A 72,089-nucleotide genomic window follows, 5' to 3' on the forward strand; every position below is an offset into this window, starting at 1 on the left:
CAACAACATCTGGAGAGACACAAATTCCCCCACCCTTGCTCCAAAGAAATGGATAACCCTCAGTGGTGGACCTACATTTCTGAACTGTCATGGTGGGCCCTTCACAACCAGCAATGAGATCTGGATAACCACTATTATGTTGGGCAAAATACGCACCGACCGAGTGGCAACAGCGGCAGGGTCGACGAAATAACAAAGTCGTCTTCAGTATCTTTGCTTGCTTTTATTTACAATTATATACACCACACTCCTCTACTCCTTTCCTCTCATTTCACAATCCATCACCACCACCACACCCATGAACCATTTGGGTAGCTTAAATACAGAATTCAAAATAGTCAATTACCCAATCACATTACAGTAAGCAAACTCTACCTTCAATTATTCAAATTAGCAAAAGCTCACAGGTGTGTTAATATTCAGATCAAGGTTACAAACACACATCTCTGTGTAGCACCATTGACCACTCAGTCTTAAAGGAAAAACCTAACATATTATTGTCTTCAATGGGGTTGTTCCACGGTAGATCACCACACCTTTACAACATCTGTGCTACTGACTGTCAATCTTTTGGAATTGTTGCAATATATACAACAAAAACATGATCCATTTGAGTCGTGCCACTCAAATGGGGTCCACTAGACCCCCCAATATTAAGCAATGTGGACTAAAGTTACTTCTGGGGCCCTTATGAGATTAGTTTCATAGCCCTCATGGTTACAGCCCTCAGGGACAAGAGAGAGGCCTTTAAATTGTCCCCCGCAGCCTCCTGTCTTGCAAACATTGTTGTGCACTTCTGTTTTCTTTCTGAAATGGCTTTGTTTTGGAGCTGCAATAATGGCTGTTTGCTAAGATCCATCATTTGGATGTGACACTGATGTGCTGCCAGTTGCTAGAAGGCACTTCAGGAAGAAGCACCTTTAAATTCCTCTGCAAATATTGTGCATATAGTATAGTCTGTCCTAAACAGGATGATCCATCAAAGAGGCGGGTGGTCTTCTGGGACATCTGCCAAGTGACTCCTGCGGGGTAAAGTCAACCGGTGTCAATGACTGCTGCTTAATTGGGGCAATGTTAATAAACGCTCGGCTTAATGGAAGCACATTTGTTGTTTGCCAAGAGGTTAACTGGTGCATCCCACTGGAGGTTAGAAATTAATATTTAAAAAATCAGAAGTTATTAAAATAGATGTTGCTGAATAAATGTGAAACCTGATAGGTAACTGTGAGGGACAGGAGCTATAGACTACCCCCTCCCATCTTGACAACCAGTTCTTCCCCGAGCACAAGCGGGAGCGGGGAAGGGGATGAGTCTAGCGGGGAAGCAGGAAGTAGAGGGCAGGGCTCTGACAGGGTCACAGAGCCCCTGCTCCGCCCGGGAGAGGAAGGAAGGGAGAGGGAAAAGGGGAGGAAGGAAAACACGGCTAGGAGACCCCTCCCTCCAGTTCCGGAGCTGCGCAAGAAGAAACAGGGGCGGAGATTGGGGATTCCCAGACTACTTTGTTGGAAAAAGACGCGGGAATCACCATTCCGGGGTACTGACCCAGACTGAGAACATGTACGTTGTACAGCTTCTGCACTGTAAATAGTCTGCACATAATAAAAGTATAAAAAGGCAGCGTGTCAGAGAGTCGTTACTCTAGAGTAGCCGCCAGCGCTCCTGTGACAGTAACCTTAGTTTTGTGTTGTTCTAGCAAAATGATAAGATCTGTTTTAAAGGGTGCTGCAGTAGAAGGGTTTGCTTTTGGGGTGAAATCACATTTCCTTACCATTTTATACTCCGACTCAATATTTCTTATCGTGACCCCCTTGTTATTCTTCTTGTGATACACACACACACACACACACACACACACACATTCATTCCTTCTTGATTTCTTTCACTTTCTTTCTCTTTTTACATTTATATCCCACCCTTACTTCCATCATGGAAAAAGCATGTCTGTGGTTCCCAGGCAGTCACCCTTCCAGCCCTGACCAGACACAGACCTACTTAGTTTCAGCAAAGTGGGAACCTCTTGTGGGCCATCAGCTGGGAGTTAGATGTTTCTAACATATGTTTGGGTATACAGACCCCCCCCCCTACGGCTTTCATCAGAAAGTTGAAAGCAAAGACAGGTTAAAATGCATGTATTGATTTGAAGAAAAAATAATGATACTTTGCCTTTTCAAAAAAACACACACAAATGTTCAAGGTGGTTAGCGATTCCAGTCTGCCACTCAGTCAAAAGTGACTATGACATCTAGGAGGGTGAATCCCTACAATCATGTAACGATAAGAGGTGGAGCATCTTCGATACATTCATGTGGAGGCACATAAAAACATAAGGAGAGGCCTGTTGGGCCACATCAGAGTGGCCAGCCTGATGCCTTTGAGAAGCCCACAATCATATCCTCAGCACAACAGCCCTCTCCCTAAATGTGATTCCCAGCTACTGTAATTCAGAGGCATACTATCTCCGATGGGTGGGGGTAGAACATAGCCATTGGGGTCAGTTGCTGTTGCTAGCCACCTCCTCCATGAATTTATCTGATCTGCTTTTAAAACCATCCAAGTTGGTGGTCATAGCAGCCTCTTGTGGGGGTGAATTCCATCATTTAGCTCTGCACTGCATGAAGAATTGCTTTCTTTTGACTTGTAAGCCACTTTGAGATCTTTAGGCAATGAACGACTAACAAGTCTAAATAAGAACAAGAAGAATTTGGTCACATTTAGCAGGTAGATGTAGGAATTCAGGAGGCAGAGTTATCATACTAGATCTATTCAACATCCTGATGTACGAAAGAGAGGGAGGGAGGGAGGGCATACACACACACACATACATACAGAGGTTTCAATCTGTCTTCAATTAGGAACTCTAGGCAGAACTAATTGTCATCACTGTTGAAAATGAGAGCTCCTAAGTGTATGGTGGGAAGTGGTCACTGGAGACCTATAGTCGCGTTTTCTATCATCGTATTTATGAAACTAAAATCCCTCCTGTGCCATTGCCCAAGCCATTGGAGGAGAGAGAGAGAGAGCAGCCCTAAACTAATGGCAGTCATTTTCATCTTCAAATGAAAAGGTGGGCTGGGTAGATGGAGAGGCCTGATGTGACCTGGACAGGAATGGGTGGGGCTGAAAGCCACTCTTCCTGAAAATGAATTGCACCCCCCTGAAGCATTCCACACTCAAATTACATTTCAGTGAATGCTTACAGGCTCCTGATTACACACACACTGCTCCCTAAGAACGGCAAAGCTCACTGCAGGGTTTTGAAAAGAGTGGAAGGCAGCTCCAGCAGAAGAGACTCCTGTAGTGACTCATTTCTGGAGAGGGGGAGCCTCCCTGGCCCACAACATCAGCAGGCAGGGGTGCCAATTTGAATAACATGGGGGGGTATGCCTTGCTCCACATAATCGACCACATGATGCAGCGCGCGCACACACACCATTTGGATGGCAATTTGTACATCAATTTTGGGGAGAGCTGCCCCCTCAAATATTTTATTGGGGGGGGCAAAGGGACCTTGGCCCCTAGGAGTTGGCTCCTACGTCAGCTGCCTGCCCTCACTTTGATTTGGCTTCAGGCATCATAACATAGCCAAATCCCACTGACTCCAAGGTATCATCATTATTCATTATTAACACAAAAGAAACTTGATCAGATTTGAAAACAATTTGAAAACTGCAGCAGCTTAAATATCAAGATAGGACAATAGTTAATAATGAAAAGCAGAGCAGAGTAATATATATAAAGGCCACTTGAAACAAATAAATGATGGGGCTACATAGACTTCCGGGGGGGGGGGGGGATTTCACAACTGAGTAGTCACCACTGAAAGGGCTCTGTCCCAGACAGCCGACAGACTAGAAAATTGCCAGAGATAAAAAAAAATTTCAAATTTTGTATATTCTTTGCAGTTCTTGTTTTCCCCATACCATTTCTTTTTCCATTGCTCCAGTTGTATACAGTTATTTTATTTCCTGTTAGAGCTTCACTTGTTTGCTCCTTGCTTCTCATTTTCTCCACCCAGGATTTGATTGTTTTTAATTAGGTGTACATATAGGGAAGGGGGGGATGTGTGAAGCAAGGATAAACCCTGCTCCTCAGTATTTGAGTTGCCTCAAGAGTCCTCATTAGTCATTCGGTGACAATCCTCATTTGTCTTCCCTCTGTTGGTTTTACAAGGGTCATGCATTTGACCTGGAACTACAGAATAATTTACAGTCTGTTTTAGACTGCAGTCCTTTTAACTTTAGGTACATGAAGCAAATCAGTCATGCTTTGTAGATTATTTATATAATTTCCAACCTTGTTTCTTCCATTTCAGCAACAACCATGCTCGGGTCTATTCTAAGCGTCATCCTGAAATTTGCTATCCTTCTTCCCATTGGTATGACAAGATAAGAAAACTCATGAAAAATGACTTCGTAATGCTGTTGCATCCTTAGAACAGCCTTCCCAGTGTGGTGTAGTGGTTAAGAGCGGTAGATTCGTGGGAATGGCGGACATAACATCTGCTCCACTTCAACGGTGTTTTGTTTGTTGCAGCTGCTTCGGGAGTATGCAGCCTCCCCCACCCCTCCTGGGATGCTATGGGAGGGGGCCGCCAAGACTCTCTGTCTGGCCTTCTTCAGGCCACATCCCCTACTGGCACTACTTTGCACCCTTCTTGAGTGCTTTTGCATGATTGGAATGTGTGCAGTAAGTGCAATAAGGCATACAGCAGCAGCTGGTACTTCCAGAAAGAGACATGTCATCATTAACCTCCCCAACACTTGCCTTTTGCTGCTGTCAGCCTCCTCTGGAGGAAAGATGTGGGAGCCAGCAATATGTCAACTAACCTGTATGCCAGTTGTATGTCATCTAGCCTTCCTTCTGAACTGTATTTAATCCAGGCTTCTAGGAGTGCAACAAGACCTGTACCAGAAACTTTTTTGTTGGTTAACCCTTGTTTTGCTTTGAATTTATGTGCTTAAGCCTGAATTATTGTTGTTGTTTTGTAATACTGAATTTATTCTTTGTTCACCAAATAGTTGATTCATTATTATTATTTTTAAATTTACTGGCATGTTCTGCATTTTGTATATTTGTATTTCCAGTGCTCTGTATTTCAATGTTTTGAATGTTTGCTGTAAACGACTTGGGGCACAGCTCATTGTGGGAAAGTGGCATATAAATAAACTCAATCAACTTTGAACTGTGATAATGTCTGTTGTTTGCCAGGATGGAGGATAGAGAGGGGTGTGGGTGTAGAAATTAGACTACCATACAAAGGTGACGATTATACTCTTGATCCATTCACTTTTGACTCTGAATGTCATGCACTACTGACATGTGGCCCTCAGAAGTCTGCCTGGAAGGGAATGTGGCCCTGTGACTTGAAAAGGTTTCCCACCTCTGCTTTGCATGGATGATGTCAAGTAAGTCGCAAGCTGAAGGCAAAATTGAGTGCAATATTTGTTCCTAAGCTATGAGTTGAATTCAGAAGAGTCCTACTCAGAGTATACTCATTTCAGCTTCATTTCTGGTTGTGTACATGCTAGCAGACATTGGCTGGGTAGGGATGTTTTCCTGTATTCAGACATGTTCACATCTTGGCTAGAGACAAATTTGAAGCTGGTTTGAGAAACAGCACATCAAACAGTAGTATCTCATAACAAAGTAGAAGACTTTGCATGCATATGTCATGTGGATGTGAATTAAAAACCATGGACTGGAAAAATCACAGGAATGTGAACAAAGTCATAGTTTATTTTAACTGTTTATTGCATTTATATCCCACCTTTTTCTCCAAGGAGCTCAAGGTAATGTAGGTTAGCCTGACAGGCTGTGAATGGCCCAAGGTCACCTAGTGAAATTCTTATAGCCTAGTGGAGATTTGGACCCTGGTCTGTCAGTTACTCCTAGGTGGCGCTGTGGGTTAAACCACAGAGTCTAGGGCTTGCTGATCAGAAGGTCGGAGGTCCGAATCCCTGCAATGGGGTGAGCTCCCGTTGCTCGGCCCCAGCTCCTGCCCACCTAGCAGTTCGAAAGCACATCAAAGTGCAAGTAGATGAATAGGAACTGCTCCGGCGGGAAGGTAAACGGCGTTTCCGTGCACTGCTCTGGTTCGCCAGAAGCAGCTTTGTCATGCTGGCCACATGACCCGGAAGCTGTCTGCGGACAAACGCCGGCTCCCTCGGCCTATGGAGCGAGATGAGCACCGCAACCCCAGAGTCGGACACGACTGGACCTGATGGTCCGGGGCCCCTTTACCTTTACCTTTACCTTTACCTGTCAGTTACTAGTCTGACACTCTAACCACCTACACCACATTGACTCTCTTACTCATATCATTAACTGGGTTTGCTCAGAGTAGCACTAGCAGTGAACATAATATGTCCCATTGAAAATTATGAAGTGGAATTTGGATTCTGCTGGGCATCTACTGTACAACCAGGTCAGTCTGTTCTCCCATGTTGCTCTTCTACTCTGACTGACAGTGATGCTCCAAAGTCTCAGATAAAAGTCTTCCCCAACAGCTGCTCTGTGGGCCTTTTAGCTGGAGATTTCAGAGACTGAACCTGGGAACTTCTGCCACCAAACCATAAAGTATCGTCTTTTGAAGTTCTACTGCAGAGTCCTACAGCACGAATAACTGTTTCTGACACCCAATCAATGATGCCGGCAGGCAATGAATATTCAACCATCAAGAGAAGCAGCAGCCAATTCGTTAAATCTGGGAATTGTGATATGAATGAATCGTCCCTTTAATTTTTCATTCTTCGGTTTGAGCCACAGAACAAGAAACCCTTGATCCCTGCGATCAATGAAGCTATACAGCTGATATGGAAATGAAGGGAAACAGAGCTCGGTTGAATCAGCATCTCAATGACAGTCAGCCTCTGAAAGGGATTATCAATCATTCGGAGCCTACAACGGATGCTTTCAACAAATATGAAGACCATCAATGTGATGAAAGGGTGGTAGCCATTTTCTTGTTGTGTGGAAGGAAGCTGTTGCCAAGAGAGCACACTGCCACTTCGAGCCTTTCCCCCAACATCCTGACACCTTGTCCCAGTGGTACAGCTAGGCCTGGACCTTTGAGCCAAAGTCCAGAGTCCTGCAACCTAGTCGGACTCCTGAAATGTCCACCCAGACAGCAAGAGATCAGGGCAGGCCCTACGGCCAGGCTGGGTGGCGCAGGGCACCATGGCGCCAGCCCACCAGGAGGGCACTGCGAGCTGTGCCCACCCACTGGCCGGCCGGTCCGCCATGCAGCTGCGCCCACGGCAACCGCGCTGTGCCTGCCCGCCCGCCCACCGCGCAGGGAAACGGGGCGGGAGGGCGCCGGAGGGATCCGACGCACCACGGCGCCAGGGGCGCTTAAGACGGCCCTACAAGAGATGTTGAAAGAAGTTGGAGGCAGCATGTTTTGGAACACCAGTTGCTGGGAAGCATAGGAAATGCTAATGAAACAACCCCTGTGTTGCAGGAGGAAGGTGAATGCTAAACATGATTATGTAAAAGTTACAGGTAGGTAGCCGTGTTGGTCTGGATCGAAGTAAAATAAAAAAAATTCCTTCAGTAGCACCTTAAAGACCAACTAAGTTTTTATTTTGGTATGAGCTTTCGTGTGCATGCACACTTCTTCAGATACAGTGAAATGGAAGTTTCCAGGCACTTATGTAGAGAAGGGGTGGGGAGGGGTGGGGATGGGGAGGGGGGATCACTCAGAAGGGTGGTGGAAATGGGTGATTGACTGACTGATAGCTGTTGATGACCGCAAATGACTGCAAATGGTTTTGCATGAAAAAGCAAGGGTTGAGATGGCTGAAGATCGCTTATCATGTATAATGAGATAAGAATCCGATATCTCTGTTCAAACCAGGTCCCTCCATGGTTTTGAGCTTGGTGATAAGTTGTAATTCAGCAACTTCTCTTTCCAGTCTATTTCTGAAATTCTTTTGTAGTAAGACAGCTACTTTGAGATCTTGTATAGAATGTCCTGGGAGATTGAAGTGTTCTCCTACTGGTTTTTCTGTCTTCTGGTTCCTGATGTCAGATTTATGTCCATTTATCCTTTGGCGTAGGGTTTGGCCTGTTTGTCCAATATAGAGAGCTGAAGGGCACTGTTGGCATTTGATGGCATACACAATGTTAGAAGATGAGCAATTAAATAGTCCTGAGATGGTATGTTGGATGTTGTTGGGGCCAGTAATGGTGTTGTCTGGGTGTATGTGGCAGCAAAGTTGGCATCTGGGTTTATTGCAGGCTCTGGTACCAGTGTCCATGTTAAGTCTGGTGGTTGTATTATTGTGGGTGAGGAGTTGTTTAAGATTGGGTGGCTGTCTGTAGGCAATGAAAGGTCTTCCTCCCAGAGCTTGAGAAAGGGAGCTGTCATTGTCCAGGAGAGGCTGTAGATCTCTGATGATGCGTTGTACTGTTTTAGCTTGGGAGCTGTATGTGATGACTAGTGGTGTTCTGTTATTTTCTTTTTTGGGTCTGTCTTGCAGCAGGTTCTCTCTAGGTATCAGTCTGGCTCTGTTGATCTGTTGTTTAACTTCATCAGGTGGATATTTTAGTTCTAAAAAGGTTTGCTGTAGATCTCTTAGGTGAGATTCTCTGTCTGTAGAGTTGGAACAGATGCGGTTGTAACGTAAGGCCTGGCTGTATACGATGGATTGTTTGGTATGTTTGGGATGGTAGCTAGAAGCATGTAGATATGTTTGTCGGTCAGTTGGTTTTCTGTATAAGGTGGTGTCTATATGTCCATCCTGTATTTTTATAGTAGTGTCCAAAAAATGTATTTCTTGCATAGATTGGTTCATTGTTAGGTTGATGGTGGGGTGAAAGTCATTGAATGTCTGGTGGAAGGTTTCCAGGGTCTGTTGTCCATGTGTCCAGATAATAAAAATATCGTCAATGTATCGCAGGTACAGGAGAGGTTTGAGTGGGTAGGAGTTAAGGAAACGTTGTTCTAAATCTGCCATGAAGATGTTGGCATACTGTGGGGCCATGCGGGTGCCCATGGCTGTGCCGCTGATCTGGAGGAACAGGTCATCACCAAATTTGAAGTGGTTGTCACCAAGCTCAAAACCATGGAGGGACCTGGTTTGAACAGAGATATCAGATTCTTATCTCATTATACATGATAAGCGATCTTCAGCCATCTCAACCCTTGCTTTTTCATGCAAAACCATTTGCAGTCGTTTGCGGTCATCAACAGCTATCAGTCAGTCAATCACCCATTTCCACCACCCTTCTGAGTGATCCCCCCTCCCCATCCCCACCCCTCCCCACCCCTTCTCTACATAAGTGCCTGGAAACTTCCATTTCACTGTATCTGAAGAAGTGTGCATGCACACGAAAGCTCATACCAAAATAAAAACTTAGTTGGTCTTTAAGGTGCTACTGAAGGAATTTTTTTTATGATTATGTAAAATTATTAAGACAAAAAGAATCACAATTTATTTTTATGTTCAAAACGCTTCATCCAGAAGGATTGAACTCTGAGTTAGATTTGAATTGTTTCATCTAATTATATTACTTTCAGGATCTTGAGGTTGCATGTAACTTTAAAAATTCCAATAGCCTTGATTAACTAGGGTGTTACCTGTGGTGGAACTGTATATTAAGCTTTTCATTTTCTGCTTCAGGCAGCAGGCGTTACATATGTGTTTGACCCCTGTTCCGCAGATTGTATACAAACACTAAGGTATGTTTTATTTTTGTATTTGTCTGTATATTTTCAATGTCAAGATATTGTGGACTGTATAGACTCGTGTTCATGCTGGCCATTGGCCTTAATATAATGTATGACATAATTAATGATATATATTTATTTGATTTATTTTTTGTAGTTAAAAAACTGAAGAAGACCCAAACCAAAGCAGTATGATTACCTTGGATCACTGTCTCGCATGTCGTTATAGTTTATAAAGATAAGAAACAGATATGTTTCACCCGTTGGAATTGGTCGACGTGTTGCCTCTTTTTAGGGGAAAGCATAGGAAAGCAGAGTGGTGCACCATTCAGATTCTGCTTGCAGGATTCCTATGGGCATCTGGCTGACCATTATGGGAGAAAGATCCTGCACCGGATGGGCCTTTGGCCCGATCTAGCAGGACTCTTCTCATGCTCTCATGTCTAGCAATGCTGAAATCAAATAGAATGGATTTGAGAATGAAGACAAGCAAAAACAGAATGGCTGGTCATATCTAATTGCAGCTTGATCACGCCTGTGGTAAACTTTGAAAAAGCTGCACAAATGTTAAGTAATATGATGCTTGGCAATTGTATGTTAAGCTGCTCTGTGAGCTCTTTTTTTTTTGCCTGAGAAGTGGGATACAAGTGCTCAAAATAAATAAATAAAAATAGCTGAACCTGCAGCATGGAGGCAGAAGCTTGGGAAGTAAAGGTGATTTTAATCTGTTTTAGTCTTTTAACTTTTGTATGTTTTAAAGGATGGTTGTGAATTTTTATCCATTTTAGTCTTTTATCTTTCTGTAAACCACTTTGAGGGTTGTTTGTTTGTTTGTTTGTTTGCAATCAGCCAAGATATTGGAGAGAGGGAGGGAGGGAAGAGAAGGAGAAGGAGAAGGAGAAGAACTAATTGAAGAGGGACCATGGCAACTGTGGTTCTGTCTCAAAATAAAGAAGGGGAAAAGTGATCTGGAGCTGTTGAAAGAGAGGTTGGCTGGCCAATCTGTCAGGGATTCATGTGTTGCAGAGGGTTGGACTAGATGACCCTTGGGGTCCCTTCCACATCTACATGTGGGGAGAGTGCATATAACACAGTGGAAGGAAATTCTCACATGACATAACATGCTGGGAAAGGGGCCTGGCTAAGTGGCAGAGCATGGGAATCCCTGATATAATAATAATAATAATAATAATAATAATAATAATAATAATAATAATAATAATACAGTGGTACCTCAGGTTACAAATGCTTCGGGTTACAAATGCTTCGGGTTACAAACTCCGCTAACCCGGAAGTAGTTACCTCAGGTTGCAAACTTTGCCCCAGGGTGAGAACGGAAATCGCACATCGGTGGCACGGAGGCAGCAGGAGGCCCCATTAACCTCAGGTTAAGAACGGTTTCAGGTTAAGAACAGGCCTCCAGAATGAATTAAGTTCATAACCCGAGGTACCACTGTAGTAATAATAATAGGTCCATCTAGCTCAGTACACTGTTTGACAGGTGCTCTCCAGAATTTCAGGCAGGATTCTGTCCCAGCCCTACCTGGCGATGCTGGGGATCGAACCAGGGACCTTCTGAATGCAAAGCAAGTGCTCTACCACTGAGCTACAACCCTTCCCCCATCCTAAGTGGGTGATTTCTTAGGCTGCAAGGCCAGACAACCTGTACACTTCACTGGTCACATCACCAGCTGAACTAACTGGAGTACCATGCTTTGAAAAGAAATCATTGAGCCATGATAAAAATAAATATGTAGTGTTGACTTAGCATAATCCCTCTTTATTTCATCCAGTAGCCTTCCTGCCTCCACCCCAAGCCAAATTTAATTTAAGGAGCTTACAGAAACTCTGTAATTAATTAGGGTATTCGTTAATTGCATGGGAAACTGTTCTAGAGAGCAGCAACCCAGGCAGTAAGAGCAAAGTGCAAGATTAGCTTGGAGAGGTTTTGCAAGTCCTTCTTAAGATTGGTTCATGCAGTACTGTCTTATAATTATTTGAATTCATTAGCACCAGGTGCAGGGGTAGCCCCTTAGATGGTTTTAGAAGGGGAACAGAGAAGTGCAAGGAGGTGGTGGCTAGCAGCGGCCATTAGTTGTGATGTTCAAGCAATGCACCTCTGAAAAACAACTGCTACCGTGTTTCCCCTATTTTAAGACGTAGTCATTTTATAAGACGTAGCAGGATTTTTACACTTTTGCGGAATTAAGCCATACCCCGAAAATAAGCCATACCCCGAGCCAGCAGAACCCAGCATGCCGGCCGCGGCAGGAAAAGGAGGGCTGCTGGGTTGGTGCCCGGAACTGGCTACTGCTGCTGCTGCAGCAGCGCCGCTTAGAATGAGACCGCCGAGCGCCCCAGCAGCGGGACCGACAAAGTGCCCAGCAACACAGCACGGAGCGCCCCAAGCGCCCCAAGCCACAACAGCAGGAGGAGGAGGATTCAAAGGGCTATAGAGCACCGCTGGGTCCCGGAGACTCAGGGCGTTCCGCGCGCCGCCTCCTCTTTCTGCCGCGGCTCGGCACCTGGAACTGGTTGCTGCTGTTGCTGCTGCTGAAGCGCCGTGCAGCTCTCTATCCGTCCTCGCCCTCAACTGCTAATTTCTCCCTCACACACGGGCGGGGGGGGGAGAAACAGGAGGAGGCACAAGCACCGCGCGCTCGGCCCTCTTTCGGTGCTCGCGCTCGCCGAGCTGTTGACCTGAAGCACAGAGGAGGCATGCACACGCACGCAAGAAAGGATGGGTGGGGGGAGAAGGAGAGCGGTGTTTGTGACACGCTCGCGAAAGAATGGCTGAGCAGCCGTGCGCACGGAACGGTGTCTCTCCCTCTGTGTGTGTGTGTGAGAGAGAGAAAAGGCGGAGAGCGAGGAAAGGAGACAACTGGGGCGGGGAAGAGGAGGAGGAGGCTTTCCGCAAGGCGGAGGACTGAGAGACGCTACCAAACAGGAAGCGCTGCCACCAAGCCAGGAGCCGCTCCGCGCTTCCCTCGGCAAAAAAGGCGCGACCTGCAGCTGTCACAAAAGCCTCCCCGAGCCCAGCTGACTGGCGGCTGTCAGAGCGCAGACAAGGAAAAGCCTGGCGAACCGCTGACAAGCGGGTTCAAGCCGCTTGTCAATGGACTCAACAAAGGAGGGGGAGGGAGTGGAAGCCTCCGCACACAACAGCACCCCTCCAAAGGCGCCACAAGCCAGCCCTAAAACTGGACACGTGGCCTGAGGCGCGCGAAAACGGCACCCTGCCGCCCAAATACCGGTAGCTGGCGGCGGTTAGAGCGCTCCCGCTCAGAGCGCTAGCCTAGAGCACGGAAAACATGGCAAAAGCTTAAAATTAGCCCGGCCACTAAAGCGCTCCCGCTCCCAGCGCAAGCAAACGGAGCGTTCTGGACTGCTCCCCCTTCAAGCAGCTAAAAAGCCGCTCGACGAAGCCTATGCAACCGAAAAAATTACCCCCCCCAAGCCGCACCCCCCAGCAGGGAACACGCAGTGAAGGTATGGCTCTAGGAGGATGAGGGGGTGGGAGTGGGGGTGGGGAAGGGTTAGGGTGGGACAGGGCGGGGATAAGAAGGGATTAGGAAATCAAGGAAACACAAGGGAAACAACGATCCAGCAAGCCTCCTCCGGCTCCCAGAGGCTCGGGGCGCTCCGCGCGCGCTGCTGGGCGACAACCCGGCAAGCCGCCTCCTTGTGTTGTAAGAAGACTAGACTCAGCAGCAGAATAGAAATAAATGCAAAACTGCTTGCACACACCAAATATTTTCCTTATTTTGTGTATCACTTTGCATCTTACTTAAGACACCCACCGAAAATAAGCCACCCTGTGGTTTTTTTGAGGAAAAAAGTTATAAGACGGTGTCTTAAAAAAGGGGAAACACGGTAGGTGACAAACAGCAGGGAAAGCCTACTGCCTCCAAGCCCTGTTTGTGGGGGAGAGAGAGAGAGAGAGAGAGAGAGAGAGAGAGAGAGAGAGAGAGGGAATGTAGACATGGACATTAAGACAGGGGTGAGGTTTACACCCTGCTGGTGAAATAAATAAATAAAATTTAAAAATTGTCCAGTAGCACCTTGTTGTTGTTGTTTAGTCATGTCCGACTCTTCGTGACCCCATGGACTATAGCACGCCAGGCACTCCTGTCTTGCACTGCCTCCCACAGTTTGGTCAAACTCATGTTCGTAGCTTCGAGAACACTGTCCAACCATCTCGTCCTCTGCCGTCCCCTTCTCCTAGTGCCCTCCATCTTTCCCAACATCAGGGTCTTTTCCAAGGATTCTTCTCTTCTCATGAGGTAGCCAAAGTATTGGAGCCTCAGCTTCAGGATCTGTCCTTCCAGTGAGCCAGTAGCACCTTAGAGACCAACTAAGTTTGTTCTGGGTATAAGCTTGCATGCACAAGTGTCTCTAAGGTGCTACTGGACAATTTTTAAATTTATTTTGACTGCTTCAGACCAACGCGGCTACCTACCTGAATCTAGAATCCTGTTTGTGGTTTTATGAGAAATGGTTACTGTTTCGTTCTCACATTTTTATATACATCACTTAGAAATGTGAACAGTTACTGTAAGTAGTATACGAGTGTTTTAACCAAATAGTTATCTCCATCTTTACCCTGGCATTTGAAAACTGAGACATGTGTTTTCAGGGCCCATCCTGTCCTTTGATTTATTTTAATAGTTTTTATTTCTGAATTTTCAAATTGTTGCAACCCACCCTGGAACCTGCTGGTGAAGGGCAGGAAATTATTAATAATAACAGCTACCACCAGCATCCTTTGTACATTGTGGCCTCCAGTTTCCCCCTACTTCCTATAGGTAGTTCTTATTTTGGAGTTTGGTGGGTGTAAGAAATAAAAAGGTAAAGGGACCCCTGACCGTTAGGTCCAGTCGCAAACAACTCTGGGATTGCAGCACTCATCTCGCGTTATTGGCTGAGGGAGCCAGCGTACGGCTTCCAGATCATGTGGCCAGCATGACTAAGCCACTTCTGGTGAACCAAAGCAGCACATGAAAATGCTGTTTACCTTCCCGCCAGAGCGGTTCCTATTTATCTACTTGCACTTTGACGTGCTTTTGAACTGCTATGTGCAGGAGCTGAGACCGAGCAATGGGAGCTCACCCCGTCACGGGGATTCGAACTGCCAACCTTCCAATCGGCAAGCCCCAGGCTCTGTGGTTTAACCCACAGCACCACCCACACTCCAAATTGTGGGGTGTTCACTGCCTATAATTGGTTTCAGCGCAAACTAATAAATATTGAGACAAAGTCTCTCAGGCTCAAAGGCAATAAAAAGTTAACTTCAGAATAAAATCAGTTTGCCAGATGGAGTACATAAGGTAATTCATCAACACACAGAGAGAGAGAGAAAAATTGCGATTGACATCCAGAAGTCTTCCTTTACCAGGGACAGTCAAGCATGGCTCCCGGTTTTCTGGCGCTCTCTCCTTGGTGTTCTTATTCTTTGAATGCCTAACTACCCTGTTTCTCCAAAAATAAGACGTAGCCATAAAATAAGCGGTGGCAGGATTTTTAAGTATTCAAGGAATATAAGCCATGCCTTGAAAATAAGACATAGTGATAGGCGCAGCAGCAATGCCACCGCAGGAGGAGGGAGGAGGAGGAGGAGGAAAAAAATAAGGCATCCCCTGAAAATAAGCCATAGTGTGGTTTTTTGAGGAAAAATAAATATAAGATGGTGTCTTATTTTTGGAGAAACACGGGTAGTCTTTGCTATGTTTTGCCTCCTGGGGATTGAAAGTGGCGAGATTGCTGTTACAGGAATCATTGTGTAGAGGATAGAGATAACATTTTCTTCCCCTCTTTTGTTGAAGGCTGAAATTTATGTGAATACAGTGGAACCTTGGTTTACACCTGCCTCCGTTTACGAACGCCTCCATTTACGAACGCCGTGGACCCGGAAATGTTTACATCCGGGTTCCTCGGCACTCAGATGCGCAGAAGCGATCTGCGCAGCTCGCGCATGCATGCAGAAGCGCTCCATCGGCGCTTCGCGCATGTGCAGAAGTGCGCCTTCGGCGAGTGAACACCTCCGCTGAACAGATTGCGTTCGCACACCGAGGTACCACTGCACACACATGGATACACTGGAAGCTTAAAATACAATCCTGCACATGTGTATTCAGAACTAAGGCCAATTGAATGCAATGTAACTTACTCCCAGGCCTGAAGTCACGCTGAAAATCCACAGAAAATTATCAAGGGGTTACAGCCTGATAGAAGGTTACAACCACAGGCATCAACTCCTAGGACCCCAAGTCCCTCCAGTCCCTCCAATAAAATATTTGAGCTCCCCCTACCCAAAAATTGAGCATTGCTGCCTTTCTTTCTTTTCCATGTTTGGACTTTGTTTCCCAATAAGCTCTGTAAACGAACTTGTAAAAACATTGCTGGATGGCAAGAGAGCTGGGATTGGGCAAAATCCTCTGACATTGTTTGTTATGGCCCTTGTGATTGGAGGGGGTGGGGGAGAGAATGCAAACTGCTTGCTACAGGACTTGGAAGACACCCAATGAAACTAATTCTTGGAAGATTCAGGACAGACCAAATAGAGTACTGTTTCATGCAGGACCTAATTAAACTACAGAAATGGCTTCCACAAGAGGTAGTGGTGGCTGCCATCTTGGATAGCTTTAAAAGAGGATTAGATAAATCGATGAAACATAAGGCTCCACTGATGGCTACTAGGTGTTATGGCTATGTTGTCCCTGAATACCAGCATCTGGAAAGCAAAGGCGAGGCGAGTGCTGTTGCATTCAACTTCTGCTTTCAGGTCCCAAGAGGAATCTGCCTGCCACTGTGAGAACAGGAATCTGGACCAGATGGGCCATTGACACGACCCAGCAAGGCTCTGCTTATGTTCTGATTAGGGAAAGCTGACTCAGTTTTGGTTTCTCTCAGTTTCTCATTTTTCTCATCTTTAATTTATTTATTTCATTTATAGACCTCCTTTTTCTTCCAAGGATCTCAAGGTGGTGTAAAATGGTTCTTCTCCTCCCCATTCCAATCCTGACAACAACCCTGTGAGGTAGGTTAAGCTAGGAGATGGTGACTGGCCCATGGTCACCCAGTGAACTTCATGGCTGAGTGGGGAATTCTCCCAGGTCACTGTCCAGCACTCTAACCACTACGCCACACTGGCTCAGTTCTCTGTATTTCCACATTTGCATTTTTTTCCTTAAAAAACAAACAAAACAAAAATAACCAGTATTTTAATGCAAGTTTCTATTAACACACCCATTGTTGCAGCGCAATTTGCAGAGCAATTTCCCCAATGCATTTGCGTAAGTTATTTTTCCTAGCATGTGCATTTTAATGCACGATTCACCCTAGTAGATGCATCTTTGTTTACAGGCCTTACTCTGTGAGGGTAAGCAAAGGTTCAGCTTGGCTCCTTGTGTTGCTGGACAGCCAATCTCAGCTGACTGGCATCTTGTTGCTCTGTCCTTGGTGCTGAAAGGGATGCTAGGATCAACTGCAGCTCAGAAAGCTTTCTCACAGGATGCAAAACTCTGATATGGAAAGTGCTTCTGATTAATGAACTGCATTGATATCAGTGATGTTGCATGTGTGGTGATTCTACATGCATGCTAATTTATAATGCAAATTCTATATGCATGTAGGATTATTGTATAGTCAACACATGTGTGCCACATTCATCCCTCCAGCCAAAATACTGCCAGGTTGGCTCAAATTAATATATTAAATTCAGTACGACATTAAACTGTTTCATGGCCCTTATTGGCTACTTAGGATTGCTTTTTCACAACCCTACAGTAATAAAAGAATCCACAGCTGGAGAGAATTTGCGTGGACAAGCGGAGTCCCCCAAACCCCAGGCGGCCCCTGAGCGGAATAAAGACTCAAGACAACTTGCTATGGGATTAAAATTGGTCACAACTTTATTAAGATTCAGGTGTAGGGAGACCGTGGCTCAGGCATTGGGCGTTTATCCTTCCCAGTCCCCAGCTGGGGATCTGGGAGACTTCAGGGTTACCCATAATGTGTGGGGATTGGGTTGGCTCTGGAGAACATATGTTCAAGCAGAGAGCCCGCCCCCCGTTTCGCCGCCATCGCCGGGAAGAGCAATGACAACCTCTTGACATTTGGCCAATGCCTCCCCTCAAGACCCCTTTAACAGGGAACCCTGGTATCACCGCCACAAAGGGGTGTGTGGCTCACCGCTTCACGTCCCCCCCCCCCAATTTAGGAAGATAGACTAAAGGATTCCACCCAAGGCCTGAACCCGCCAAAGTTGTGACGTTTTGCTATGGGAAAGGCAAAACCTGTCAACGCAGGAAAATTCCTTTCCGGCCCTTCAACAGCGACCTTGATGTAGCAGCGCCTGCACACTTGTGGAGAAGAGGCTAACCTGCAAAAGAAGACTTAACTGAGGGAGGGCAGGGTGGGAGAAGCTCTGGAGCTGACTGCTGCTTCCCAGGTAAGCTACACCTTCTGTTGTATAGGCAGGGCGGTCCCTCCCCTTACCTGGCCAGTCCCCTGGCAACGCCTCCCAAGGCAGGATTGGGCAGTTGACTGAGGTAGGCGGAGACCCCAGATATCCTGTCAGGGGAGGATGAAGCCAGTCCTAAACTACCAGGAGCCGCACTGGGATCCAGGGTGCTGTGCGCAACCATGCAAAAGTCGCCCCCCATTTGATGTGGGGAGTGGTCATTCCCCCAACATAGCAAACCCAATGCCCATCTGGCTTTGGCTTCACCTATACTTATGATCTAGTTCAGGGGCGAAAAGCCTCTTTTGGCCCAGTGGGCCAGATCTTTATCACCTTATCCAGCCACTTCCCAAACATTGTTGTTATTTAGTCATGTCCGACTCTTCGTGACCCCATGAACCATAGCACGCCAGGCACTCCTGTCTTCCACTGCCTCCCGCAGTTTGGTCAAACTCATGTTGGTAGCTTTGATAACACTGTCCAACCATCTCATCCTCTGTCGTCCCCTTCTCCTAGTGCCCTCAATCTTTCCCAGCATCAGGGTCTTTTCCAGGGAGTCTTCTCTTCTCATGAGGTGGCCAAAGTATTGGAGCCTCAGCTTCACGATCTGTCCTTCCAGGGAGCACTCAGGGCTGATTTCCTTCAGAATGGATAGGTTTGATCTTCTTGCAGTCCATGGGACTCCCAAACATATGACAACATAATAAGTGGGCAACTCCACCAGGGCTGAATTCTCCACTCACTAGCAGATGAATGGAGACTTCAGTCCTACTCTGCAGGGGTTTATTTCACCAACCTGTTTCCTGACAATGTGCTGATAAAGCAGCACCCAGCAGGATTGAACCCCACCCATGAGCTCCCACCATCCTGTGACGTCAGCTGATTGGCAGGCAGGTGTGGTATGGGGGAAATGGCATCATGGGACAAATACCACCACCTCCTGGACCTTCCTCCAGCAATATCAACTAAATTTGGGGGGGAGGGTATGATCTTCCCTAATTTGAATAGGTTCTGGTTAGGATGCTATGGACCACAGTGGGACTGTGAATGTTTTAGGTTTAGATCATTGACAGTGGAGGCATTTCCCCAAGGATATCTTCCATTGCCTTACAAGTCTTTCTCAGAAAGCCACATGCAGCTTCCACTCAGCTTCCATTGTGTATCTACCTTGATACGATAATTAAGTCCTGCTTTGTAAAATGGCTACGTTGCTGTATAACTGCAGAAGAGTGGTCCCAGCTAACACCAGCAAACTGACCGTGGCTTAATACCTTCCCCATTTTCTCACCATAAAGGTCAATTGGGGTCACAGTCTTTTGTTAGGATTTGGGGCTAGTGACACAAAGGGAATTTAGGCTGACTAGCATTCGTTACCAGGATGCGGGTGGTGCTGTGGTCTAAGCCACAGAGCCTAGGGCTTGCCGATTGGAAGGTTGGAAGTTCGAATCCCCGCGACGGGGTGAGCTCCTGTTGCTTGGTCCCAGCTCCTGCCCACCTAGCAGTTCGAAAGCACATCAAGTACAAGTAGATAAATAGGTACCACTCCGGCGGGAAGGTAAACGGCATTTCCGTGTACTGCTCTGGTTCTCCAAAAGTGGCTTAGTCATGCTGGCCACATAACCCAGAAGCTGTCTGCAGACAAACCCCGGCTCCCTCGGCCTATAGAGCGCACAACCCCAGAGTCGTCTGCGACTGGACCTAACGGTCAGGGGTACCTTTACCTTTTACATCATTCATTACATTTATACTTTTTTCTCAAGTGAGAGCTATTCAGCATTAAACAGTTCTTCCTCCACCTCTTCCTTTCACATAGAGATAGAGACTGACCCAAGGTTACCCAGTGAGCTTCATGGTTGGGTGAGCATCTGAACCTGGATTTCCCCAGTCCTAATCTGCCACTCTAACCACTACATCACACTGGCTCTCCAGTGTATTTGCTGGATAACTGACACCTTGGTGTCGAATATCTGAAGGACAATCATGTAGAAGAGGGCAAAGACTTGCAGGGACATATGTAATGGACAGCTTAGAGTTCATTGAAACATGAAGATAAATCTTTTGAAGCTAAGAGGAGGTCTGCAATGGACACAATGAACTGCTGGTGAACTCTCCCTTACTGGGAAAGCTAACAGGCTTGGAGATAACATAAGGGTAGTCAGTTGGAATAGGCCAACATTCATCTAGTCCAGCAGCCTGTTCTCACAGTGGCCAACCAAACGCCTGAAAGCACAACAGAATTCTCCCCACAACATTCTCTTTGGGTGTCCTAGCTCAGTATTTCCTACATTGAGCAGGGGGCTGTTCCAGTTTCTATGATTCTATGACCTTAGTGTTTCATAAATAATTGCGTTTGTGTTTCCCCCCTAAGTGCCAAATTGAAAAAAGAGTAGAAATGAGTCTTATTTATTGCTCAGTAATCGCTGCTCACTTAGTGACGCACAATGGGTTGTGAAGGTAGCTATTTCATCCTGCCATTGATTGCAGGGTTGGCTGTTTGGGTGACATTGTCTAGGAAATTTAAGTGCTTGGACTGACACAACAGGTGGGGAGGCGGAATGGTGGGAATGCGTGTTTACTCGCTGTTTGATGGAGAACCTTCTATTACTCTTGTTATTATGAGGGAGGCCTTTCTTTGGAATCAAAAATTCTGGTGGGGTTGTGCAAAAAGTTTTCCAGAGAATATTGGTGGGTGGAACATTCATAGGGGTTGGAGTAGCGTGTAAAAGAGAGGGCAAAAAGGGGCTGGGGGACGTGGAGAAATTTATGATGCCTTTTGAGGCACTTTTCCCGGGGGGGTGGGGAGTAACATTTTAAAAGATTAACACTAATACACACTGGGTGGGGGGACACAAAACTGATGATTGGATTTGTTTTGTGGATAAATCCTTCATTGTGGATTTGTACTGGACCATCTGCACATAATTCTCTGTTCTGCAATGTTCTGCAATGCTTTCCCCAGTGTTGCCACATTATTGTCATGTGTATTGTTGCTCTTGTGCTAAAGCTCAACAAAAGTGGGTTTGAAAAGTTGCGGGATTTCAGCAAGAAGCTATGGGACCTGCACTGATTGGAAACAAGGCTGTGTATTCATAGAATCACAATCTGATTGGAAACAAGGCCGTGTATTCATAGAATTTTTAGCAGCAGAAAAAAAAAAGCCAATGCAACTCTGGGCTGCATCAATAGGAGTATAGCATCTAGATCAAGGGAAGTAATAGTACCACTGTATTCTGCTCTGGTCAGACCTCACCTGGAGTACTGTGTCCAGTTCTGGGCACCAGAGTTCAAGAAGGATACTGACAAGCTGGAGCATGTCCAGAGGAGGGGCAACCAAAATGGTCAAAGGCCTGGAAACGATGCCTTATGAGGAACGGCTTAGGGAGCTGGGTATGTTTAGCCTGGAGAAGAGAAGGTTAAGGGGTGATATGATAGCCATGTTCAAATATGTAAAAGGATGTCATATAGAGGAGGGAGAAAGGTTGTTTTCTGCTGCTCCAGAGAAGCGGACACGGAGCAATGGATTCAAACTACAAGAAAGAAGATTCCACCTAAACATTAGGAAGAACTGCTTGACAGTAAGAGCTGTTCGGCAGTGGAATTTTCTACCAAGGAGTGTGGTGGAGTCTCCTCCTTTAAGCAGAGGCTTGACAGGCATATGTCAAGAATGCTTTGATGGTGTTTCCTGCTTGGCAGGGGTTTGGACTGGATGGCCCTTGTGGTCTCTTCCAACTCTATGATTCTATGATTCTATTCACACTGAACATTTGCAGGCACAAGCAGGATCAAAAGTGGTGTTGCATATTTACCCCAATCAGATAGGTCTCCTCCTAAAAGCTTCCCTTCCTGCTTTAAGTTTCTTTTTTTTTTTCATGCTGCTTTGCCTAACCTCCTCCTTCCAGGCCATCAAACCTCACATTGCACAGGAGGAGAGAGGGAGAGAGGACTCAGGAGAAGTTCTGACCATGACTATTTCACATGCCACTGACAAAACTACATAAGAGCCTGCTGGATCAGGCCAAAGGCTCATTTAACCCACCATCCTCACAGCGGCCAACCAGAATCCTGTGGGAAACCAGCAAGCAAGACCTGAGCCCAAGAGTTACACTTCCTCCTTGTGGTTTCCAGCAGCTGGTGTACGGAAGCATTGCTGCCTTCTACTCTACAATGCTATGATTCTATGAATCTGTGGGTTATCTGTAGGAGGTTTAGTAGCGCGGTCATACCCCATTTATGTATCCCTCTGATGCCTTCAGTTTTATATTTTTGTATTTTTATGTATCCCTCTGATGCCTTCAGTTTTATATGTTTATCTTTGTATTGAGAAATGTTTTTTTGTTTCTGACTATCGGTCGAATAAAGTATATTGATTGATTGATTGATTGATTGATTGATTGATTCTATGAATCAGCCACCCCACCCCACCCCCAAGGCCAAGTGGGAAAAGGCCTGCAAGACGGGGAGCAGGTCTTCCAGCACTCACAGCCAAGGGGTCTTTCCCCATCTATGCCTCTCAGCAGCTTCAATCCACAGAACGCACTGGTACAACATCATGCTCCTTCTGTGCTTGTAAGAAATCAATAGGTAGGGAATTCCTAGACTTTGGAAGTCCCTGCCAATTGCCACCAGGCAGGTGCCTTCGCTGTACACTTTTGGGCACCTGCTTAACCTTCATCCAATGTCTGGGAGGGGAAAAATCATACCGTTTTTAGGGTATGTTTTTTTCTACTCCAGTGAGATTTTCAATTCATTTTATCCCCTAAACACTGGGAGCCAGAAAAACACTTACCGTGTTTCTCCAAAAATAAGACACTGTCTTATATTTATTTTTCCTTAAAAAAAACACATGGTGGCTTATTTTCAGGGGATGTCTTATTTTTTTTATTAAGTATGGTACAGTTTAACCTACAAGGTTAAACTGCCTATCACTATGGCTTATTTTCAGGGTATGGCTTATTTTCGGGGATGGCTTATTTTTGGAGAACACGGTACAGACAGAACATTTTATCCCAGAAGGAGAAGGAGAAGGAGAAGGAGAAGGAGGAGGAGAAGGAGGAGGAGAAGAAGAAGAAGAAGAAGAAGAAGAAGAAGAAGAAGAAGAAGAAGAAGAAGAAGAAGAAGAAGAAGAAGAAGAAGAAGAAGAAGAAGAAGAAGCTATTTAAAAGTTGGTGATCTGGACACAAAGGCCTTGACTGGAATTCAACATTCTAATGAAAAGTGATCTAAAGGAAGTTTGAGATTCCTAAGGCACTCTGGAGCCCACCAGCACAGATGGAGCTGCAAGTTCACTTTTCTGAGTCATTCAAAACACACTGACAGAAATTCATGAATACTTCCCTTTGGCTGAGACACTAGGGAGCGTTTAATCCTGGCAAAGGCAGAGGAAGTGTGTGGTCTACATTTTTTATTATTGCTATGCTTAGCTAATAATGATAAGAAATTGGTGTCACTAGTTAGATCTCTGCAAACCGCTCAGTCCAGCGAGAGTGATGGAGAATGGCCACAAAATCAGGGAAAGAACACAATTTGAGCATCTGATTAATCCATGCAGTAACGAGGCTCTGTGAAAAATAGGTGGTGATTTGTCAAGGATGGCTAGAAATGCTGAATTTGGAATTGGAAGGGCTGTAGAGGGTCATTTTCCCCAAGCTTATATTATGTGACATCATACTTAAAAAGCATGCATGATAAATGTACAACCTGGTTATTGCTCCACACTGCGGAACAAAATGTAGATTGAACTTGTGCCAATAATAATAATAATAATAATAATAATAATAATAATAATAATAATTTATTTTTGTGCCCTGCCCATCTTACTGGGTTGCCCCAGCCACTCTGGGTGGCTTCCAACAGAGTATACAAAAACACAACAGAGCATTGCACATTAAAAACTCCCCAATATAAGGCTGCCTTCAGATGTCTATGGAAGGTTGTAAAATTGTTTAACTCTTTGACATCTGATGGGAGAGCATGCCACAGCGCAGGTGCCATTACCAAGAAGGCCCTCTGCCTGGTTCTCTGTAACCTCATATCTCTCAATGAGTAAACCACCAGAAAGCCCTTGGAGCTAGACCCCAGTTTATTATTAGATGCAATTCAATTAACTATCTAAGTCTCAGGGTCTCCAACCTTTCTCCATCAAACTTTATGTGTGGTGCAGCTGCTGCACCTATTCTCCTTCCATTTTTAGTTATCCATCTAGACCAGGGACTCAGCTATATTAGTAAAGAAAAAGCGCTTTATATGTGTTATAACACTATGACACCAGATGGCGCTATGGAGTCCCATCTTTCGCCAACAGGATTTCCCTTCATGAAGTTTACAACGCACTTAACTGAAACGCTTTTTTGATGTGTCAAGCTCAAGCCCTAAGGTCCACATTCTTTTCTGGGCAACCTTTTGTGGGTCATATGGCAGTGGTTGGATTCCCTGACATTGTTGGGCTTCAAATCCCATCAGGCCAGCCAGCTTGGCCAATGGTCAGAGATGAGGGGAGGCCAGCAACATCTGGAGAACGAAGGTTGGAAAAGTCTGCTTTGGAAAGAGTGGGTCAAAATCCATGTTAGGGCAAAAGTTTGGCTCACATCTCCCCTCTGTCCCCTTTTTCTTCTTCTGCTCCCTTTCTAGAATTCCCAATGCAAACTGGTAAATGATAAATATAAGATTCAGCAAATGGTGGCTATGAGCTATCACCTTTCAAACAGTAAATTTCAAATGCAGATGACTCAGAAGGGGAAATTTAATTTGGGATTTAACAGAGATTTTTCATATAATTTTTTTCTGGCTTGACTCTGCACCACGCATGCACTTTTTTAAAAAAAAACACACACAAAAAAAACACTACCCTTAATAAGAGTTTCTTTTGCTCACTTTCAGTTCAGGAACAACAAAAAGAACACGATAGGTAGCAGATTCAATGGAACACAAAGCGATACTCTTACAAGGTGTGTGATTCTTTAATAATAAAAATAAAGTTTATAGGAGATATCTCTTCAAACTCCACCTGCTACTTATTAAGAATGTGACCTTTATTAAGATCTCAAGGCTCAGCTGCACAAATACTGTTGCATAAGAACATAAGGAAAGCCATGTGAATGCAGACCATAATCCAGTCTAGGAAGCTCTTTCCCACAGTGACCAACCAGAGGCACCTAGGGATCCCACAAACAGGACCGGGGGGGGGGGGAAGATAACTCTCTCCCACTGTTGTTCCCGAGTAACTGGCACTCAGAGACATGCAGCCTCAGGTCACGAAAGGAGTGTGCATTAAGGCTATGCACAGCCACCCCCTAACTGTGCAGGTGGGTTCAATCCTGCTGGGTGCTGCTTCGCCAGTGCTGAAAGTCTTTACAGAGCGTGGTGAGCACAGCCCATGATATCATGGGCTGTCCCCTGAGCCAGCTAGATGACATCGCAAGGGATCGTTGCCTTAGGACAGTGAGAAAAATTCTCAGGGATGATTCACATCCCGGCCAGCACCTCTTTAATCTTCTACCTTCCAGCAGGAGATATAGAAGTATAATCAGTTGCACCAGCAGGCTAAAAAAAACAGTTTCTATCTGTCGGCTGTTAGGCTGCTGAACGGAAAATACAGTAATATGGTGCAACTGACTTTCAGGGTTGGTGTGTTGTGAGACAAGCACGCAGAGTGCAATGAGATTGAGTGGGGGGGGCTCGTTAATTTCATTGTACACAGGTTGTACATTGACAATAAAGGTGTTGTTGTTGTTGTTGTTGTTGTTTAGTCGTTTAGTCGTGTCCGACTCTTCGTGACCCCATGGACCAGAGCATGCCAGGCACTCCTGTCTTCCACTACCTCCCGCAGTTTGGTCAAACTCATGTTGGTAGCTTCGAGAACACTGTTCAACCATCTCGTCCTCTGTCATCCCCTTCTCCTAGTGCCCTCAATCTTTCCCAACATCAGGGTCTTTTCCAGGAAGTCTTCTCTTCTCATGAGGTGGCCAAACTATTGGAGCCTCAGCTTCAGGATCTGTCCTTCCAGTGAGCACTCAGGGCTGATTTCCTTCAGAAGGGAAAGGTTTGATCTTCTTGCAGTCCACGGGACTCTCAAGAGTCTCCTCCAGCACCATAATTCAAAAGCATCCATTCTTCGGCGATCAGCCTTCTTTATGGTCCAGCTCTTCTTCTTCTTCTTCTTCTTCTTCTTCTTCTTCTTCTTCTTCTTCTTCTTCTTCTTCTTCTTCTTCTTCTTCTTCTTCTTCTTCTTCTTCTTTTCCTGCAGGGAAGGCAGCAAGTGGGATCGAACCCACCACTCTCCAGCTTGTGAGCAGAGGGCTCAATCCTGATGGGTGTTGATTTGCAAGTTACTTCCCTACTCTAGGTGACCTGACCTGCAGCAATCTGGGGATGTATCTTCAACGACTCAGCCAAATTAGCCTGGTTCTGTCCAGGCTTTGGGCTTCATCCAATCCAGGCACTTTTGGAGGAAGCTGGCTTTCTAGATCCATTTCCATTGGCATTGAGGCCCAGTTTTGGCACAGAAACTGCTTTGCTCACCCTGTATGTTGACCTATGCTGGGAGATTTTGATTTGATTTCACAGAATCACAGAATTGCGTGTGGAGGTCCCCAAAACCACCCCTCAAATAACTCACACCATAGACAGAATTTTTGTTTAATGGTTTTTGGCATGAATTTGGCCACAACTTTTATTGAAATACAAATGTAAAATAAGTGAGTGGTTGCCTAGACATTGGTTCTCCAACTGTCACCTAAGGACAGAAATAAACTCGCCTTGTCAACAAGGGGAAACCCTACAGGGAGAGACAGGGAGTCAGGTGCAATAGGCTCTCCCCTCTCCCCTCAGGCTCCCAGGGGCTCATGCGCGGTCCTGGCCCCCGACCGGGGTTATGGACACTGCATAGAGCCCCTGCATTCCTGACCGGAATTTCCCCAACACGCAGGCATTAACTTAAAGGGCCAACACAGTCAACAAGACCCCATATACAACCAATAACCAATGCCTAACCGCCAACCTTACAAGTTGTGACTATTTGCTATGCAGTAGGCAAAAACCAGATGGCACAAGCCAATCAGCCAAATGGAAAAATTCCTACCAGGCCCCTGAATACAGACGGCCCCATAAGAGGCACAGCAATGTCAACACAGAGGCCTAAAAACAGCGGAGGGGGGGTGGGGATCCGAAAACGCAGCCAAAGAGAAACCTTTCTCTTTGGCTTAAATACCAAAGGGGCTGACCCACCAACTTGCAACATACAAATTTGCCCAACAACAGCCAGGGACCTATCAAACGGTGACCACTCATGCCCCCACCTTTGCAACTCAGGAGTGGTTTGTTAAGCCCCCACCGCAAATCGTGCTCCCCATGACGGTGAACCCGCATTACAAGTTGGAAGGGGTTTCTACGCCACTTGATATATAACAAATAAGTCTAAGCGGTGTACAAGCTGCAACAGACAACTTAAACAAAATATTACAAATATATGCAGATACTTATAAAATATTATATTAATTCAAATTTACACACACACACACACACACACACACATATATATATAAAATTATTTTCCTTCTGACAAAGCTCTCTCTCTCTCTCTCTCCAAACAATCTCAGCCCTGAGCAGCTTGTAATGGAATGTCATTTTTGAAATCATTAAAAAACAGAGGCAAAAAAACGGGGCTTTTTGCTGAGCAATAAAGAAGAAGCAACATGATTAACGTTATAGGTACCTAGATCCTCTTTTCAAACCCCATTAGGTCTCTAATGAAAGGCATCTTGGTTTGAGATGGAAGACAATGTTAATGAATCAACTCCATCTTAGCTACTTTAATGGAAGGATATTAATTTTAACGTGCTGTGATACCAACATGGGTATGTTTCTCCAGTTCAGTGGCACATACGCAACACATGCCACACTCTCCAGTTAGCTACATTATTATTATTATTATTATTATTATTATTATTATTATTATTATTTCCATTGTTTTTCTTCTTTTAGATTTTTGTTATGCTGGCAAATAAACCTGAATGAATTTTTAGACTGCTGCAGAGAATCTCCCCCACCCCAAGGTTCCTAGGAAAGAATCGGGCCTTAGATTTCCCCAGTGACTGTCAGTGCCCATTAGTAGAATTAGTAGAATCTTAGAGTTGAAAGGGATCCAATGGTCCTCTAGTCCAACCCCCTGCAACGCAGGAATCTGAGCTAAAACATCCATGACAGAAGGCCATCCAACCTCTGGTTAGAAACCTCCAAGGAAGGAGAGTCCACCACCTCTCATGGAAGTTTGTTCCACTGCCGAACAGCTCTTACTGTCAGAACGTTTTCCTGAATGTTTATTCAGAATCTCCTTCCCTGTAACTTGAAGTCATGGGTTCGAGTCCTACCCTCCAGAGCAGGAGAAAGCAAGCTGGCTCCCTCTTCCATGTGACAGATATTTGAGGATGGCTATCATATCTCCTCTCAGTCTCCTCTTTTCAGGCTAAACATATCCAGCTCCTTCAACCGTTCCTCATAAGGCTTAGTTTCTGCACCCTTAATCATCTTTGTTGCCCTCCTCTGCACATGCAGAGTGGAAGGCAGGGAGCCCAACAGTAAGTGGAGATGCTATGTGTACTTTCCGTTGGTTGTTTGTTGGTTTGTTTTGTATCACAAAAAAAAAACTTTAATAAAAACTAAATAATGAAAAACAGTAAGTGGAGCCAAAGCTGATGACAGGTGGAGCCAACTCCAGTTTTGTCCCCATCTTCCTCCTCCTTGCTGAGTTCTGTCAGGATCCGTGCCCCAAAGCCCTGGGACACCTCCAACCATTGATTGATTAGCAGAGTAGTGGACTTTGGCGGTTTGCATCGAAAGACAAGCCTGCCAGTTTTTCACTTTTTCAAAACAATATGAGGACTGCAACATAGTCCTATTTTGAAATTCACACAAATTTTGCAGTACATAAAAATGCATGCAATGCAAAAAATGCATTATTTTAAGGAGAATGGCTTTGCCAGAATGTGCATTGGGGGGGGGGTGCCTACAAATGTGTATAGTAGGAGAACCAGCATCACCTACTTGGAACTCCCTGTCCATTTATATTAGGCAGGCACCTTCACCTTTTTGTTTTCAGCACCTGCTCTAGCAAGCCTTCCCAGACAGGTAATTTTATTGTGTATTGCTGTTGTCATTTAGTTGTGTCCAACTCTTCGTGACCCCATGGACGCCAGGCACCTCTGTCTTCCACTGCCTCCCGCAGTTTGGTCAGACTCATGTTCGTAGCTTCGAGAACGCTGTCCAACCATCTCGTCCTCTGTCATCCCCTTCTCCTTGTGCCCTCAATCTTTCCCAACATCAGGGTCTTTTCCAGGGAGTCTTCTCTTCTCATGAGGTGGCCAAAGTATTGGAGCCTCAGCTTCAGGATCTGTCCTTCCAGTGAGCACTCAGGGCTGATTTCCTTCAGAATGGATAGGTTTGATGTTCCTGCAGTCCATGGGACTCTCAAGAGTCTCCTCCAGCACCATAATTCAATAGCCCTAGATAAAAATAAAAGACATTGAGGTCTAGGAGCATGGCAAACTAGTATTGGAACCTCAGCTTCAGGATCTGTCCTTCCAGTGAGCACTCAGGGCTGATTTCCTTAGGAATAGATAGGTTTGATCTTCTTGCAGTCCATGGGACTCTCAAAAGTCTCCTCCAGCACCATAATTCAAAAGCATCAATTCTTCGGTGATCAGCCTTCTTTTTTTTTTTTTAAATATATTTTATTAATTTTTCCAATTAAAACCAATTATATCACATTCATTATTTCAAATTATACACATATATATCAATCAAACCGAATGTTATGCCAAATCATCTAAAAAAATTTTTTAGGGTTCCCATGCTTCAAGAAATTGGGGATTCCTCGCAACCGTCCACTGTCGTCTTTTTTCTAAAGTTCAAATCGTCTCTCCAAATCCATAATAATCCAGATCTTTCCCTTTACAGTCACATAGATGTTTTCCTCTTTCAACCGATTATTTCCCAGCTGCTGAGATAAATGTCAAACAAAGTTTCACAAATGTTCTTTCTCCTGTGTGAGTTAATCAGTCCAGCCCCCCCATAAATCTTCTTGGTCCGGAGCGTCCCTATTGCGTCGGCTCTCAACACGAAGCAGCGCCATCTTAAAAAAAACTCAAATCACTTTCGTTTTCTCTCATAACCATGTAGATTAAACGATCATTATAAAATTTACAGCTTTTCCAGGCCGAAGAACCAGATCTCACACCATGCATTGACTCTTGGTAAATTAATGGTTCTCCTTGCCCTATAGCTGAACTTAGCTTCAGGTCGCTGCTCCAATTCAAAGTGCGTCACAACTCATAAATCCTCCGAACGCGTCCAGGCACTCCTTCCGTCCAACTAGAGGGGGGCTTTTCTCATCAGCAACTCCTCATCTTCAAAGAATATGCTCAATAACAACGTTTATAAAGTTCAACTCACACAGTCTTTTGCTTCTCTTTCACTCCAAACAAGCCAGGACATCGCGTCTGGGAAGGTACGAAGTAACTCATATGAAAAAAAAAATAAACAAAAGACTCGCTTCCCTTATCGCTCTGTCCCCATCAATCCTTCTTCCAGATGAAATACAGCCTTTAACTCCTCACCTTCAGCAGCATAGATTTCTCGGCAGTAAACAGCGCTTCTGCCCCTCCTTCTGAAGTATGTCCATAGATTTAAGCCTAATTATCTTCTTTAATCATGGAAATCCCCGCCATGCAGATTAGCGTCCGGGAGTCCTGGCCGTCGTAAGGGCTTGAGCCCAAGCTCCCCCCACTCCATAAACAGTCGGAGTGGGTCTGGGGGCATCGCGGACCAGCGGCCCCTCTCCGTAACCCCCGGAGAGGGCAGGGGGTTGCCATTTACTCCCCTAGCAACCGCCAAATTCCTTACGAAGGTCAGAGGGATGGAAAACAGGTCCGCCATTCCTGCAGGCGGAAACCGGAACCGGTGATCAGCCTTCTTTAAGGTCCAGTTCTCACTTCCAGACATCACTACTGGGAAAGCCATAGCTTTAACTATACAGACCTTTCTCGGCAAGATGATTTCTCTGCTTTTTAAGATGCTATCTAGGTTTGTCATTGCTTTTCTCCCAAGAAGCAGGCGTCTTTTAATTTCATGACTGCTGTCACCATCTGCAGTGATCATGGAGCCCAAGAAAGTAAAATCTCTCACTGCCTCCATTTCTTCCCCTTCTATTTGCCAGGGCTATGGGACCAGTGGCCATGATCTTGGTTTGTTTTTTTTGATGTTGAGCTTCAGACCATATTTTGCACTCTCCTCTCACTTTCTGCCATCAAGAGGAGTTTATTGTGTATAATTGTTTTTAAAGTGCTGGATTTTAATCGTATTTTGATTTGTAAATGTTATGCCATCTTGCCTTTAAAATATGGCTTTTCTCAGCATATTTTAATGTATCTTTTTATTCTTCCCTGTAAAGCATTTAGAGCCTGTCATTATCAATTAAACGGTGTGTTTTGTGTGAAATAAACAAACACTTCGTGCTCATGATGGGGCATATTATCAGTGAGATATCAGTGTTAGAAAATAAGCATAAAACGTATTATTGTCCATTTAGCTGAATATTCACTTCCTTGTTATGCCAGAAAGGGAAAGGCAAATAGCATATTTAGGCAGTTTCTTGCTCACTTGTCAGTTACCTGAAATGTGGGGCAGCGAGTGATGTGTTGAGTGCTTCAGAAGCTTATGCAACCTGGATTTGGCCCATTATATTTCCCTGGTGTTTATTTGATTCCTGACATCTTCAATCGTTGAGAAGAATCAAATCAACAAAGATGCTGAATCCACAGGTAGTTGTGAGTTAAGGACAAGCTTCTGTAGGTTCAGAGCTTGTTTTCTTTTTGAAAAAAGGTCTAAACCATTTAGTCAGGCAACAGAAGCTAAAACGTTTAGACACTTGCCATCTGAAGAAGAAAATACATTGGTTAGTGTGAAAAAATGTGTTTTTGAAGTACAGTGGGACCTCGACTTACGAATTTAATCTGTTCCGAATGCACACTCGTAGGTTGAAAACTTCTTAGGTCGAGTTTCCCATAGGAAAAGCGGTTTCCCATAGGAATGCATTGGAAACGGAAAAATTCATAAGTCGAGGAAACCGCATCTAAAAACTCCCAAGTCGAGGAAACTGCATCTAGCCGCAAACGGGTTTCCTGTTCAGATGTCGAGAAAATTGTAAGCGCGCAGCCACTTTTTCCGCTCGTAAGTCGAAAATGCCGGATGTCAAGGAGCTCGTAAGTCGAGGTCCCACTGTAATAATAAAGAGATTGGGAGCATATAAAGAGATCTGTTCAGCCATTATGCCCCAAAAGGAAATACCAACCTGTGTAGGGGGCACACATCTTCCCCATCAACACCTTCAGAGTTCTCCACCTTCCTATGTTGAGCATAGGGATAGGGGAGGGATTTGATATACCGGTAGTTCACTTTTAAAGGCAAATTTGTTCATTCCAAAACAACCTGAGAACTAAAACTAAAACTTTGTTGGAAAAGAGGTTTGTACCTGCGCAGGTGTGACTTCTGAGGGATTTTTTTCCCTAACAACACTCGGGGAGTGTCCTGGATAGTTGTGTCGAAATTTCAGGACAATCGGTCAAGCGGTTACGGAAAAAAGTGGGTCCCGCACTTTCACGATTTTTATATTTATATATATATAGATGTAGATTATAGGAGTCTGCATAGACCCTGCTGATCCACCCTCGGGCCTTGATCTGTGATCCCTACATCAGACAGAATTGCCCTGTGCTACCAGGGACTGACCACCACCACCACTCCATTCATCCTCATAGCAATTTGGGGAGTGGGGGCTAAGGGTTCTTAAATGAGATTTTCAACCCTATTTTATAATAAGTGGTATTTAAAAGGGGGAGGTGAGTGCAGTAGAGTGGAACTGTGTGTGAAAGCATTGATCCTGTGGGCTACCTCTTCCTGAGAAGATGTGGTTGTCTCTCAAACCTTTTCCCACAGCTTTCCTGTTCTGCCTGCCTCTCCTTCCTGCCTGACAGCCCCGCCCACTAACACCTTTGGATCATTCTGCCTCTATCCAATCACATCATAAATATCAGTGGCTGTGTGTATAGTAGATTCTCTAGTAGATCATAGAACATTGCACTAAAATGCTGATGTATTTCCATCAGGAACAAATCCAGGGTGGATTGACTCAGGGTACATTGACCTTCTTGAGGAACCCCAGATTGGGGCCAGGGGTCAGATGGCGGGCTGTGCAGACCCCTAATCTCGACACAAGAATCTTGAACGTAGCATAGTCCCACAAAAGATACGGAAAAGGAAGCATCCTAAATCTCCCCCTTCTCCCCATAGTCCTCCACAACACAGTGCAAAATCTCTGGGTCAGGGGCCATGACACATACCAATGAAGTCATCTTCAGAGGTCTCCAGGTCCACCACCACCATTTGAATTAAGACCTGAGAGAGAGAATTTCTCTGTGGTGGCACACCGTTTATAATGGAATTCCGTCTCCAGAGAGGCCCACCCAGCACCAACATTGTTATATTTGCAGTTCCAAACAAAGAAAATTTTGTTTTCCCATGACTTTTGGTGTATTTTGAAAGACACTGGAAACTCTGGTGTATATATATGCAGTGCATGTAGAGAATAACCTTTGGGTGAGCTTGGAAACCAGCTGCTCCATCCCCCAGTTTTGCAAAGCAGCTTGTCTTTTTTTCTGAGTTGAGCCAGGGGGAACTTGCCCATCACTATTACCTAAGTCTGATTAGGCAGCAGCATGCTAAATGGTCCATTGTTCTGATGCAGAAGGAGGCAGCTTCCTCTATTCACTGCGGCGTGATTACACACATTGGTCTAATTAGTGTAAGAACATTTCTGGAAGCAACTCATCCACTTAGATAGACCTTCCAAAATTATATGTTTGTTTTGATGGCATTAATCTCTGTGCACAGAAATGAAAAGGCACCAGCTGACTTTGCAGGGGGATCCGCTTCTCTGCGCTTTACATCAAATGAGCCTCGCGAACCCCTCTCAAGTCTTGCTCATTACCATTTCAGATGCAAGCAGGGAAGAAAATGGGAACGGCGTAATCCTCATCAATCTCTTGCTCGTGCGCCCCGAACCAAAGGCAGGGAAAACCGATAGAAGACCAAAGTAGCACATTAGAGCCACTCCATAATGAGATGACCTAAACAGAGAGTGAAGGGGAACAGAATTTGTTTCGAAAGGCTCCCTTATGAGGGCACTTTGCACACACGATTTCCTGCCACGTTGCTCTGATCACCATTAGGATGACAAAAGTATTGTTTGTAAGCTGGCACTTTAGTTATCAAAATGGCCCTCGTGCTTGATGGGAGACATCAGGGCTTCATTAATAAATGGCGTTTGATGGTTGGCAGCTAATCCAAACCAACTGAATTGGTTACCATGCGCCAAACCTTCTCAATAGCGGCTGAAGAAACAGCCTCTGCAGATTGATAGGGCAGAGTCTGAGCTTTGGCTGCTTACTGGCTTAGTCTGAAGTTCCCAAGCCCCAATATAAGTGCTCCATGCAGCCAGGAGCTCTATGCAGTCCAGGTTCCTGCTTGCATGGAGCACCTGTGGGGCGGGGGGGGGGGGCATCTGCATCCACAATGACATCCCTCTTCAGTTCAGGGAAGCAGGAGAGGATATATTGTTTATTAATATCCTTTCTAACTTGCGCTAGCAAGTTTCTTTACATAGCAGAGTTTACATTCCCCTTTTTAACATGCACAGCAGATAGCTGGTTGCAGGCTTGTGTAAGCCTCTCACTGTCATACAATTCAGTATTGAATTGTATGTTCTTAATAAGTTCCCTTTGATCTCTCTTAAAAGAATAAAGACATGACAATCCTACTTAAAGTCAATAAAAGAAGTTTACTCACATCAGTTCACAGTTGGATCCCTGAAGGCAGTCTTAGTTACAAATATATACATGTGGATCTACCTTATATGCGGGAATTATCCCAGTGACTGCAGACTAGCAGTCACTGCAGTTCACGCGACGAAAGGAAGATGGAAAAAGAGTGTGTGGCAGCATGCCTTGTCCTTTTGTTACCTGGACGGGTAAGGTCACACCCACCTCTAGTCACATGCAAAAGGAAGGATGTTCCAGCCCAGGAGGAAACAGGAAGTCCACTGCATGTCTACTCTAGGAAAACAAGGAATGTTGTACTTGACTGCTCTCAGTGGATTACATTCCACATTCAGAATTTTGTCTCTGCACATCAACGTTTCAGGGCAGGGACGGTGGAGTGTGGCTCGCAGCATGATCCCACCTTCTTGCACTATGCATCAAAAGGGAAGTCCCAGAACACTGCTTCTCAAACTATCCCCAATCTTCCAGGTACCAGTACCATATTTATGTCATATTATTCAGAAGAACAAGATATATTTAAACATCAAGCCAGCAAAGTCTAATAATGAAGTTTTATTTTTATTTTTTTAGTATACATAAATAATAAAATAGAAAATACAATGGAATCTCGAAGAGAGGCACATTCCAGCACGCAACTGTTGAATCATCGTTTATTAGGAAACTCAGCTACATTGCCTATGGCTTAAATTGATATTATATCAGTGTTTTATTCTTTTTAATCACACTGTGCATATAAATCAGTTCACTAATGCCAGAATGTATGTGTTATCACCGGTACTGTGTTTTCACTATTTTGGTTTCACCTAGTTATTGCTGGCTTCCCTTCTCGTCTTCCTTCTCTGACCCTTCTTCTTTGCACTGTTTCCTTCTGTGCTCTCCACCCCACCCCACCCGCCACCATAGGTGTGTAAATATGTCTGACAATTTAGAATTACACTTTGCATGTCTCATGACGTGGAAGACTGTGCTCCATGAAAGCATACGCCATAATAAATCCATTCAGATGACAGGGGATGCCTGCCGGCTGCCAATCAGCGCTGAGAATAAACTAGGGTGTCTATGTAGCTTGAATAAATCAATAAGCTTGAGACATAACTCCCTGTGGATCGGCAGCTGATGATTCGCGGACCACTGCCAGTCTGTGGACCACCACTTTGATTAGCACTGTCCCAGAAGACCTTTCCGAAATGTTTGTTTCTTGACACTACTGTGACTTGCTTATCCTTTGCCCCTCGGGTGTGCAGGGAGCAGCCTCACAATAAGAAATGGGAGGGCAACCAATGAAACAGGAAATGAACAATGAACAAAGCGAGGACACTTGCTGTCATCAGCATCACAGCTGGCAGCAGCAAATGGAATCCATCACTGGAGGAGAGGCATATAAATCAGAGCAGGAGCGACCGTGCAAGCTGGCTGCCTCTGCTGTGGAACAGAGTGTCTGGGCTTGGTTACATTTTGGAGCAAAGATTGTCTAATGACCCTCGGGGAAGGTCATGGGAAGCGAGGTGCCTATTCCAAATGGTAGCTGTGTGAAATAAGCCACGGAAGGTGGGAGGGAACAAAACAGTAGGCACAAAATACGAAGGGTGTGGAACATTTTATATATATATTTTGCCCCAGGGCCCTAATGCCTTCCAGAAATCCTTCTGCACCCATTCATATAATTGTTGGCTTTGGGCAGTAGGCTCAACCCTCTTTATCCTCCATCTAGTCAAGCATGATGAGAGTTCAAGGGCACATTCCAGCCAGGCAAAAAACACTCAAGGAGGATGCAAAGCAAAGGCAGTGAAGGGTGCGGCCTGAGCAGAACCCAAGGGCCAGGTGAGGAGGCAAAGAGACATGCATTTGTCCCCCAGATCTGCACTGTATGAATCAAAATGGGCTGCTCCATTTCACATGTGCATGTACCGTCACTTGATGCTCTGCAGCTGGGTGTGTGACCTTTTACCATTTGAAGCCCACTGAGTTGGAGGCAAAATCAAAGCTTTGCCTGCTCTATTTTAGGGCCCCCAGCACCCAATAGGCAGCTTGCTTCAAGGCCCATTGCTGATGCCAGGCCTGCCCCCATCACCCCAAGACACTGGCAACCCAGTCTGGGAGCTGCCTGACATTTTAATTATTCCTATGCTTTTAAAAAAATAAATAACTTTTATTTACTTGCATTTAAACGCCGCCTTTTTTCTCTCCCAGGGGCCCAAGGTTGCATATATGGTTCTCCTGCTCCTCATTTAATCCCCACAACAACCCTGTGGTGTAGGTTAGGCTGAGAGGCAGTGGCTGGACCAAAGTCATCCTGTGAGGATTTGAACCCTGGCCTCCCATGTCCTAGTCTGGTGCATTCCAACTGCAGCACCAACACGGGATAATGGGTCATTAAAATGGCAGGCAGATTGCAGCTGCTTGGCCAAGCAAGCAAGCCCCCGCCCTCGTCAAAGGACACTTTGCTGCAAGCTCCTTCCTGAGAATAATTTGGCTCTTTCGCCAGTTGAATCATCAGTTGTTACTGCTAGGCTCGCCATACATCAGGAAAATTCCTGACATGTCCTGGTTTTCAGGTGTAAAAATGGCATCGGGGGGAATTTTGTCAAATTGGCAAAATGTCAGGGAAAACCTGGATGTATGGCAATGCAATGGGGAAAGCAGCGGAAACTCCTGCATTGCAGAAGGTTGGAAGAGGTGGCCCTTGGGGTCAATCCCAACTCTACAATTCTATGATTCTACTAGCTGACCCGGCTGAAATGTATGTTAGAAGGCATCATATTAAGTGAAATTAATTTGCAAATATGTGTATATCAGGAAAACTGAAGAGAAAGATGTGTATATAGGGAGAAATTCGCACTACAATGCTGGTGAACTTTCATGGGGACATTTTCAAGGGGAGAACATTGCAAACCAATGTTAAAATGTAGAGAATCAAATTGAAGATTGGGGAGAAAGCAAAACTGACAGATTCAGTCATCCTCACAGTTCTGAGAACACATGTATAGGATTTCAATGCAAACTGATTTAAATATCCATTGCAGGAGCCTGGAATAGATAGCACTGAGCACAACAATAAAGAATGCCAATTTCTGAAAAAGAAAGATGCTATTTAGCATCTCTTGGGGTTTAAGGGAAAGGGAACATACATTTCTTAGCTATTAAATTTGGCATTTCTACTTGCAAGCAGTGGGAGATCTGCTTTGGGGAAATCAGGGCTCATATATAAAATTGTCGAGGTTTGCATTTGCGAGTCAGCTTCATAAGGTTAACTGGTTTAAACACAGATAATGTTCTTTACTCTGCAATCCCACTACTGTTATTGCAGCATGCCTGCTTGGCGTTCCCAGGTTGTCAAACTGCACATACAGCGAGGACGTCACATATACTTAAACACAAGGCAAAAATGATTTGGGAAAGATGATGGGGAAAACCAACTTCGCTGGTTGATTACATTTCAATGCTCACTTCTGGCCAATCCAGCACTCACTTCTATTGCATTTCACTCAGTCATCTCAAGAGGTGCTGAAAGCAGAGAGATGCATCTCCTTGCCAAAAAGAGAGAAATCATCAACATTTCTGTTTTGTTTGTTTGTTCTGCTCTGTCATCAGGAGACTTGCAGACAGGCACGAAGCAATGAAGTAGTGCAAAAATCTACCCATTTCACTGCCATATATTTCTGCAGTCTTAGCTGTGGAAGATGCTGCAAAACCAGCAAGGCTACCATCATCAATATCCTTTGTGCATCCATCAATATCGTTTTTCTTCTATGAACACCATACCCTGAAAATGTTTGTGTAAATCAGGGATGGTGAATCAGTGGCACATGAAGTGAAGGAATGTAGGAAGCTGCCTTGTATGGAATCAGACCAATGGTCCATCTAGCTTAGCACTGTCTGCACTGACTAACAGCATCTCTCCAGGGTTTTACGTAGGGTTGTCTCTCCGTACCTGGAAATGCTAGAGATTGGAACAGGGATCTTCTGCATGCAAAGATGATTTTCTGCCACTGACACATGGTCCTCCCCCACATGATCCTCCAGATGTGCTGGACTCCAACTCCCATAGTCACTAACCATGGGAGCTGGAGCTGATGGGAGTTGGAGTCCAGCATCATCTGGGGGGGCACAAGTTCCCCATCCCTGGTTTCAAGCCTTTCTCTGTTAGTGATCCACACTGAAAGCTCTGTGCTCCTGAAAGTGTGAGGCCTGCTGTCAGGGTCTGGACTGAAGAGCAATGGTGGGAGCCACCCCCTTCTTCTGAACTTTCCCAAGGGCGGGGGGGGGGCAGTATTGGTTTAGAACAGTGGTTTGCAGGGGGGCATAGTCCAGAGGGGGAAAGCTGGGAAATACTGGGTGAGGAACAGATAGAAGAGGGCACACCAGGAGAGAGAGACAGCTGGCAAATTCAGTGAATTTGGACAGCATTCCTGACCCCCCCCCTTCATCTAGGACTAGACAAGCTCTGAGAATGAGAACAGAAAGTGCAGAGGCAACAAGCTCAGATTACCCGATGTAGGAGTGGCATAGATTAATGGGGACGGAGGTGGTAAACCTTAACTGAGAGCAACACCATTTTTAGAGAGATACGCATTCCTTTGTCTCTCACTGTGATTATTAAAGAACTTATCTGGTAAGAACACTCCTTTCATTTGTGATTATATATATATATATATATATATATATATATATATATATATATATATGATTTTCCATTTTTAACAGTTTTATAACATTATAATATAACATCATTGTATCCATTGCTCTTGACTTCCCTCCCTCTGTCTTCTGGTTTTTTTTATATCACATTATTATTCCCCCCACATTTTTTACGTCTCCATTCTATTTCTTCCTTCTATTATTAAACACTTTAATCACAAATAGAATGTCTCTTGTTTTCAGCGTTGTGAGTTTTATCTCAGTCCTGCTAGTGTCTTTAGGTGTTTACAATGATTCTCTATATATGATATGAATTTACTCCATTCTCTCTGGAACGTTGGTTGCTCTGGTTCCGGATTCTCCCAGTCAGCTTTGCCAGTTCCGCAAAATCCATCATCTTCGTCTGCCATTCTTCTATTGTTGGTAACTCCTGCTGTTTCCATTTTTGGGTTAATAAAATTCTAGCAGCTATAGTAGCATACATGAACAATTTTTGATCTACTCTTGATATTTCCCCTTCTATCATTCCTAACAGAAAAGCTTCCGGTTTCTTTGGGAAAGTGTACCTGAACATCTTTTTTAATTCATTGTAAATACTGTCCCAAAATAGTTTAACTTTATCACACGTCCGCCACATATGATAAAAATCCCCTTCTTTAATCTTACATTTCCAACAATGCTTATTACTCGTTTCATTTGATCTCCTTAATAATTACTGCCACCGCTGGAGGGATCCGATTCCCCGAAGCCTGACACCTGCCTTGCATCCAGCCTGGACCTCACCTTGTCTTACACCCCAGTTGGACTTTGCCTTGCTGTGCTGTGCCATGGGGCAGGGGAAGAACCTGTTCTGAAGGCAGAAGACCTTGGCTTTGCTTCTTAGTAAAGGTAAAGGGACCCCTGACCATTAGGTCCAGTCGTGACCTACTCTGGGGTTGCGCGCTCATCTCACATTATTGGCCGAGGGAGCCGGCGTACAGCTTCCAGGTCATGTGGCCAGCATGATTGACTAAGCCACTTCTGGCAAACCAGAGCAGCACACGGAAACGCCGTTTACCTTCCCACTGTAGCGGTTCCTATTTATCTACTTGCATTTTGACGTGCTTTCGAACTGCTAGGTTGGCAGGAGCTCACCCCGTCACAGGGATTCGAACCGCCGACCTTCTGATCAGCAAGCCCTAGGCTCAGTGGTTTAACCCACAGCGCCACCTGGGTCCCAATCGCCATCTAAAATACAATGGGAAAGAACTCTGCCTAAGGCCCTGAAGAGCAGCTGCATGTCAGAGTAGACGATACCTGGGTAGACAGAGAGATAGTCTGACCTTGCATTTCTAGCAAGCTCAGGGGGCCAATCTTTATACCTCTACCCATCCCAGATGAACCAGGACTTCTATTACAACAAACTAGCTCCTTTTCTGAGGACTTGTGCACCTTCATACTTTTGACCGAAAAAGAAGGGAAAGGCTATCAACACTGTTTCCTTTGCACGTATTATTTAAATCCTGCCATGCAGCATACAATTAATCATTCCATTTCACACATATCATGGCAGGGTGGGGGAGGAAGTTGATACCCACCAGTGACTCATTATCAAGCGCTATCAGGGCTTTGAAAAGATGCTGGGTAAATTTAGCCTATCATGTTAGTGAGCTGTCATTTTGACAGCAAAGGAAGTGACTGCCAGAAATGAAGCCTTGAGTCTGAGATGTCCACAGGAAGGAAGCTGATTTGCATGTAGGAAGTTTACACTAGAGCAGGGAAGGGCAAGTGAGCAAGAAGGGAAGGAAGCAGGGAGAACTAGGCATGCCTGAGTGATGGAACCATCATGGATTCTGAAATGAACTGACCTGATTCTTTCTTCTCCAGTTGATGTTTTTGTTCATGTTCTCCTTTCAAAAATTGTTTCTTCTGATTATTATTATTAAAGACATTTATTCTAAAACTTTCAATACTGCTTTGTCCACCTTCATGATGTTACAGAATGATCGCTCCAATCCTCAATCCTTTCAAAAATTGAGTTGAATTTAAAACGTGAATTCTGAGACAAACTATATTTTGGAAAGGTGTGTTTCGAGAGAAATTATGTGTTTTTGTCACAGATGCCTCCTTAGGTTGCTCTGTATAATTATAAGTGTGTTCCTTCCATGAGGAGAACATGGCAAGTCCCATAGGTTCAACAGAAATATTGTACTGACATTTAATGTAAAACGGGATTTCCCAATGTGGCTTTCATTAATTCCCTAGGATTGATGGGACTCAGGTGCATCAGGTGAATAAAGGCCTAGGGACTGAAAGAGAAGCTTGGAAAGGGTTTAGAAGATATGTTTATACCTCATAATTGTGTGGGGGGGGGGAATAACTAGGAACGTAAGCTTCAGAACTAAAGGGCATGTTGTGTACAGAGTACACCTTCCCTGCAAATGTGGAACCTCGGTATTTAATAATATTTCTTTTTTTACTTTAGCAGGCTCTGTTTCTTAGTTTCATTTTGATGTGAGGATTATGTGCTCTAGTGATCCCTGGACTTGACAACCAGCACAAGCCCTCTGCCCTGGCTTGAACCCCGTCCCCCAGCTGGGACCAGAACAAAGGTGGTGAAAAACCCATAGCCTTCCAGGTATAATGGGATTCCAAACCCCATCAGCCCCAACTAAAATGGCTAGCCGTCAATGATGATGGGACTCATATTCTTTCTGGCCAGGGATTAGGAGGACCATGCACCCTTCTTTACAGAGGACATGGTGTGGTCTGGGGAAAGGGTGTGGGGTGTCTGGGGAGAGTTCTGAAGGACAGATAGAAAGGTCTGGAGGACCACAAGTGGCCCTGGGCCAGAGGTTCCTCATACCTGCTGTAAGCTTACAGTGTTAGCTACCTATTTTGCAACCTGTGTGGGGACAATAGGTTTTTTGTTGGAGTAACACCCTCCACTCCCAGCAAAATAATAATAATTAAAAATCAGTATACAGTGGTACCTCGGTTTGCCGAGGCATTCGCTCACTGAAGGCACGCTTCTGCGCAAGCGCAAAGTGCCGATAGAGTACTTCTGTGCACGCCTTGCACAGATTGCTTCTGTGCATGCACAAGCTGCACAGATTGCGTCTGCGCATCCGACGCCATGGAACCCAGATGTAAACACTTCCGGGTCCGCGGCGTTCGTAAACAGAGGTTTTCTTAAACAGAGGTAGTCGTAAATCGAGGTTCCACTGTACTTAAAATGGTGGTTTCAAAAGATCAGAACACTTTTGGGCAGCTAAGAGTGACAAAGTTGGAGGAGCAATGATCATAGGCAGAGGGAAGTAAGTGCACAAAGCGATAAGAGAAGACAGAAAAACCTATACTAAGCTGTACAAATCCTCCAGACAAACATCGGTGCTTCCTGTATTTACTGTTTCCTATTAAATAAACAGTAAATGTTTAATGAAGCAGGCACAAAAATAATTAGGGCCAAACGAAAATAATCTGTGATTAAATCTTACCTACTACTGCATTGGGTGTCAAATCCACAGTTAATCATGACGTAAAGTGATAGGTGTTAATTAACTATAACCGTGTTTTATTTGCTGCCTGAGATTATCCCATCCAGCCCTGTTTTACTGGGGCAAAGTCCTTGTTAAAGGCAATGCGAATATCCCCCTTGAGTAAAGAGTGATGAATAAGCAAGTCCCCCAGATGAACAGTGGATTAGTTACTTGGAAACATTAATATTAATTAGCGTTCATTATGCCTTGGTGGATAGCTGATTGCCTTTTATTGAAAAGACCTAGCGAAAAGTGTTGATGTTTTCCAAGCCAACCACTAGAAGGGGTAAATGGTAACGTTTTCCAGCAGTATTGTATTGGTAAATGTATCAGTAAATATTGGTAAATACACCAGTAGAGAGGTCAGCAACAGATGGGAAAGTGTAACTCTCTAGCATCTTGGGAAGAGGTATTTTCGATCACCAGTACTGAGATGTGGGAGCCAGTGTGGCATACTGGTGTAGTGCTTAGAGCAAGGATGGAAAACCTGTAGGATTTCAGATCTGATGTCATGGACTGGTTGGATGCAGAGGAATGGTGGGAGGAACCAGCTGAAGATTCACCAAAGGAAGAAGGCTCAGAGCTCGGGAAGTGATGGGCAGAGGGAGAAGACTGGGAAGAGGAGACATCAGAAGCTGAAGAGCTTAACAGGGCTTAGTGAGCTGGGAGAGTCAGTGGCAGAGAGAAGTCCAGAATCAGAGGCAGAAGCTGAAGGAGGTGAGTAGGAGGGGGGAGGCCAAGAGGCCAAGGGGAGGCCAAGAGGCAGAGATGATTCAGGCTGGTGAAGAATAGGTGTTTCCCCCTCCTGCTGAGACCAGATCCCCTCCCTTTGTCTCAAAAAACCAGAAGATGGCTGAAATGGGTGGAGTAAAGACAGGCTGCTGGCAGGCAGTCTCTAATTGCTTGGGGGAAGCCCTGGAGAAGAGGCAACTTAGACATTGGTGTAGCCAGGATTTATTTGGGCAAGGAGCAGGCTTTATGTTGGGGTAGCAGAATTGAGTTATTTGTGATGCAATTGGTTAATTACCGGTAGTTAAGCATTTTTATTTATTTACTTGATTTGGGGGAAGGCAGCTGCAAAGCATAGAGTTGTAGTCCAACATTATCTGGAAGGCACAATGTTGGCTACCTCTACCTTACAGGGTTGTAATAAAGGTAAAAGCAGGGGACCTCTACATAGGCTCTCTTGAGATCCTGAGAGGAAATGTAGAATATGAAAATATTTAGGTATCTTGGTCTCTTGCTACTTGACTCTTCTAGCTGCAGATACCAGGGGATCAAACATGGGAACACAGGAATCTGCCTTATACTGAGTCAGACCATGAAGCTATTGAGCTCGGTATTGTCTACAATGACTGGCAAGAGCTCTAGAGATTTTTCATTTGAGGAACATCCTCAGTCGTACCTGGAAATGCCAAGGATCAAGCCTGGGACATTTGGCATGCAAAGCAGATACTCTACCACATAGCTGCGGCCCTAACGTCTAATAAGAAGCTACCTTATGCTGAATCAGTCCATTTGGTTGACCGAGCTCAGTATTGTCTACATTGACAAGCAGAGGCTCTACCTCTGATCTCATACCCTCCAACATTTCTCCGATGAAAACAGGGGTGTCCTATTCAGTTGTTGTTGTTGTTGTTGTTGTTGTTGTTGTTGTTGTTGTTGTTGTTGTATAGCCCGCCCATCTGATTGACTTGACCCAGCCACTCTAAGCAGCTTCCACCATATATAAAAACATAAGAAAACATTAAACTTTAAAAAACCTTCCCCATGCAGGGCTTCTTTCAGGTATCTTCTAAAGGTTGTGCTGTTACTTATCTCCTTGGTTTGGGGATTGCATAACTCCATACTCCAACATTTCTCTGATGAAAATGGGGACGTCCTAAGGAAAAACAGGAAATTCCGGGATCAGATCAGAAACCAGGATGGCTTCTGTAAATCTGGGACTGTCCCTGGGAAATAGGGACATTTGAAGCTTCTGTGATCGATAAGGCTTCTGCCTTCACTCTCTTCCTGAGTTAAGTTTCCACGCAGTGCATGACTCGCCATTTGACTAGCTCATTTTTAGTGTGGTTCAAAACATATGAAAGGAACACACACACTATTCGCCACCTTGGGAGAAGGGCTGTGGTTGCAACCCTTGGTCATAGGAATGTCTTTTCCTCCCAAGTGCACAGACTGTGTGCTTATTTTCAGCTGTGAGAGGTTTAAAGGTACACTATGGCTATATCATTATGATTAGCTGCACGCCTCGTCCACATCCACAGAAAGCAGTGGGGGAAATTATATGGAGAGGTTGCTAGGTAACCAAGCAAGCAGCCCCTCACATTTCCTGCTAGCAAGAAGGGGCCTTTGTTGCATAGCAACCATTCACACGGCGCCTTAAATCCCCCTCCCCCTGACACGCAAACATAAGGCGTTTGATAAAGTGAGCGCATCTCCACTGGAAAGGGGAGGCTATGGCTGCTTTAGTTGAATAGATAGAAAGGACCTACACACATAGTATCTTCTTTTTTAGATTTAGGTACTAGTTGAAACCCCTTCATGGATCAATGCCTTGTCGTGGCGAAGGGGCTTGAATAACTCAGAGAAGCTATGAGCTATGCCATGCAGGGCCACCCAAGATGGACAGGTCATAGTGGAGAGTTTTGACTAAACGTGATCCACCTGGAGAAGGAACTGGCAAGCCACTCCAGTATCCCTGCCAAGAAAACTCCATGGACAAAGACAACAGGCATATAAAAGTTATGACGCTGGAAGATGAGCCCCTCAGGTCGGAAGGCGTCCAACATGCTACTGAGGAAGAGCGGAGGACAAGTACAAGTAGATTCAGAGCTGATGAAGCGGCTGGGCCAAAGCCGAAAGGACGCTCAGTTGCGGATATGCCTGGAAGCGAAAGGAAAGTCCGATGCTGTAAAGAAAAACATTGCATAGGAACCTGGAATGTAAGAACCATGAGTGGAGGTAAGCTGGATGTGGTCAAAAATGAGATGACAAGAATAAATATCGACATCCTGGGCATCAGTGAACTAAAATGGAAGGGAATGGGCGAATTCAGTTCGGGTGACTATCATATCTACTACTGTGGGCAAGAATCCTGTAGCAGAAATGGAGTGGCCCTCATAGTCAACAAAAGAGTGGCAAAAGCTGTAATGGGATGCAATCTCAAAAATGACAGAATGATCTCGATACGAATCCAAGGCAGACCTTTTAACATCACAGTAATCCAAGTTTATGCACCAACTACCGGTGCTGAAGAAAGTGAAATTGACCAATTCTATGAAGACCTACAACAACTTCTAGAAATGACACCAAAGAAGGATGTTCTTCTCATTACAGGGGACTGGAATGCTAAAGTAGGGAATCAAGAGATAAAAGGAACAACTGGCAAGTTTGGCCTTGGAGTTCAAAATGAAGCAGGGCAAAGGCTAATAGAGTTCTGTCAAGAGAACAAGCTGGTCATCACAAACACTCTCTTCCAACAACACAAGAGACGACTCTACACATGGATATCACCAAATGGGCAGCATCGAAATCAGATTGATTATATTCTCTGCAGCCAAAGATGGAGAAGCTCTATACAGTCAGCAAAAACAAGACCTGGAGCTGACTGTAACTCAGATCATCAGCTTCTTATAGCAAAATTCCAGCTTAAACTGAAGAAAGTAGGAAAAACCACTGGGCCAGTAAGATACAATCTGAATCAAATCCCTTATGAATACACAGTGGAAGTGAGGAACAGGTTTAAGGATTTAGATTTGGTGGACAGAGTGCCTGAAGAACTATGGATGGAGGCTCGTAACATTATACAGGAGGCAGCAACGAAAACCATCCCAAGGAAAAGGAAATGCAAGAAAGCAAAATGGCTATCCAACGAGGCCTTACAAATAGCGGAGGAGAGGAGGCAAGCAAAATGCAAGGGAGATAGGGAAAGATACAGGAAACTGAATGCAGATTTCCAAAAAACAGCAAGGAGAGACAAGAGGGTCTTCTTAAATGAGCAATGCAAAGAAATAGAGGAAAACAATAGAATGGGGAAAACCAGAGATCTGTTCAAGAAAATTGGAGATATGAAAGGAACATTTTGTACAAAGATTACCATAATCAAGGACAAAAGTGGTAAGGACCTAACAGAAGCAGAAGACATCAAGAAGAGGTGGCAAGAATACACAGAGGAATTATACCAGAAAGATATGGAGGTCTCATACACCCCAGGTAGTGTGGTTGCTGACCTTGAGCCAGACATCTTGGAGAGTGAAGTCAAATGGGCCTTAGAAAGCACTGCTAATAACAAGGCCAGTGGAAGTGATGATATTCCAGCTGAACTATTTAAAATTTTAAAAGATGATGCTGTTAAGGTGCTACACCCAATATGCCAGCAAGTTTGGAAAACTCAGTTATGGCCAGAGGATTGGAAAAGATCAGTCTACATCCCAATTCCAAAGAAGGGCAGTGCCAAAGAATGCTCTAACTACCGCACAATTGCGCTCATTTCACATGCTAGCAAGGTTATGCTTAAAATTCTACAAGGCAGGCTTAGGCAGTATGTGGACCGAGAACTCCCAGAAGTGCAAGCTGGATTTCGAAAGGGCAGAGGAACCAGAGACCAAATAGCAAACATGCGCTGGATTATGGAGAAAGCTAGAGAGTTCCAGAAAAACGTCTACTTCTGCTTCATTGACTATGCAAAAGCCTTTGACTGTGTCGACCACAGCAAACTATGGCAAGTTCTTAAAGAAATGGGAGTGCCTGATCACCTCATCTGTCTCCTGAGAAATCTCTATGTGGGACAAGAAGCTACAGTTAGAACTGGATATGGAACAACTGATTGGTTCAAAATTGGGAAAGGAGTACGACAAGGTTGTATATTGTCTCCCTGCTTATTTAACTTATATGCAGAATTCATCATGCGAAAGGCTGGACTAGATGAATCCCAAGCCGGAATTAAGATTGCCGGAAGAAATATCAACAACCTCAGATATGCAGATGACACAACCTTGATGGCAGAAAGCGAGGAGGAATTAAAGAACCTTTTAATGAGGGTGAAAGAGGAGAGCGCAAAATATGGTCTGAAGCTCAACATCAAAAAAACCAAGATCATGGCCACTGGTCCCATCACCTCCTGGCAAATAGAAGGGGAAGAAATGGAGGCAGTGAGAGATTTTACTTTCTTGGGCTCCTTGATCACTGCAGATGGTGACAGCAGTCACGAAATTAAAAGACGCCTGCTTCTTGGGAGAAAAGCAATGACAAACCTAGACAGCATCTTAAAAAGCAGAGACATCACTTTGCCGACAAAGGTCCGTATAGTTAAAGCTATGGTTTTCCCAGTAGTGATGTATGGAAGTGAGAGCTGGACCATAAAGAAGGCTGATCGTCGAAGAATTGATGCCTTTGAATTATGGTGCTGGAGGAGACTCTTGAGAGTCCCATGGACTGCTAGAAGATCAAACCTATCCATTCTTAAGGAAATCAGCCCTGAGTGCTCCCTGGAAGGACAGATCGTGAAGCTGAGGCTCCAATACTTTGGCCACCTCATGAGAAGAGAAGAATCCTTGGAAAAGACCCTGATGTTGGGAAAGATTGAGGGCACTAGGAGAAGGGGACGACAGAGGACAAGATGGCTGGACAGTGTTCTCGAAGCTACGAACATGAGTTTGACCAAACTGCGGGAGGCAGTGCAAGACAGGAGTGCCTGGCGTGCTATGGTCCATGGGGTCACGAAGAGTCGGACACGACTAAACGACTAAACAACAACAACTAGTTGAAAAAGGGACCCAGGTGACTTGCTGATCAGAAGGTCGGCGGTTCGAATCCCTGCAAAGGGGTGAGCTCCCGGTTGTCGGTCCCAGCTCCTGCCCACCTAGCAGTTTGAAAGCACATCAAAGTGCAAGTAGATAAATAGGGACCGCTCCAGCGGGAAGGTAAACGGCGTTTCCATGCGCTGCTCTGGTTCACCAGAAACAGCTTTGTCATGCTGGCCACATGACCCGGAAGCTGTCTGTGGACAAACGCTGGCTCCCTCGGCCTATACAGCGAGATGAGCACCGCAACCCCAGAGTCGGACACGACTGGACCTGATGGTCAGGGGCCCCTTTACCTTTACTAGTTGAAAAGATAAAATCCAAAGTGGAAAAGAATTTTAAATTGTTTTTAAAAAGCGTATAGCATTTTATTAGAGTGGGAAACTGAAGATGAAGAGGTCAAATCAGCTATGATTAAATGGGCTCAGGATGCAGGACATAATATTCAATTTGAAAGTTGGGGGAAATTGTGGAAGGTGCATATAAAATTTACAGATTGCATATTATTAAGAGAGAATTTCATGAAAATGATGTACAGATGGTATATTACACCAGTGAAAATGGCAAAGATGTTTAAGAAAGAAAATAACAGATGCTGGAGATGTAAAGAAAAGGAAGGTACATTTTATCATATGTGGTGGGAATGCAAATGCATTAAAAAAAATTGGGAAATGATATATAATGAATTGAAAAAAAATGTTTAAAATGAACTTTGGTAAACATCCTGAAGCCTTTCTACTAGGGATCTCAACTCAAGAACTGCCAAAAGAAAAAATAGACATTATTTATGTATGCTACAACAGCGGCAAGAATCTTGATTGCACAATACTGGAAGATGGAACAAATGCCATCAAAAAAAATGGCAAGAAAAAATGATGAACTAAGCAGAATTGGCTAAGCTAACAGGTAAATTAAGACAGAAGGACAAAAAGGACTTCAAAAGAGTTTGGGAACCATTTAAAGTTTATTTGCAGAAACAACAAAATGGACTGGACTCACTGGCAGAGTTTGAATAAACGTTCACAGCTTTATTATAGTAACAGAAATTCTAGAGAATGATAAGGGAATTTACTTTGATACAAAGCAGGACACAATAAACAAAACCAAATAACTCAGTAGACAGGGAGTTGAGGGAAGTCTGAAGGAGGAGAGGGAGAACATTTGTATATATTTTGATGAATGAGATTTGTCTCTTTATTTGTTATAAAACCCAATAAATATTTTTTAAAAAGAAAATAAAAGATAAAAATCCAAGATGCAGTACCTCTGAGCAGGTACAGAGTACATTTTATATACAGTTGCTATCAAAATTATTCAAACCCCATTGCAAATCGGGTTTATTATTAAAATCTGCAGCTTTCAACTGTTTGCAATGAGCAAGTCAAACAGAAGCAATTGAAATAGCTCAGCACAACGGATGCTTCAAGTGGTTTCCCCAAAATGAAGTTAAATTACAAATTATGCTTTGGAGGATCACAAGTTCTGTTGCCTTGAGATAAAGCTTGCAGCCTTAGCAAGACTTTAGATCCAGCCCTCCTGGATCAATCCAAAGTTCTGTCTGGCCCTGCATCCCATTACCCACCATGGCCAGCAAAATTACCCTGGAAAGACCACAAGCAGGAGCCAATTAATTGTTTAATGTGCATTGAAATGGGAAATATATATATATAATATGTCTGTATTGTATAAGGTGAGGCATGGCTGAAAATTTCTCTGAAGCTGAATCATTAATTGAGCTGTATCACGGGACTGCACCTCTGCAGGCTCAGTCACAAGATGATCAATTCAGAATCACACAAAACCAATAGTTTTACAGGTCTATGCATATGCTAATACAGGAGGCATCCATGTTGGGTAAGCCCTTTGTTCCAAGGTACAAAGAGAATGAATGTGTGAACCTCATAGCTGTCAAGTTCTCCCCCTTTTTAAGGGAAATTCCCTTATGCTGAATAGGCTTCCTCGCGAGAAAACGGAAAACTTGACAGCTATGCCTCTGCCTCCATGAAACAGCCTGAGCCGAATGGAGCTTTTGTTTCAGGTCAGAATACAAGACATTTGTAATCTAAGATATTATGCTTTATGCTGGGACCAGAATAAGAAATTATGCAACTATCTTAATGTAACTTTCATTGTTTTAGGTTGTTTGAAGTTGAGTTCTGTAAGCAGAACTTTTGAATTATATTTTTGAACTGGAGCATTTTTATTTCAATACAGAAGTCAATTTTTGTTCATCCAGAGACTTCCATATGCACAATGATCATCTCAGTAGAGCCCTCTGTTGCTGTTAAAGGTAAAGGTAAAGGGACCCCTGACCATTAGGTCCAGTCGTGACCGACTCTGGGGTTGCGCGCTCATCTCACATTATTGGCCGAGGGAGCCAGCGTATAGCTTCCAGGTCATGTGGCCAGCATGACGAAGCCGCTTCTGGCAAACCAGAGCAGCACATGGAAACGCCATTTACCTTCCAGCTGTAGCGGTCCCTATTTATCTACTTGCATTTTGACGTGCTTTCGAACTGCTAGGTTGGCAGGGGCTGGGACCGAGCAACGGGAGCTCACCCCGTCACAGGGATTCGAACCGCCGACCTTCTGATCAGCAAGCTCTAGGCTCAGTGGTTTAACCACAGCGCCACCTGTTACTCCTTCACTAATGGTGCTCAGGGGCCTATTATTTATATATAAACTTTATGGGTAGAATTCAACTAGATCCTATGCAGAGAAAACCTGGTGGAATCAATGGCCTTAACTTAACCATGCCCATTAACTTAAATTGGTCTATTCTGAGTGCAGCTGATTTTGAATCCCAGCCCATGGCTAATAAAAACAAAACAAAAGCCACGGTTCTTTATCTCCTAACAACCCTCAGTACTCTTAACAAACTACACTTCCTGGGATTCTCTAGGGAAGGGCATAGATGTTTAAAGTTGTATGATACTGCTTTAACTGCATAGTGCAGCTGAGGCCATAATCTCAAACTGCCCTTCCATCAAAACACATATTTCTGGTGTTCTCAAGCTTTGTTCTACGCCAGGGGTTCCCAACAAAATTTTCTCGAGGACCCCTCATCGAGCCGCTATTGTGACAAGGACCCCCATTAATTGACTTACTTGCTTGAACATCAAATGCATTATCTTTCTCTTCATCTGTAGGCCTTTGTAGTTTTAACAAACCACTTTTTAACCAACGGTCCATTTTTAACTACGCGAACTGTAGCTTCCGCGAAAAACAACGCTTTGATTACAAACACTACTGTTTTGCAAAGAGGCAGCGCGCGCCAGGGAGGAGGGAGAGGAATGGAGAAGACAGGGTACCTGCGCAGTAGCGCACAAATGAAGCCGACGCACGCAAAGCATCTTGGGGAGGTGAGCGTTTAGAATGCGTGCACTGCCTCTTTGCAAAACAGTAGTGTTTGTAAAGCGCCACCTAACGGCATGCAGCAGAACTACTGCCTCTATCTAATTCTAGTTTTGCGCTAGACTCTGCTCATGCAGGAAGCGGCCAAAACAAAAAATCTGTTATCATACGAAATAAATTTAATATATTTTTTATTCTAATAGCATCTTGCGGACCCCTCTGGCATAGCTCGCGGATCCCTGGGGGTCCCCAGACCACCTGTTGGGAACCATTGTTCTACGCAGCTACGCTAAACAAAGACCTCATCACGTACTTTGTAAGCCAGAGAGAGAGAGAGAAATGAATATCCCATCAAATTACCATCAATGACTCAGTCATGAAACAGTTTATGATCCATAACAAAACAATGGGCTCTCTGCACTGCATTGATTCCACTGTCAATTAAACACCCAAATGAGGAATGAAGGCTGGGGATTCTCGTCAGGACCAAACAGCACATTCCTGACAATGCTTTGCTGTTCTTGAGGTCCGAAGATCTATGTATTCCTATTTTCATCGTAACAGAACCAAAGTGAAATAGCAATGCTGGACATTCAGTAAGGAAGGATTTGCAGTTCAGTTCATGGGGAGCTGGTACAGTAGTCCGTAATTCCTGAAAGTGTGATATCTTTGAAGGAGAGGGACAACAGCTCACACAGAGTGACGGGGCAATGGATTCAAACTACAAGAAAGAAGATTCCACCTAAACATTAGGAAGAACTTCCTGACATTAAGAGCTGTTCGACAGTGGAATTTGCTGCCAAGAAGTGTGGTGGAGTCTCCTTCTTTGGAGGTCTTTAAGCAGAGGCTTGACAGCCATATGTCAAGAATGCTTTGATGGTGTTTCCTGCTTGGCAGGGGGTTGGACTGGATGGCCCTTGTGGTCTCTTCCAACTCTATGATTCTAAGAGTGCATGCAGAAGATCCAAAAGGTTCAAAGGCCCTCTGCAGAGTTTATTCTAACAGACACTTGGACATACTTTGTGCAACAGGGAAAATATGCAGTAGGAATTATGTTCCGGGAAAATGAAGTTTCATAAAGTGCTAGGCTATTTTATTTCTTAAAGGTAAAGGGACCCCTGACCATTAGGTCCAGTCGTGACCGACTCTGGGGTTGCGCGCTCATCTCCCATTATTGGCCGAGGGAGCCGGCGTATAGCTTCCAGGTCATGTGGCCAGCATGACAAAGCCGCTTCTGGCAAACCAGAGCAGCACATGGAAACGCCGTTTACCTTCCCTATTTATCTACTTGCATTTTGACATGCTTTCGAACTGCTAGGTTGGCAGGAGCTGGGACCAAGCAACAGGAGCTCACAGGGATTCGAACCGCTGACCTTCTGATCAGCAAGCCCTAGGCTCAGTGGTTTAACCCACAGCGCCACCTGGGTCCTTTTATTTATTTATTTTTATTTCTTAGTGGTGGAGAAAGCTGTTAATTTTGTTGTTGTTTTTTCAACCTTAAGTTCAGTTTTCCAAATTTCCAAATCATCTCGTGATTTATTTTTTTAAAAAGTCCTCTTGAAAATTCACCAGTGAGGCTTGGAGGACCACATTTGGACCCCGCACCAAAGATTCCCCAACTCTGGTGTGGACTAGAAAGAACAGTGATTGATATAAGGCAGTTTCGTGCATCCCTGTTTCAAGTGAATTCATCCTTCTTTCAACCTTTGCACCTCCCATCTTACCTGTGGTAAGAATTACCGAGAGGATGGATGTGGCATATTTTGAACTCTTGAAACTGCTGTATTAAAATCAAACTTAACTTTTTCTTCGCTGTCAGTTCTTCTCAACAGAATCCACCCTCCCAGCCCTGCCCCCAGCTAGGGAAAAGGTTCTCTCCAATCACACCTCTCATCGTTTTTCCAAGACGGGCCTCGGCCTTCTTAGAAATTCTCAGCTCTCACGTCAGCCCTGGAGACATTTCCTTTAATGCCTGCCATTAAAGCTCCGTTTTGTTATTTGCAGTGGGTTGCTTTGAGCTCTGCAAACGCTCCGCGATAACAGATCAGCTTCAAATTCTTGGGAGAGGGAATGGAGGCAGGGGAGGGTTGGAAGACGCCAGAAGACGCCTAGTGTATTTTAATTGTACTTGATTATTTTTACCTCTCGGTAGGTTTCAGTTAATTAAGTCCCCTGGAAGCTAGCCCTTGTGTGCTTTAATTAAGCAGAAGTGCTGCAAAAACAAGCAACCCAAATAAGTTCATTAAGAAGAAACATATTTGTTGCCACTTAATTATTCACCAAAGCGTGTTCCTGGAGCAGACAGTAGTGTAGATCTGCTATGATGTGGGCTGATGCCTTTGGTATCGTAGAGAGGGTTTCGACAATATCTCAGTGCCTAGTAACACTGGCTGGGGCTCTAACCAGGGACTGGGTGGAAGGAACCACAGCTGAGTGACAGCCAGGGCACCTGCTTTGCACAAAAAAACAAAAAATCACACATGAGATCTATGGCATCTCTGGTTAAAAAAGGAGGCGCATATGTACCTCTTGGAACACACAAAGTCTCTGAGTCCCACCATCACTGCCGACTGCTTCATGAAGTGGTGGAAAGGGGTACTGTATATTCCTGCGTGCAAGACTAGTTTTTAACCCAGGAAAATCTTCTCAAAAGTCGGGGGTTGTCTTATACGCCGGGTCGTATTTCTTATACGGCAAGTATATCTCAAACTCAATATTTTAACTGGAAAGGTTGGGGGTCGTCTTATACACCCAGTTGTCTTATACGCCAGAATATACGGTAATATGTTTTCTCCTTTGAAAAGTAAAGGTAAAGGGACCCCTGACCATTAGGTCCAGTCATGACCAACTCTGGGGTTGCGGTGCTCATCTCCCGTTATTGGCCAAGGGAGCCGGCGTACAGCTTCCAGGTCATGTTGTTAGCATGACTAAGCCACTTCTGGCGAACCAGAGCAGCACACAGAAACGCCGTTTACCTTCCTGCTGTAGCGGTACCTATTTATCTACTTGCACTTTAACATGCTTTCGAACTGCTAGGTTGGCAGGAGCTGGGACCGAGCAATGGGAGCTCACCCCATCGTGGGGATTCGAACTGCCGACGTTTTGATCGGCAAGCCCTAGGCTCTGTGGTTTAACCCACAGCTGTCTGGTCGGCGGGAGGTAGCAGGCCCGCCTGAGGACGTCAGGACCAGGGGCAAGATGGTGGTGTGGAAGCAGGAACAGGGTCCGGATGATGCAGGGCTGAGGGTCCAGCAGCAGGCAGTCGCAGGGTCAAGGAACCAAAGGTTGGGAAGCAGGGCGTTATGGAGGTGAGGGCCCGAGGGTCAAGGAGCAAGGCGAAGGTCCAAGGGTCGAGGAGCAAGGCATCGGCAAAGCGAAGGTCCAAGGAGCAAGGTGAAGGATCAAGGAACAGGAGGCCAGATGCAACAAAGCAGGGATCGTGTTGCTCTGGCAAAGAGCTGAAGGGAAATGCTGAGCTTTTATCCCTCCCAGCTCTTGCCACCAGGTGCAGTGAGTTATCAAGTGGCCTCACCTGAGTGGCCACTCCTTGCTTCTCCAGCACAAGCTGAGACAGGCCCCAGTCCTGCAAAGCACTACAGGCCCCAGAGCCCGACTTCTGCCCATACTCCTGACCACAGTGCCACCTGCATCCCCTTTGAAAAGTATGTAGAGCCATACTCTAGTAGAGTCACACTCTTCCCGCTTCTTCTTTTAGCTCTGTGTCTTTTCAAGGTTCAGATTAATCCTGCTGGATCTGACTTTTACTCAGATCCTTTGGAAGAGAGAAGGGGGAGGATTCTTTGGAGGGGGATACTGAGGAAAAAATCCAAATGTGCCCACCAGCCTAAAAAAGGTTGGGAGCCCCCTGACTTAAAAGGATCCAGCAGCAACAGGTGAGTGTGTGTGTCAATTCCAGTTTCCCATTTCCTCCCGATACAGTTTTGCACCAGTTTCGCAATAAATAAATAAAAACCATGAAAAAAAAATTCACTGCACACTCTTCCTAATATACACATTTTTGCAAGCCATTTCCCCCTAATGAAATACATTCTCATATGCCATTTCTTATGATTAATGCATTTTAATGCACAGTATATGCATTTTTGTACACTTTTTTTAGCCGAATCACAATATTCAGAGTACTGCAAATTTCAAATGATAGTGTAATGTTTGTGTATTGTTTCTGGACGTGTTGCTTAAGTAGGTCTGCATGACAATGTAAAGCGAAATGAATTTCTTCCCCCATCTTTAGTGTCTTTTGGAGTGTGCCCACCCACAGCCCTGACAGAAACAACCCATCAGACCACATCGAAACCATACATTTAAAACACCATGATACCACTTTAAACAGCCACGGCTTCCAAAAAAAATCCTGGGAGCTGAATGGAGAGTTGTTAATTCCTCTCCCAGAACTACAGTTCCCAGAGCTCCCTGTGTAGAGGAATTGATTGTTAAACCACTTTGGGAATTGTAGCTTTGAACATCTGAATAAGGCGATCAATGTGCGACAATGTGATCTTGCTCGGCTAAGTAAGGCAAGAAAAAGAACAATTACAGAAGAATTGATTAAAGCGAGGCCAAATTAAGCATCCTCGGGGTAGGGGAAATGTTGCAGTGTATTTCAATTAACACTGCTTCATACCGGTACTACTTGCACTTAGAATTGAACGACAATGACAATAAAATCCATATCTATTTCGGCAGGTATTTAACACATCTCTGGCTAATGGTGAAACGCAAGTCACTGCTCCTGTATTATATTCAAGGAATTGATTATTATTTTTAATCACAGTTAGCATGCATTTATTGTATAATGGGAAATTGGCGTTTTGACCCAAACATGTCTGTTTAGCTATTATTGCTTTAGAAGGGTTCTTGCCTCTGTGAACTGGCCAGTTCCCCTGCCCTCCAGGGCCAGAGTGGTGCAGTAGCTAGGAGCACAAACTGGACAGTCAAGGGTTCAAATATCACCTCAGCTGCCATCTCATGGGGGTGAACTTAGGTGCTATTCTGCCAGACTCTTTCTCATGCTCAGGAATAATAACAGCATCCTACTTTACAAGGTTCTTGCAAGAAATGTGTCGTGAGAAGAATATAGGAACAGCTCTGCTGAATCCGTCCAAAGCAGGGGTCCCCAAACTAAGGATGCGGCCCAATCGCCTTCTAAATCCGGCCCGCGGACGGTCCAGGAATCAGCATGTTTTTACATGAGTAGAATGTGTCATTTTATTTAAAATGCATCTCTGGGTTATTTGTGGGGCCTGTCTGGTGTTTTTACATGAGTAGAATGTGTCCTTTTATTTAAAATGCATCTCTGGGTTATTTGTGGGGCATAGGAATTCATTCTTCTTCTTCTTCTTTCAAAGTATAGTGTGGCCCCCCACAAGGTCTGAGGGATGGTGGACTGGCCCATGGCTGGAAAAGGTTGCTGACCCCTAGTCCAAAGGGTCAGCTAGTCTAGAAGCCTGTTCTTACTGCAGGAAGCCCTGAGGGCTGGACCTGGGGGCAGCAGCACTCTCTCTACCTGTGATTCCCAGCAACTGGTATTCAGAGGCATCCTGCTTCTGACGGTGGAGAACAAACACAACCATGGCAGCTACCAGCCATAGAAAGTCTCCATGAATTTGCCGGTGGTACCAAACACCGGAGAAAATAGCCAAAATGTTTAAAAACAATTCGGATTTGTGTTGGAGGTGTAGAGGAGAAAAAGGATCCATGATACATATGTGGTGGGGTTGTCCAAAAATAAGTAGTTACTGGAATCTGATATATGAAGAACTGAAGAAGCTATTAAAAAGTACATTTAGGAAGAAACCCGAGATATTCTTACTAAATCTAATACCTGAAGAAATCAAATCATCAAAAAGAATATTACTTATGCATGGAATAGTAGCAGCGAGGATCCTGATAGCTAGAAATTGGAAATCAGAAAAAGTACCAAATATAGTAGATTGGCAAACATTGATGGTAGAATATATCCAACTGGCAACAACATCAGCAAGAGTAAGAGGGCAAACAAATCAAAAAGTGAAGAAAGAATGGGAGATATTTAGTGATTATTTACTGAAAAATGGAATATCGAAATCTCTAATAGCAGGACTGGGTTGAACTTGATGTATAATATACGGAAAAACAGTAAACAGTAAATTTACTCATAAATGTGCGATGAATTAGGAATAATAGAAATTACAGACAGAATAATTGGAAGAACAACTTTCTTTTTAAAATCTCCATTTTTCTTGTTTCTTTCTTTCTTTTGTTCTTTTTTTGTACACTTTGTCACTATAATTTTTTTCCCATGCTTTTTTCAGATTCTGTATGTATTCTTTTTTGAGTATGTGTGTATCCGCAAATCTTGTAATGTTTGTATATATTTCTTTTAAAACAATAAAGATATTTTTCAAAAAAAAAGAATTTACCTTATTCTAAAGCCATCCAAGTTGATGGATGTTATTACTTCTGCACATGAAGTACTTTGAACACTGGGACCATTCATTCATCCATTCACTTATTCCATCATTCTATCCCTCCCTTCCTCCCAGTGGACCTCCCAAGGCATCTGAGAACAAAGCAGTAAAAGCAGTATGTGCGTAAATATTGTGTTCTATTGTGGCCTTTTTCTCTTTTTTTAGCAAGGAGGCTTTGCTACCAATCACTGTTTATTTGTGTATTTCACTTAAGAATGACTTCCCATGAAACATCCCAAAGCGATTAGCAACAAAAGCATCCTAAACATATTGATAAAAAGCATCTGCAATAAAGCCAAAAACAGTTTTTGATTCAATACAGTTACACGCTGGGATAGGTCTCTCCAGTCCAAAGCCTTGTTGAAAAAGGAACATCTTTAGCAGGCACCAAAAGATGGTGGGGTGGTGCTTTTCTGATATATAATAGGATGGAGTTCCTACATCATACAGATCAGAGCTCCTGATGAGATGGCATCTGCGGGAGGCAATCTCCTGCAGAAAACACTATAGTTGTTGTCATTGTTTAGTTGTGTCCAACTCTTTGTGACCCCATAGACCAGAGCATGCCAGGAACTCCTGTCTTCCACTGCCTCCTGCAGTTTGGTCAGACTCATGTTCGTAGCTTCGAGAACACTGTCCAACCATCTCGTCCTCTGTCGTCCCCTTCTCCTTGTGCCCTCCATCTTTCCCAACATCAGGGTCTTTTCCAGGGAGTCTTCTCTTCTCATGAGATGGCCAAAGTATTGGAGCCTCAGCTTCAGGATCTGTCCTTCCAGTGAGCACTCAGGGCTGATTTCCTTCAGAATGGATAGGTTTGATCTTCTTGCAGTCCATGGGACTCTCAAGAGTCTCCTCCAGCACCTTAATTCAAAAGCATCAATTCTTCGGCGATCAGCCTTCTTTATGGTCCAGCTCTCACTTCCATGCATCACTACTGAGAAAACCATAGCTTTAACTATACAGACCTTTCTCGGCAAGGTGATGTTTCTGCTTTTTAAGATGCTGTCTAGGTTTGTCATTGCTTTTCTCCCAAGAAGCAGGCGTCTTTTAATTTCGTGACTGCTGTCACCATCTGCAGTGATCAAGGAGCCCAAGAAAGTAAAATCTCTCACTGCCTCCATTTCTTCCCTTTCTATTTGCCAGGAGGTGATGGGACCAGTGGCCATGATCTTAGTTTTTTTGATGTTGAGCTTCAGACCATATTTTGCACTCTCCTCTTTCACCCTCATTAAAAGGTTCTTTAATTCCTCCTCACTTTCTGCCATCAAGGTTGTGTAATCAGCATATCTGAGGTTGTTGATATTTCTTCCGGCAATCTTAATTCCGGCTAATTTGCCCGAGTGCTAATTTGGTCTCCCATGCTCTACAGAGCGGGTGGTTGCTGAACAACTCCAGGCACGCCTGGAAGAAGCGGACCATTTGGATCCCTTCCAGTCGGGATTCAGGCCTCATCATGGGACTGAAACTGCCTTGGTCGCACTGGTTGATGATCTCCGGCAGGCTAGGGACAAAGGTGAGAGCTGTTTCCTAGTTCTGCTGGATCTCTCAGCGGCTTTTGACACCATCGACCATAACATCCTTCTGGACCGTCTAGAGGGGTTGGGAGCTAGGGGCACTGTCATACAGTGGTCCCGCTCCTTCCTCCTGGGCCGTGTTCAGAGAGTGGTGGTGGGGGATGAGTGTTCAGAACCCTGGGCTCTCACTTGTGGGGTGCCTCAGGGCTCTCTCCTCTCCCCCATGCTTTTTAACATCTACATGCAGCCGCTGGGAGAGATCATCAGGGGGTTTGGGCTGGGTGTTCATCAATATGCAGATGATACCCAGCTCTACCTCTCTTTCAAATCAGAACCAGTGAAGGCGGTGAAGGTCTTGTGGGAGTGACTGGAAGGGGTTGGAGGATGGGTGGCAGCTAACAGATTGAGGTTGAATCCTGACAAGACAGAAGTACTGTTTGTGGGGGACAGGAGGCGGGCAGGTGTGGAGGACTCCTTGGTCCTGAATGGGGTAACTGTGCCCCTGAAGGACCAGGTGCGCAGCCTGGGAGTCATTTTGGACTCACAGCTGTCCATGGAGGTGCAGGTCAATTCTGTGTCCAGGGCAGCTGTTTATCAGCTCCATCTGGTACGCAGGCTGAGACCCTACCTGCCTGCAGACTGTCTTGCCAGAGTGGTACATGCTCTAGTTATCTCCCGCTTGGACTACTGCAATGCGCTCTACGTGGGGCTACCTTTGAAGGTGACTACAACTAATCCAGAATGTGGCAGCTAGACTGGTGACTGGGAGCGGCCGCCGAGACCACATAACACCGGTCTTGAAAGATCTACATTGGCTCCCAGTACGTTTCCGAGCACAATTCAAAGTGTTGGTGCTGACCTTTAAAGCCCTAAATGGCCTTGGTCCAGTATACCTGAAGGAGCATCGCCACCTCCATCATTCTGCTCGGACACTGAGGTCCAGCACCGAGGGCCTTCTGGCGGTTCCCTCGTTGCGAGAAGCCAAGTTGCAGGGAACCAGGCAGAGGGCCTTCTCGGTGGTGGCGCCTGCCCTGTGGAACGCCCTCCCAACAGATGTCAAAGGGAAAAACAGCTACCAGATTTTTAGAAGACATCTGAAGGCAGCCCTGTTTAGAGAGGCTTTTAATGTTTAATTGATTATTTTATTTCATTTTTCTGTTGGAAGCCGGCCAGAGTGGCTGGGGAAACCCAGCCAGATGGGCGGGGTATAAATAATAAATTTGTTGTTGTTGTTGTTGTTGTTGTTGTTGTTGTAGCTGTACATGATGAGTGGAGAATCCTTTTCAGCCTGAGGTCACATTCTCTTCATAGACTAGTTTCTACACACACACACACACACACACACACACACACACACACACACACACAATTTTTCATCCAAGAGGCACTATGATGGTTTAAAGATACAACTCAGTTAGACAAAACACTCAAGGAGGATCCAGAGTGAGTGATATGGCCTAAGGAGAAAGGAAGTATCTGGGAAGGATGGGTGAGGAGAGTCTGGAGGGCCAGACAGAAGGGTCTAGAGTGGTGTATTAGACCCACAGGCTTGAGATTGCCCACCACTGCTGGAAATAAACTCACCTCAAAACACAGTAAGTCTCAAATCATCTCTACTTCTGAAGAAACTGACCGCATTGAAAGTGCGATTGGAACTTGCCACTTTTCATAGAAGTGGGGAGAACAAAACAAATTAGGGGCTTCTCCACACTTATCCCATTCTTTCCGGGAACAGCTCCATGTCCAAGCTTTTGGTCCCCCATCCCCCCCCCCCAAGATTTTCCTGCAAAAACCTGCTCTTTAATGCTGGATCAGAGCAAAGGTCAATTCAATTGACATTTCAGGCGGTTGCTGTTTGCTCCAATTGAGGTTTTTTGGGCAGGTTGCGAAGAAAACTGGAGCAACCTCCTTCCCCCAAAAAAGGTGTATGGACAGAACTTTAAAGCACAGACCATGCCTGGAAAGAGCAGGGAAAAGGTAAGTAGGTCTTCATTCAGATACTTCCATCTTCCCAGGCAAGTGCATCATTCCTTCATTGTAATGTGATTGAGATACTTCCATTAGAGAAGAAGAGTGCTTTTCCTTAAGAGCTTCATTGGAAAGAGAACGGCTTTTGCAGATGTGACTGCATAAGAGGAAATTTGTACTGGGTGCACTTTAGAAGGGCATTATTCAGAAGCAAGGTGCCGGGGTGGGGGGGATGAGAGGCATATCTGGTGAAAGAACAGGCAAAGGTTAAACTGGGAGCCTTCCATTGTCCCTTCTACTATGTTGATCTTTTCAAACTTTTGGGTTGGTAGACAGGCACGGTCATGGTAGGCAGAAGGAATATGCAGTCTGTGAAAGTGAGCCCAAGTTGCTTGACCCCGTGATCCCCATTCCTATAAGGGCACCAGGCAGAAAGGCTTAAACCTCTTTGCCATCCCCAGCATCATGTCTACTTACTTTTTTTTTGGCCATTGCCACCAAAATCATTGGGTTCTTGTTGTGGGAGGGAGAGAAAATTGTGCTGGGGGGGGGGGGGAATGCAGATCCCGAAAGAGGCAATAGTCTGGTCTGGTGCCCAGCGCCTGGTCTCCTCTCTCTTTCCTCTGACTAGGCATGGTGTCTGTAGTGGTGAGCATTTTCAACGTGTGAGGTCCTTCAGGGCAAGGATGTTGGTCTAGCTCAGAGGCTGTAAGTCAGGAGGAAGGTAACCTCAGACATGTGGGTCAAATGTGCCCCTCCATGTCTCTCCATCTGGCCCTCAGGACTCTTTCAAAGCCACACACCCTCTCCACAAACCATAAACATCACTGGCTTGCTTTGCACCCTCCTTGAGTGATTTTGCCTGGCTGGAATGTGTCTTTGGACTTTGAAAATGTCTCTTGCTTGCTTAGATGGAGGATACAGAGGGGTATGCACAGAGTTGGACTAGCTCACCCTTGGGGTCCTTTCCAACTCTACAATTCTATGATTCCGTGTGAGAGAGTGTGAATGGAAATTAGCCCACTGTACCAAGGCAACATTTAAATTTGTTGCACCAGGGTTCCAGCAGGATCAGATTCAAACAGTCTCTAGTTTCTGGACTCAGTGGCAGGACCCAGATTAAGTGTTTTATGTGACTGGTGCTGTTGAGTCAGTGTCAAAGTCATGGTTGGTGGCACAGTGGTTTAAACCACTGTGCTGCTTGGACTTGCCGATCGGAAGGTCGGTAGTTTGAATCCCCGTGACGGGGTGAGCTCCCATTGCTCGGTCCCTGCTCCAGCCATCCTAGCAGTTTGAAAGCACATCAAAGTGCAAGTAGATAAATAGGTACCACTCCAGCGGGAAGGTAAATGGCGTTTCTGTGCGCTGCTCTGGTTCGCCAGAAGCAGCTTAGTCCTGCTGGCCACATGACCCGGAAAAACTGTCTGCAGAAGCGGACAAACGCCGCAACTCCAGAGTCGCTCACGACTGAAAACTGTCGGGGTCCCTTTACCTTTTTCCTTTAAGGAACAACAACATCATCACATTCTCCCAAGGTGGAAATGTTTCCAAAAAAGAAAAACATTTCCCAAAGGTGTGGGTAGGTGAGAGACAGAAATTCTGTGTTTTATTCTTAGGCAACTATTTGGCTAGGAATGAGTGGCTTATGCTGCCTCTGTTCCTGAGGATGCTATAGAGTAAAAAGGTACTATATAGTAAAGGGGGACTAGACAAATTCATGGAAGATAATGATAGCTACGTTCTTCCGCGTCGCAGGATCACTGAAAATAGCTCGTGCGCATGTGCAAGCGTCATTTCCGGTGCACTTCCGGGTCGGAGGAGACCCATGCGCATGCGCACAAGCTATTTCCAGTGTTCCTGTGACCCGGAAGTGCGCCGGAAATAGCATGTGCGCACGCTCCCGCGCACTCCCCCACCCTTCAGCTCGCTGCACAATCGGCACTGCAGACATCGACCCAAAGCGCGGTAAGTTTGGTGACCCCTGTCTTAGATGGACCTGTGGCTCTTCTCAAGTTCTTACACAAGTGGAGAGCTAACAGCATCAAGAATTGTTTGTATTCCTAATAGTATGCAGTCATAAAATATTCGTGCAGGGCCCCTAAGCAGGCAATTTGCCTGCCAGGCCCTTTGAGATTTAAATCCCGATACCATGCCGGGGTACAAAAAAGGCCTTGACTGGGCTTTCCTGATTCATTTGCCACAATACGGTTCCAAGTGTCACTGCATATTTTATCACCAAATTAAGAGGCGTTTGGGCTTGTTGTGCTTTACAGCTTTCCCCAACCCCAAAATGAAAAGCGTGGAAAGCTAATTAAAAAAGGAAAATATAGTTAGCCTCATCAGAACGTTTTTTAAAAAATGAATGAGCAGAGTTAATATCACAACAGCATCCATATCGGATTTGTTTTAAGATCTATTACACAGAGACCCTTGGGGGGGGAGGTGGGGATAAAGAAAGATTATTCATAATGTGATAGGGATGGCAAATGAATAGTCTAACACCAAGGCTGTTACTTATCCATTGTGAGAGGGCTGCAAGATAATTATCTGGCATTATTTAGAAAGGAATGCTCCCTTTTGGACGCTTTTAGGGACGCGGGTGGCGCTGTGGTCTAAGCCACTGAGCCTAGGGCTTGCTGATCGGAAGGTCGGCAATTCGAATCCCCGTGACAGGGTGAGCTCCCGTTGCTCAGTCCCAGCTCCTGCCAACCTAGCAGTTCGAAAGCACATCAAAGTGCAAGTAGATAAATAAGTACCGCTCCAACGGGAAGGTAAACATCGTTTCCATGCGCTGCTCTGGTTTCGCCAGAAGCAGCTTTGTCATGCTGACCACATGACCCGGAAGCTGTACACTAGCTTCCTCTGCCAATAACACGAGTCATCTGCGACTGGACCTAATGGTCAGGGGTCCCTTTACCTTTCAGCTTTTATATCTTTTCTGTGAATAAATATCTCCAGAAGTCACAGAGTGCATACCAAGTGGATTGCATTACTTAAAAAGTAAATAGCATCATTCTAAAATACTCAGTGTGATGGCAGAATGCTGCTTGGATACGCTTGGGGAGTTTTCGTATGACTATGAGCAAAGCAGAGGAACACATTGCGCAAATTGTTCAGAATCCTTGAAGCAAAAGGGGCTGGGACACCTCCCCTCAGGTGCATTTACTCAGCAGGAGGCATGGCAGTGCCAGATCTTCCTATTCTATGTACTGTATTCCTGTACAGCCTATACTTTACACTTAAAACAGGAATGGGAGAACTGCAGCCTTCCAGGCTGTGTTAACTCCAACTCCCATCAGCCCTAGCTAGCCTGATAGCCTGTCCTGGCTCCCACTCAGTGGCTCGATGCTTAAGACTCTCAGCCTTACCTTCCAAGTTCCGGACTGCAGAATCCGGGACCGGCAGCCATTTGACACCGGAAGTTGCGTCGACGTAACTTCCAGTGTCACTTTGCCCTTCTATGGGCACCAAAAATGGCCACCGCCGGCTTCGAAAGTCGCTTGTACGCATGTCAGGAAGTGCGCCGACGCAACTTCCAGTGTCGCTCCGCCCATCTATGGGCACCAAAAATGGCCGCCGCCAACACCGGAAGTCACGTCTATGCACTTCCGGACATGCGTAGATGCGGCTTTTGAAGCTGGCGGTGGCCATTTTTGGTGCCCATAGAAGGGCAAATCGGAAAGAAAATATGGCCGTCAGCAGGAGAAAATAACGGAGAAAAACAGGAGACGAAGTGATACGGGGGACCACCGGGAAAAGGTAAGTAAAAAAGGGGTTTTCCCGGCGGAAACGGGGTACTTGGCAGCTATGCTCTCAACTGGGTTGTTAAGATTAAACTTATTACCAAGCTTAAAACCACAGAGAGACCTGGATTGAATAAAGAAACTGGATTCTTATCTCATTATACAGGATAAAGCTGGAAGGAATTCTCACCCCTTGCTTTTTCCTGTAGACCATTTGCAGTCCTTAACGGTCATCAACAGCTATCAGTTTGTCAATCACCCACTCCCTCCACCCTTCTGAGTAATACCTCCCCCCCACCATCTGACTATATATAAGTGTATGGGGACTTCTGCTTCAGTGTATCTGAAGAAGCGTGCATGCACACGAAATCTCATACTTATGAAAAACTTAGTTGGTCTCTAAGGTGCTGCTGGAAGGAATTTTTTTATTTTGTTAAGATTAAAGGCTTTGTTTCAAAATTCTCTACAGTGCCTAAACATAAAAAGTTACAAAGCCAAGAAGCACAGCAGAACCCACCCTGGTTCATGACTAGGCAAGATCTAAGATGTTGACTCTACACTTGATGTGGCCCCTGAGCCCTACTTTTGAAGAGTGGGATAGACACCTTCATCCACACAGTTGGCAGCCTGAGGCTCAGAACTAGGCAAGCAAGTGAGCACTGCTATGAGAAGGCTGAATGTGTGAATTCTGTTGACATCAGTGGAGTACCTTGGTTCTCAAACGCCTTGGTACTCAAACAACTTGGAAGCCAAACACTGCAAACTCAGAAGTAAGCGTTTCGGTTTTTGAACTTTTTTCGTACGTCAAACTTGCTCTGTTTTGAGTGCTACACTTCTGTTTTGCGTCTGTTTTTGCTATTTATTTTTGCATTTTTGTTTTTTGCAGCTCATTTTGTTTTTGCTTTTGTAACTGTGTGGAACCCAGTTCGGCTACTGATTGATTGATTGTGTGACTGCAGTACATTGCTTACTGCTTTCATTTTATGGATCAATGGTCTCGTTAGATAGTAAAATTCGTGTTAAATTGCTGTTTTAAGGGTTGTTTTTTAAAAGTCTGGAATGGATTAATTCATTTTGCATTACTTTCTATGGGAAAGCACGCCTTGGTTTTGGAACGCTTTGATTTTGGAAGGGACTTCCGAAACAGATTAAGTTTCAGAAACAAGGTACCACTGTAGTTGCCCGAATGTGGAGATTGTCAGATAGATCCCTCTGTGTCTCCTGTGAAGGGGAAGGCTCCAGCTGGCAAGAGGGCATCATATTGGCTATCCACCCTTGCTCCAAGCCCTCTCCAAGCATTCCATGTGAGTGCATGAAGAGGAAAGTGCCGATGCAAAGAGTGAAAACCTCGATGGCAATGCATGTGGAGCACACTCTTAATCATGGGTAGAGTCGTCATAGCAATCCAAAGTAGAAGCTGGCTAATGTGTCTTCAAAATATGGCACCCCTAGTACTGATGTCAGTCTGTAGGGTTTCCACTATGGTAACAGGAACCCTGATCAATCACCCTGTCACTGGATGCTAGGCTGAGGCATGTTCTAGGGAAGATGTGGCGTCCATATGTGACAATATCACTTATTGCTTATTTATGTAGAATCTTTTATCACTCTCTTCCTGATCAAAGCCAGGGTTGGGTATTGCCCACAGCTGGATTTTTACACGGCCCTCTTGGTCTCCTCCTGCCTATCAAGTGTTCTGCAGGGAGCAGCTGAGGGAGAGGGGGATTTGATGTTCTGCACCAAGTGCAATTGCAGCTCCTTCCTTTGCAAGAAGGTCTGCTGAAAGAAGATCAAGAGAGAGGAAATGCCTCATGCATGCAATTTCCAGGCTGCAATTGCATTTTTAAATTCGTGCCTTTGAATAGCTGTAAGTTCAGGGTGGCTTGCTGTTTAGACCTGTGTTGACATACCCTCCCACATTTCTCCATGAAAATAGGAATGTAATAATAATAATAATAATAATAAGGTAAAGGACCCCTGACAGTTAAGTCCAGTCGCGAACGACTCTGGGGTTGTGGCACACATCTCGCGTTTGTCCGCAGACTGGACAAGTTTGTCCGCAGACCGTTTTTCCAGGTCATGTGGCCAGCACGACTAAGCTGCTTGTGGCAAAACCAGAGCAGTGCACAGAAACACTGTTTAGCTTCCCACCAGAGCGGTACCTATTTATTTACTTGCACTTTGACGTGCTTTCAAACTGCTAGGTTGGCAGGAGCTGGGACCGAGCAATGGGAGCTCACCCCATCGCAAGGATTTGAACCACTGACCTTCTGATCGGCAAGCCCAAGGGGCTCAGTGGTTTAGACCACAGCGCCACCTGCGTCCCAATAATAATACCCAAGCCATTTGACTGGGTTGTCCCAGCCACTCTGGGAAGCTTCCAACATATATAAAAACGTAGTAAAACATTAAACATAAAAAAACCCTTCCCTAGACAGGGCTGCTTTCATTATTAATTATTATTATTATCATTAGTATTATTATTATTATTAATACCCCACCCATCTGGCTGGGTTTCCCTGCCACTCTGGGTGGCTTCCAACAAATACAAAAATACATTAAAATGTCACAGATTAAAAACTTCCCTAAACAGGGCTGCCTTTAGACGCCTTTCATATGATTCCAAAGGATGTATAGTTAGTTACTTATCTCCTTGGCTTGGGCGGGTCGCATAACTCCATACCCTCCAACATTTCTCTGATGAAAATACGTACATCCTACCATCCACCCCGCCCCCAGCAACATTTCTCCTATGACAATAGGGACGTCCTAAGGAAAAGTGGGACATTCCAGGATCAAAGCAGAAACCGGGACAGCTTCCGTAAATTTGGGACTGTCCCTGGAAAATAGGTAAACTTGGTGGGGGGGGGTCTGTATTGATGTAATTTGCATTATTATGCTGCGGCTACCAAATTCTTTTTGCCATTTTCACCATCAGGGCAGAGAAATGGTGACAAAGTGTAATGGTCCGGTCGGCGGGCGGTTGAAGCCCTGGCTGAGGACGTCAGGACCAGAGGCAAGATGGTGGTGTAGAAGCAGGAACAGGTGCAGGGCTGAGGGTCCAGCAGCAGGCAGTCGCAGGGTCAAGGAGCAAGGCAGAGGCGAAGGTCTGGGAGTCAAGGAGCAAGGCGTCAGCAAGGCAAAGGTCCAAGGGTCAAGGCGGCGGCAAAGCGAAGGTCCAAGGAGCAAGGTGAAGGATCGAGGAGCAAGAGGCCAGATGCAACCAGGCAGGGATCGCGTTGCTGTGGCAAAGAGCTGAAGGGAAATGCTGAGCTTTTATCCCTCCCAGCTCCTGCCACCAGGTGCAGTGAGGTATCAAGTGGCCTCACCTGAGTGGCCACTCCTTGCTTCTCCAGCACAAGCTGAAGCAGGCCCCAGTCCTGCAAAGCACTACAGGCCCCAGAGCCTGACTCCTGCCCATACTCCTGACACAAAGAGCTTTTACAAACTTTTATTCTCTTTTACAAACTTTAAAGAAAAATAAATGGGAAAAGATGGATGCAAAAACCTGAGTGAAGTGAGTGAGAGAGAGTTCAATGGCAGTGAGTGAGTGAGAAACAGCTCTGTGTATGGTGGTATGCATCTTAAAGAGTGTGTGATCTAGTCTGCATGCTACTGAAGGCACCACCTGATAGCTTTCAACCAGAGTTACGCAGCCCTTGGTCTATGCACTACTCGAGTGGCTCACAGAAATTTAAAATCACAACATTGCATAAAAGTCTAAAGGTATATTACAACGATGACAGCACCCCAATGTATTAAAATTACAACACTAGAAATACAACAAAATCCTTCCATGCAGAGTGAAGCAACAGGCCAAAGTGCCACAATTTAAGCTATTTTAGTTTACAACCCAATTTTCAGCAGGGGAGGTCATGCATATTCAACGGCCAGTACCTGGGGTGAGCTCCATCAGATTTACAACACAATGAAGCAGAGGAACCAAGCTTATAAAGATATCGGGTATTAATAAGCAGATTGCAGTTAAAAAATGATGTTCTCCCCCTCATTAGGAGACATTCAGGAGCAATGAAAAAGATATTCATTTCTATGTGCAGTGAGCATTGCAGAGAGGTTGTTGCTGTTTTTCCATCTCACATTGGAGGCTGCTGTGTCAATTCTCAGTGTGTTCTCTGAAACAGATTTAGTTACTATATAAGTGGTTGTATTTATCAATACCCTATTTATTGATAGGGTGAAAAGAGGGAGCTGGATCCCCCATGCATGTCCAACACACCAGAAAGAGGACTTGAGACAGACAAAGAAATTTTGAGCCAATAGCTTAGATTTCTTAAAATGTAACCAAACAGAGCACCTGCTAACCCACCAAGTTGAATATGAACAGAAACAAACCAGTCATCCCCACTCCCACAACACATTTTAAAAGGGCATCGAATGTCAATCAGCCAAAGGCCTGGTTGAAGAGGAACATTTTTGCCGGCCACCTAAACGTGTTTAATGAAGGTGTCATGGTCCAGTCGGCGGGCGGTTGATGCCCTGGCTGAGGATGTCAGGACCAGAGGCAAGATGGTGGTGTAGAAGCAGGAACATGTGCAGAGCTGAGGGTCCAGCAGCAGGCAGTCGCAGGGTCAAGGAGCAAGGCAGAGGTGAAGGTCTGGGAGTCAAGGAACAAGAAGCAAGGCGAAGGTTCAAGGAACAAGAAGCAAGACGAAGGTCCAAGGGTCGAGGATCAAGGCGTCGGCAAGGCAAGGGTCCAAGGAGCAAGAGGCCAGATGCAACAAGGCAGGGATAGTGTTGCTGTGGCAAAGAGCTGAAGGGAAATGCTGAGCTTTTATCCCTCCCAGCTCCTGCCACCAGGTGCAGTGAGTATCAAGTGGCTTCACCTGAGTGGCCACTCCTTGCTTCTCCAGCACAAGCTGAGGCAGGCCCCAGTCCTGCAAAGCACTACAGGCCCCAGAGCCTGACTCCTGCCCATCCTCCTGGCAGAAGGCACCCAACCTCCCTGGGGAGAGTATTCCACAAATGGGAAGCCCACTCCAGAAAATAGTCAAGGCAAGTGTGAAGCAAGTCCAGTGAGGGGTGCAGCTTGGTGAGAGTCCTAATAGCCAAATAGAAATATAGCTTGTAGCCCTCTGGGCCTGTGGCATCGCTAATGTGGCATCCTTGATTGGTCTTACAGGTCCCCAGACAAATGGGGAGCCACTGCAGAGAAGGCCCATTCTTGTATTGCCACCTTCTGGACCTCTTTTGGAGGAGGCGCACAAAGAAGGGCTTCAGAAGATGATCTCAGGGTCCGGATAGGTTCATATGGAAAGAGGCGGTCCTTGAGATATTGTGGTCCTGAGCTGTTTAAGGCTTCATAGGTCAAAATCCAGCATTTTGAATTGGGTCATCTAGCCTAAAGGAAAGCTGTTTGAGGAATCTCATGCCCACATTGCATAACTGACCCCTCCAAAGGAGCGAACAGTGGTGTTGAATCAAGCAGGAAATTATGGAAAATTATATATATATATATGATAAGAATAATATAGGAGAAAACTAGGTATTGAAACTTGCTTAACCTAAATCATATATCCCAGTTTCCAGTGGCCCTTTAAAGTACGCTTCACGCAGAGTATACGCAGTCAGAAGTCGACCTGGCTAAGAAAACACCACCAAGAGCGTAGGGAATTATCTCCCTTATATGAAACCCCTTACTAGCTGCACACTTGTAAAAGTATACAGATGAAAATACAAATGGTTGGGTTTCTTTAACTGAAAAACAAACTGACTCAAAAGAGACTTTAAACTAAAGATAAATGCTTTCTCTCTTAGCAACGTTATCTACCCACATTCCAACCTTCAACCCATTCCAAACCTCCCACAAACTCCCACATAACTCCCATTAAACTACCTGAGAATTAACAGCAAACTAGCATTATAACTAAGCAACTCTCATACTAAGATTCAGCTAAGGAATCTCTTAAACTGAGAGTCTCACTTATTAAGATTCAACTTGGAATCTCTTAAACTGAGAACAACTGAGAATCACCTAAGTATTCTCCAACTAAGGTGCTGATCTCACTGAGAGATACAGTTCTCCTAAGAGATATATTCAACTGAGTGA

This window comes from Zootoca vivipara, chromosome 17 (assembly GCF_963506605.1).
Source record: "Zootoca vivipara chromosome 17, rZooViv1.1, whole genome shotgun sequence".
Lineage (NCBI taxonomy): Eukaryota > Metazoa > Chordata > Lepidosauria > Squamata > Lacertidae > Zootoca > Zootoca vivipara.